At 38.2% G+C, this 65,767-nt stretch overlaps 2 protein-coding genes across 4 annotated transcripts; one reads left to right on the plus strand and one right to left on the minus strand.

Moving 5' to 3' along the window:
• Positions 1–3,063: 3,063 nt before the first annotated feature.
• On the minus strand, positions 3,064–42,625 carry p2rx1 (purinergic receptor P2X, ligand-gated ion channel, 1). 3 transcript variants are annotated; one of them, XM_028467528.1, is made up of 14 exons: positions 42,310–42,625; positions 27,852–27,996; positions 21,293–21,364; positions 21,008–21,065; positions 16,790–16,877; positions 16,571–16,651; positions 14,410–14,551; positions 14,179–14,324; positions 11,713–11,803; positions 11,572–11,637; positions 11,391–11,486; positions 6,193–6,279; positions 6,021–6,065; positions 3,064–3,414 (listed from the first exon to the last, which is right to left on the minus strand). In XM_028467528.1, exons 1-14 carry the CDS (start codon positions 42,468–42,470, stop codon positions 3,409–3,411), a joined length of 1,284 nt encoding a protein of 427 aa, XP_028323329.1. In that variant the 5' UTR covers positions 42,471–42,625; the 3' UTR covers positions 3,064–3,408. The 3 variants fall into 3 exon arrangements, with proteins under 3 accessions (XP_028323329.1, XP_028323328.1, XP_028323330.1); XM_028467527.1 differs by having other exon boundaries at positions 20,996–21,065; positions 42,310–42,624; XM_028467529.1 differs by lacking the exon at positions 6,193–6,279 and having other exon boundaries at positions 20,996–21,065; positions 42,310–42,623.
• A 6,597-nt stretch (positions 42,626–49,222) lies between these two features.
• dhx33 (DEAH (Asp-Glu-Ala-His) box polypeptide 33) lies at positions 49,223–62,214 on the plus strand. The gene is made up of 12 exons (XM_028467428.1): positions 49,223–49,589; positions 51,212–51,372; positions 51,455–51,682; positions 53,597–53,767; positions 53,862–54,047; positions 54,209–54,320; positions 56,675–56,834; positions 56,918–57,006; positions 57,785–57,912; positions 59,417–59,620; positions 59,713–59,799; positions 61,411–62,214. Exons 1-12 carry the CDS (start codon positions 49,379–49,381, stop codon positions 61,717–61,719), a joined length of 2,046 nt encoding a protein of 681 aa, XP_028323229.1. The 5' UTR covers positions 49,223–49,378; the 3' UTR covers positions 61,720–62,214.
• Positions 62,215–65,767: the final 3,553 nt, after the last annotated feature.

Consider the following 65,767-nt stretch of genomic DNA (forward strand, 5'->3'; position numbering starts at 1 on the left):
CTATGTGGTTATGCTTGATGTTGCGCTGCTTTAGAACTTGTGCAAACAAATGTGAGGAAAATTTTCATTCCTGGTCACCCTGAATGATGTCGGGTAAACAAAAGAGCCATAAACTGCATTAAGGCTTTAACCACAGATTTAGTTGTAATGGTTCGCAGAGGATAGGCGGCAGGATAACGTGTAACATGACCTATCACCATCAACAGATATTCAGAACCAGATTTTGATTGTGGTAAAGGTCCAACACAATCAATGATCAAATGCTGAAATTGTTGATCAACAACAGGAATAGGAAACAGAGGAGCAGGCTTAAAAGTCCTTCTAAAAAGTCACTTTCAGAGCGCCTTCATGCATATGCATGAGTGGGTGTAAACACACACTGAAGCAGTGTGTGTTTTTATCGCAGCAGCAGTAAATCGTTAACAGTCTTTCTCCTCCTCTGACTACAGAAATAGTCCATTTAAGACAATAGTCCATTGTTTTGTCTGATCGCTGCGTTGCATTGGGTCATAAACACGTCAGATCTTCCCATAAAGGCGATACAAGGTGATATAATGGCTACTAAAAGTGAAAATGATTGTGAGCGCTCTTCGGTTTATCTATATACTGGATTATCTATATACTGAACTTAAAGATATTAACTGTAATATCAACCTGCCTTCGCTATGTTTGTTTTACCTGTGAGGTAGTTTGAGAGGAAGCTCACATTCTTATAGGGTTGGAGGAGCCAGCATTGTCAGAAAGAGGAGTTTCCACCTTATGACGTCATAACGCGAGAAAACTCCAACTCGCCCATTTGGAGCTGACTTTTTACAAAATGTGGAATAGCAAGGAGGGAACAGAACTTTTTCAACTTTGGCCTCTCTGAATAAAGCCATAGGAATGTATGTCACTGTAGCTAAAACCATTATAAAGTTCATTAGTCGATACCACTATTTGTATAACTGGATCACCCACACAATCTACACCTTGGGGAACCCATTTACCTACCAACACATTGAAGCTCACTGCTAGGCCTCACCTGCTCAAACATGCCACTCAGAGATTCATCATCTCTCTGCTCAGAAATTAGTTCTTTCTGAGAAATAGGAACACGGAACTGATTTCTATCCTCAGGGTTTGTGTGTCAAGAGTATGTGATTACTCACTAACTTCAGCCACCAGCGTGCCAGTCGCGCACGGAAAGTAAAGGTCCTTTTAAAGCCCAGTTTGTGCCGTCGCCGGTTCTCCTGACCATCGCAAACCTGTGCGCTCTACGTCATCACCAATATATTCTGGGTTTGATCCGCTCTGAGAGCACTTGTGTTCACGGTGCTCCTAATCACTCTAGACTTTGATTGAAAACAATTGCTCTGGAATGTGTCCATTTGATCCGCTCTAGACTTAGTTTGTTCACACCGACAAAATGAGGTGGACTGACCGAGCAAACAAATCCTAGAGCATTTTAACTGCTCTATGATCCGTCGATGAGACCGCACCCTAAAGGTCTCTTGGGAGAGCTTTTCTTCTCCGCTTCATGGTCCACTACGAACACGCAGAGTTGGAACTTTCGCCCTCTGCGTTGACAACGGTTTTTATCTTATTTCGATAAACAAGAGGTCGACATCTTTAACTTTTACTGGTTTTTGTAGGGCAACAAAAAGTAGCACAAGTTGTCATTTTAAGTGAAAGTAATCCCATTTATAAAAGGCATTGACGAGAATATAGTGCATAATAATGTGTTTTGTTCGGCATAGATTTTCTAAAAAGTACTTTACAAATATTAGAGTAATCCGGATTTGTAAAAGAAATGGAGGATTTCTTTAAGTGTGAAGGATTTTATTATTCCCTCTGTTTTAAAGATACAAATGTAATCTCTTTGAAGGCCATTGCAGTATTACAACTGAAGATTCTGTTTCTCATTGTTTCTTAGTGTGTTATATTTTTTGGCATTTGTTTGGTTGGTTTTATAGCTCATATTTTTTCTGTGTACATCATTTTAACTATCACTTGTATGACTGAAACGCTGAACATTTTGTTCTGTGTTGCTTTGCTACAGTTTCAAAATCCCAAAAATTGTGCCACCCAGACTGAGTTTTCTTTAAAAACTTTCTGCTTCTTTTTTCAAAGGGCTGTGGGAGTGTATTTGTGTGTGTGTATGTGCTGATTGTAAAGTTGCGCATGTTTTAATAAACAGCAACTTTTTGCATCATTTAGCAACAAACCTTCATGTTACTTTTGACCAGGTTTACAGCAATAATTGTGAAATTTGTGATTTTTTTTCTCGTAAAATTGTCATTGTTAAATCTAAATGTTAAAATACCGCCAAGTTCTTCCAAGCTCCAACCAATTCCACCATCCATAAAGCCACTTTGCGAATAGTGCTAATTCACGTCAATGAGGTTTTATTTTTGTACTTTTGAATTTGCATATTAGCCAAATATTTAGTTTCACTTGTGACATTTAGATTTAATATTTAGATTTAGATTCAACATTTACACTTAGATTCAACATTTAGTATTTAGATTTAAATGTAACTTTTAGATTTAACATTTAGGTTTAGATTTAATATTTAACATTTAGATTTAGATTTAACATTTAGATTTAACATTTAGATTTAACATTTAGATTTGCTATTTAGATTTAAATCTAATATTTGGATTTAAATCTAACTTTTACATTTAACATTTAGATTTAAATTTAATATTTAAAATTTAGATTTAGATGTAGAGAAAAATATCACAAATTTCACAAATATTGCCGTAAATCTGGTCAAAAGTAACATCTAAAAATTCACATATTTTTTAAACGTGGTTTGTTTATTTTAGTATGTGTAACTTTACGATCGGCGTCCTCCTGCAGAGGTGTGTACATAGGGATCACTGCTGTTTCTGCCTGTGCACATCTCTGTGTTTCTGTCTCGTGTTTTCCTCAGAATGTATCCACTAAAACAGCAGCATGGCACTTTCTTATAAAAAAAATGTTGATGCTACAATGTAAATATGTACCGATACGTATAAATAAGCTATTTTTTGCATGTTTTTGTACATTGAAGGAAGCAAAAAACAATAAAGGGAAGTAGAGTGATTTTGCATCTTGTTTTTATTCACTGTTGATCACAAAGTGCACACACAGGATGAGTCGGTCTCCGTCAGTGATAGGTGTGTATACCGATCTGTCCCTGACAATGATGTCCTGTTTGTCTGTTCTTTCACCTGAATGCCCATGGTTATGGTGATGGAGGTTACAGCCCAAAGTATATAAAGAAAAGCAAACCCAAAGACGTACAGACTCTACAGACAACAGCAGGAGTCACAGTTACTGAGGACGTGGGAAAGTGTCTGTCCCGTTTCTGGACTTCATGTGTAGAAGTGACGTGTAGTGAAGGCTGGACTAACTTCTCCCAAAGCTGCAGGTTTTCCTCTGAGGTCACTTCTGTAAAACAACAATAGATGGATGTTAAAAACCTATGGAGGCGGTTTAGGGCCAATTTTGATGGAGAAACAAATTTTGGGCAAATCAAGAATGAAGTTGAACATTCAAGAATAAAGCTGAAACACAATGTAGAGATTAAAGTCAAAATAAACTCAAAATATAATAAAAGTCGAAGGTTTGCTATTAAAGTCAAATCTACGGAAGCGGACTAGGGCCAATTCACCATATACGACATTAAGGTTGTGCAGCATTGCCATGAATCTGACGATACGATACAATTCACAATTTGCATGTCACGATACGATATATCCCGAGCAAGAGTTAGTTTTGACCAATTGATGTGACTGGACAACAGACGTTCCAAGAGTGCTGACATAGGGAAACAACGCACTGGGACTTGTTACGGATCATATCACTCCACTGTACAGCTGATCTAAATACTGTTAATTACTGTTACATCTTGGACTACACACCGCAGTACACTGTCACTACGTTCACACTGCAGTGCTTAATGCACAAATTAGATTTTTTCAAAAAATCTGATTTTTATGTGTGTGATCATTCATATTACATCTTAAATGTGTCTTTAATCAGTTTGGGTGTGAACGGAATGCGACACTGAAGTGACACACATGTGCAGAAGAGGTCCTAAGGTGACCCCATGGTGTGTGTAAATATGAAGGCGTCCAGTGTAGGGCTGAGTAAGTGTCTTTCCAACAGAACTCAGCACTTAATAACATAAAGAATAGTGAAAAAGAAGAGAGCCAGGTTTATCACTCTAGCCGTTTGCTGTGATGCTGCTCCATCTTTACAACGGACTGTTTGGATGCAATGATGTAGGAGTTGTGCAGTCGTATTGAAAAAATCGGATACGTATCGAATTTTGGACCACATATGAAAGTGAACACAGTCGGATTTTAAAAAAATAGGAATTGTGTCGCTCAGACTGTCTTTAACACATCGGATACAGGTCGCATATGGGCAACAAGATTGGATTTGGGTCACATTTGCCTGCAGTGTGACTGTGAACGTAGCGTTTGTGTTCTCCACTTATGGAACTATTATTGTTGGTGCAACCAAATGAATAAATATACAAACCATAATCTCTTGTCACTTGTTAAAGGGGACATATCATGCTAAATCCACTTTTTTAGCCCTTAAATGCATTTTGTTGTATATTTAGAGTGCTTAGAAGTACAGAAAAGTTCAAATTAGTCTCTTCAGGTGCTCCGTAGATATCTTTATATTATGTTTTGGTCATATTTTTCAATATGTTTCAATTTTTCTATTCTCTATTACGTTTTTTGAACAATAACGTCACAGTATTTGCAGCGGAACTGCCAAATTAGGACATCGACTCCAGGCCCAACACTTCGAGCAATCTGCCATTTTTATTTCTCGCTTTTATTTTGTAGTCCAAGCTCAAGGATGCTGAAGTTACGAGAGGATAAGTCAAAATGTTCAGTTGTTGGATGTAGTAACCCACACGCTTCATTACAACGTCTCCCAGCATCAGAACCTTTTCAAAGTGCCTGGTTGAGTTTTATTTTTCACAGAAATGTACCCACATCTGTGGTTAAGGTCATTTTTGTGTGCGCGAAGCACTTCAAGGATGACTGCTTCATCAACCTCTGCCAGTATAAAGAAGGATTTGCCGAAAGACTTTGTCTGATTGAGGGTTCAATTCCTTCTATCTTTGGAGACGACGAACAGAGCACTTCAGTAAGCTGTAAATAACGCTAAAAAGTGTGATGATAAGACGTCCCTGTCATTGTTTTGTTAGCATCAGCAGTTGCACCGTCTTCATATGTTAGCGCTGTGTGCTCGTTTTAGATCCTTGATGATATGGCCTCGCTCCGCCGGGTCCGACTCTGGCTCGAACATGTAAGGCTGGATGGACAAGTCTTCCGTTGACATTTTGTAAATAACGTGTGAATAAAAAGTTTCTGCGCCGCTACATAATCGTATCTCATCTAACAAACTACAAAAATGGCCGAACAGGGTGGAGTTGAACCGAGCGTCACCTCTGCAACCTGGAGAGGGGGCGGGGTATGGAGTGTCTCATTTGCATTTAAAGAGACCTCACCAAAACGAGTTGCTCTTAGAAGCACATCAGAAAAAGGGGTAGAAAAGGGGTGGAGCTATAATAATGAGGAATTCAGACCCAAGCATTGCAGTTCCACTTTATTTAGACCACAACTGTATGATTTATATCTAAAAAAAGAAGGACTTAAAGGCATGATATGTCTCCTTTAACTGATAAAATGCGGTTGTAGAACTGTTGTATAAAAGCAATATCACACTCGAGGTTGTGCTGTTGTGTGAAATATCAGCACTGGTGTGATTATCTAATTTAACCTCGACATATTTCAACTTTATTGTCAAAATTTCATCTTTGATGTCTACAATATATTTCAACATTAATCTTGTTTTTCTACTTTATTCTCGAAATTTCACCTTTAATCTCAAAATTTCTACTTTATTCTAAATGTTTGGACTTTATTCTTGATTTGCCCAAAATCATTTTCTCCATCAAAACTGGCCCTAATCTCCTTCCCTAAGAACCAGTTTGTGTTGATGGACGGACAAACGTTGGATTTCCTTACCTTTGATATTTCTGTCTCTATGCTGACCGCCTCTGAATCAGGATCCTGGAGGACAGACACATTTCTTAAACCTTTGATGTGAAACCGTGTGAAACACAAACGTCCGCCTCATGCGACACAAACGAGTTGAGAAGAATTCAGCTGTGGTGCCCAGACTTCATTGTGCACTCACATGGGCCTGCTGTGGGCCTTGGACTTGTCCTGCATTTGCTTCAATGGAGTTATAGACGCTGGTGCCTAAACCGAGTAACTCTGTGTCCTGTGACCAACACAAAATGTTCTGCCTGATTCAGTCAAAGACGTCAAACTGTTTCTAGAACTTATCTGTCTCTGAACGCTTGGTGTCTTTTATCCTCTACAGGGGAATCTCCTGCTCATGGTAAAGTGTGATTCAATTCAAAAAAGGGAAACTCGATATATCATGGTGATTAGTTCCACACACAGGCATTTATTTAAATGGATTACAGCGAGAGAAAACCCAAAGGTCAAACAATTAAAAAACAAAAAAAAAACTTAATAGGAATTACAGCAAGTTTATTTTGTCATCTTTTTTAAATTAATATGTTAATTAAAGGTATACAGGAAGATTTTTCCAAAGTTTAGAAAAGAAACACCCTCTCCACTTTTTGAAAAAATTGACATGTGCAACACTCTACCTGCTCCCAAGAGGAAACACCTATTAAACGTGTACGAGAGAGCGTGCACAAGCCCAGTTTTTCTCGTGCACGACTCTGTTTACAAGTTGGTGTCGGAAACGCTACAAGCTTACTTTCCAAAAGAAGATTTGCACTTTTCCCACTGAAAAGTACGCATGCGCAGCAAGCGAAAACTAGCTAGGTACGAGCACGTATGACGGCCTTACGTAAACATATCACCAGAATGATTGACAATTCGGAGCACCAATAGTCTTGATGATCCACCTGGAATATGAAGCCAAAATAACATCCTCCACAATACCTATAAGGTTTCATTCATTCACACAAGGTTTTTCAGGAAGTTTACGCTAATCTCCTGTCATATTTTGACTGTCAACTCTCAGTCTTCTTCAGAGGCATTTGCTGATCGCTTGGATGTATCCTTATGAGTTATTTATGGGCCAACCTGACAGTTCTGTTAGGCTCGCCACGCCCCTTGTCGCCCAGTGGTCTTTGGAGAAAAGGGACCCAGATGTGGAAGAGTGAGAGAACATTTTCATTCTCTAATGATGGCCTAGTGGTTAAGGACGCTGGGCTTGTAATCAGAGGGTTGTGGTTCAAGCCTCACCTGGGCCATCACTGTGGGATGTTGAGCAAGCCCCTTAACTCCAAACTGCTCCCCAGGCGCCGTAAAATGGCTGCCGACTGCTCCCAGGGATGGGTTCAAATGCAGAGGACGAATTTCATATATGTGTAACAACATATATGACCAATAAAGGCAAAAGCCCAATTTAACAACGGCTACTAAAAATGGAACTGATTGTAACCATTGGCGCTGCACCGCAGGGAACTAAACGCTCAACTATCAGCTGAGTCAGCTTTTTCAAACACACATGAGCTGCTACGCCGCTTCATTCTCCTTTTCACCTTTTCTGGTCACAGACATAATCCATTTAAGACAATAGTACATTGTTTCGTCCATTGGGTCACAAACACGTCAGATCATCCCATAAAGTCGATACGCAGTGGTAGCATTGGCCCACTACGAGCCGTCCCACCCGCCCAACCAAGCTCCAGTATCCCTTATATTCAATCTGGTGATACATGATTTAAATCTAGATAATTTTATCAAATAAAGTCTGACCAGAAAGACAATTCTGGGTTAAATTTGCTGATGCAAAATGTCACACAGGGACATTTATTTACAAATAGCTGTTAAAGTGATAATATATACATATATAGGAAATATTCTAGTTTTCTATATCGCCAAAATAGAAAACTCGATACATCTTGAATATTGATATATCGCTCATCCCTAATTCCTAAATTATAAAACAGCCTAAATAAAAACATAAATGTGTATATGAAGCACATGTGTTTATTTAATATAATTACAGTTTATATACAAGTCAACACGTTGCATATTTACTGTTAATTTCACGTTGCTTGTCTTTAAGTTAGACATTTACATTTTATTTCATTACATATTTTATTTTACTTTCTCATGCTCACTCATGTGGTTCTCTGGTATTCACTAATGACTTATTATAGACACATTTATGACAGACTTTAATCCTTTAAAACAGTGTATATTTGTGGAGCTTGTGATTGGCTGATTTTTCATGGTGACTTACGTCGTTCCTTCCACTGTGGTAGACTTTAAAATCTCAGTTATTAATCTAACAGAACGTGTAACTGTGTCACATCCTGCTGCTCTTTCAGAAGATAAACTCTCTGTCACATTTCACAACGTATTTAAACGAGTTCTTTGTTTTTTTCACCAGAACGTCTTCATTCATCATCATCTCTTTTCTGAGTTGTTTCTGGGTTTGTTGCTGCTGTCAGCACTAATCTCGCGAGAACTGCCACTCAGGCCATTTCAGGTGGCAGTTCTCGCGAGGCTAGTGACGGCGTTCAGTTTAGTAAGGCATCTTTTAATTATTATTACATTAAAATACGGGATATTTACGGGAAAATACTAATACGGGAAGATAGCGGGAAAGAGGGGTAAACTACGGGAGTTTCCTGGCCAAAACGGGATACTTGACTGGTATGGGTGGTATAACAGCTACTAAAAATGAAACTGTTGTGAGCGTTCTTTGGTTTATCTATATACTGGATTATCTATATACTGAACGTAAAGATAACATTAACTGTAATATCAACCTGCCTTTGTTATGTTTGTTTTATCTGTGAGGTAGTTTGAGAGGGAGGAGCTTGCATTCTTATAGGGTAGGAGGAGCCAGGATTGTCAGGAGGAGGAGTTTCTGCATTGTGACATCACAACGCAAGAAAAATCCAACTCGCCTGTTTGGAGCTGAATTTTTACAAAATATGGAATAACAAGGGAGGGAGAAAAAATAACTTTTTCGACTTTGTCCCTCTGAATGAAGCTAAAGGAATGTTTATCACTAGCAAAACCATTCTAAAGTGATTTTTTTCATAATATTGCCCTTTAATGGATTTGGATGACATTTCAACCGAAAATAGACGTTACGCAATGGAAGGTTCCATTGAATCCTGATCAGTATAATGATTTTGGATCAGGACTCATTATCTACCTATAAAAGCAAGGATGGTCTGTGTGTGTGTGTGTGTGTGTGTGTGTGTGTGTGTGTGTGTGTGTGTGTGTGTGTGTGTGTGTGTGTGTGTGTGTGTGTGTGTGTGTGTGTGTGTGTGTGTGTGTGTGTGTGTGTGTGTGTGTGTGTGTGTGTGGGGCAAATATCTCCCCGACGCGGTGCGAGTTCGACCTGAAACTTGGTCAACGGGTTCCAAATACCCCAAGTTTGTGCATCTGTTATTTCACTTCTGGACGGCCCCGAAATGAAACCTATTCAACTTTTGACCTCAGGGTGTGAGGGGGCGCTAGCGCACCATCTATATCTATTTCACTACACAGCTCCTCACCCGAGCAAGAGTCACGTGTGCGGCCAGAGCCAATCGCTGCGCACACAGCCAAGCGGACACGGACTGTAAACACACGAGTGAGAGAGAAAAAGATAGTTTAGACTGAGACATGGGAGCTCTCTGAATAGATCATTTGTAACCGTCAGCCACTGGTGAGTCTTTTGTAGACACGTTTCCAACCCATTCATTACTCCATCTGGAAAACTGCAGATTCTCTGTGGTGGCGTACATTGAAGCTAAGCTCTGACCACTCGGTTCGAAGGTAAAAAGAATATTTTTGTTTTTTAAAAAAAGACAGCCGAATTGTACATAATACTTAAATTTAATTACTCACTCATGTAGTTTGGAGCTTTACGTTTTGTTTTGCGCAGTTTTGTTACCTTTCTGATTGGTGCTACAATGTCTATAGAGTTTGTTTATCAGCGTCTCAAACATTTCACGGGAACACACACACAAGGTATTTATTTATTCATAATAAAAATATACTAAATGAGTAAAATAAAACAAAAAACTAAACAATATTTATACAAAATGTACACAAATTCACCCCAGAATCACTCTATAATGGCAACCAAAAACAGAAAATGCACAAAGATAACTGAAAGATAAAAAAAAGCACACAAAATGACTCCAAAAAACATACATTACAGAAAAATACACCAAACAACAAAAATATAAAAATGACTCAAGATACACACTAAATATGTATACACAAAATGACAACAGAATCACACTCCAATGGCAACAAAAAACTATAATTATACAAAAACACAACAGAAAAATACAAAAATACACATAATGACTACAAAAAACATACATTACAGAAAAATTCACCAAACAAAAAAATTTAAAGTGAGTAAAAAAAACAAAAAAACAAGCACATTTATCATGTTCATGTCCCATAGAATTCACCTCTTTGTACATCCAACTTTCAAGCACATACTCATTTGGCCATAATTGACAACTTTACTTAAGCTCCTCCCACTATATGAATACATATTTTCGACGGGCACTTTACTAGCAACCAAAAACAATTAAACAAAAATGCACAAAAAGACAACTGAAAGATAAAAAAAATACACATGACTCCAAAAAACATACATTACAGAAAAATACAACGAAAATATGAAAATGACTCAAAATACACAAAACTAAATATTTATATAAAAAATGCACAAAATGACAACAGAAATGCACAAAAATACACAAAATGACTCCAGAATCACACTACAATGGCAACAAAAAACTATAATTATACAAAAACACAACAGAAAGATACAAAACTACACATAATGACTTCAAAAAAACATACATTACAAAAAACACACCAAACCAAAAAATATAAAAATGAGTAAAAAAAAAACAAAACAACAAACATATTTATCATGTTCATGTCTCGTAGAATTAAACCAGGGAAATTGCACACGCTGTAATTAATAAACCCCTTTATAACACTACAGAGTACAGAGCATGTACACCTCTTTGTACATCCAACCTTCAAACACATATTCATTTGGTCATAATTACTGTAACTCTACTTAAGCTCCCACATGAATGCATACTTTCGACGGGCACTGTACTAGTTGGTCAAAATTAAAAAAATTATATCCCAGTTTTAATTCAAATCTAAATTTAAGATTTCTAAGATTTTGGCTTTTCATTTGCTCTGAGCCATAATCACCCTGTGTGGAATCAATCTATGATATATTAAGTTTCTTTTGATTATTAAATTGATGTTCTTTATTCACTGATGTTCTGACCTACTGAGCAGCTCCTGTGCTCCTGTTTTTCCCTTTTTTTTAAAAGTCCACTTTACATTTGAGCTCACCGGTTTTTGGATGTCCGTGTATTTGAATTTCATGTTCTTGTAAAATTCTCTTTTTGGAAGCAAATAGAGCAGCACCAAGTCACACACTACAGTGGCCTGAAAAAGAAACATTTCACAATTTCATGTGTTTTCTCATTATAATAATGTGTAATAATAAATATATTTGTCTTTTGTGACTCACCACCCCAAAGATTCCCACTCCAGAGCCTATTGCTGTTAACGTTGGGATGATATCAAACTTTCGTGCCTGTAACGGTAACAACGACACATAAATACATTTATTTGTCAAGTGTAAACATAAGGTAAAGTGTGTAGGCCTTACCAGGGACTGCACTATGATATCAAGTCTGATTCCAAACACTTTGAACAGCGTTCGTTTCTGAGTTTTGTTCTCCATGTAATGCTCAGCATACCTACAATCAAAGATCATTTGTTACATAATATTTGTCACACTCATCACCACTAAAAGCTTTTAATTAGGTTACTCCTAAAAGGCAAAGGAAGTTTACCCTGGCTCTCTAATCGACACCCAAAAGCCTATTAGCATTATCTAAATATTAGCAGTGTCTGCATGTGAAACCAGGAAGTAGACTGCAGCGCATTTAGCAAAACACTTCCAAGTGGAGCGAGTCAACATCATAAAACTGGCCTGAGGAACTACAATCTGGAGCAAACAGAGCATGGGATATTCAGACTTTCATATATATATATATATGTATTTATATATATATAGTCAGACTTTCATATATATATATACAGTATATTCAAACTTTTCTCATATACTGTATATTCAAACTTCTATATATATATATATTCAGACTTTCATATATATATTTAAACTTCCATATATATATGTATATTCATATGTATATTCAGACTTTCATATATTAAAACTTCTTTTATTTATATTCAGACTTTTCATTCATAACATATATGACCAGAGTCAATAAATGTATATCTATATTCCTAAACAACTTGCCATATGTATGTGTGTTTTTTTGCAATTGTTTTGGGAACTGAACTTTAATCTTTCAATTTTTCCTTAAACTTTTTGTTTTTAAAGAAGAGGAAGACGTTAATAGTTGCTAGTAAGGGTGCAATATTTCACTGTGCGATTATCGTATTGATCCAAAAAAAAAAGCTAAAAGCTGTGATTGGTTGTTAGAGAAAGGGAAAAGTAATAAAAAGTGTTCTGTGCTCCTAGTAATGAATGGAGAATAAAATCAACTGATCATACCTCGTCTGCATTAAGAAATGTGTAATCATTAAATTAATTTAATTCAGCAAAATGTAATTAATGTACAACACGGTTTAACATGTTTGAACCTCGTTCACATGCCGAATATTATATTGATTTACTTATTGTTGTTAACTTTCCACGTTGGTAATTTTACTGCTTTAAGTAATTCATATTAATGGTGGAGCAGACACAGCTGTCAGTGATTACTGTGATTGCTGGAGCTGTTTTAAAAAGTATTAAGTGGGAAACTGGGTCCGAGGATTACAACACAAGGGAAGAGGCTGAGCTGGTCATTTATGCATCGATCCCTCTCCTGTGTGCGCACATGATACGTGTGTGAAACACTGTTACCTACTGCAATCAAAGCGAGGGCAGAGATTACAGCATAAACAAGGGAGCGAACAAATATTGCTGCAAAACAAGGTTATTACATCACGCTGTGTGAGAAAAGTCAGAATCAGAATAATTTCATTGCCAATTAGAGTTTTAAACAATACAATGAATGTGCGAAAAAACAAAAAACAACCAGAAACAGAATAATAATAATAATTATTATTATTATTATAAATATAAGCCGGTAGTGTCATATTAAATCTCTCTGTCCTCTCTGTTTTTGTCTGTTTGAAACACTTTTAGGCTTCTTAAAAGTCCTCCTCACTACTCCCAACAGTTTTTCACCTTAGGAGATCTCTTAGGGCCTGAGATGCTTTTATCCTAACAAGGAAAAATTGTAAGAAAACTCTAAAAATTCAAGGAATTCTAAGATTTTTCTAAGAGTGAAATCACTAGGAGCTACTTTTAGCCTTAGGATGCTTTGTGAATACAGGCACTGGTCACTAGGTTATTTTTTATAAAACATACTGGACACTTTGATGGATGTGTGTGGTTACTTTTTAATTCAACAACTCAACAGGATCAGCATCTGTTGTAGAAGCTAAAGTTAAACTTCTTTGAAAAATATAAGATTTGCCTGATATTGGAAAAATTTTGAGTTCTTTCAACAATTTGAGATTGAAAATGACTGAATAACTAGAAAACTAAGCTCTGCAAATATTGTGGATTTTAATTGGATTTTTGAATTTGGAGGTGCTGAGATATCTACAACTGAATTTGTGTAATTAGTTAATTCTATCATAATTTACTTTCTCAAGCGGGCCAAATTTGATGCTCTAAAGGGCTGGATTTGGCCCACGGACCTTGAGTTTAACACATGTAATTTAGAATGACAATTTGAGCATTAATACAGGAAACAACAAAAGATCTCATTTTATGTTATTTTTGTGGTCATTTTGCGTTTTTGATGTTTTTGTTTCATGAGACTTTCTTTTTTTCTGTGTGTCATTCTGTGTTTTTTGTTGTCATTTTCTTAATATTATTAATTTATTTTTGTAGACATTTTGTGGATTCATATTGTCATTTTGAGTATTTTTGGAGTCATTTTGTGCATTTACTTTGGGAGCTGGACAAAATGAGTCATATAGAGTGGTGTTTATTTGAGCACAATACCAGGGGGACATTGGAACATGGTCAGTGGGTCAGTGAACACACCTGAAGTTATAGCCCACCGAGGCTTTGGCCTTGTCCGGCTCTGCAGGGTTTCCGTACAAACCGTGAAAGTTGTATTGTGGTTTACAGTGTTTCACATTCGCATCTAAATTACATGTCCAGTCCACAACGATACCAATGGCCCCTCCCTGTCAGGACACAAAGGTTCTGTTAATGTAACATCTAATTCTAATCAGCTCTTTTACCCACATGTGATTAATGCAGCACACTTACCACTTTAGCTATTGTTTCAAAACTAAAGCCAGATAATCTAACAATGTCTCCCAGTTTGAATATAGGACATAGTGGAGCTGTCACTGGGTCATGGAGACATTTGCTGATGTACCCACCGTCTATTCCCTCCACCAGGTTACTCCTGAAAACACAACGAGACAGAATAAAGATATTTCTCATCAAAATTATTAGTATTTTAAGACACCCAGTTGTTTTGCACCAGTGTCGCTTTAATTAATACACCATGAGCAAAATAGAGGATTATCCCATTGTGAAACTATCTCAGTTCATATATATATGGTGATGAAAACAAATCTGCTTCTTTTAAAAAAAAAAAAAATCTGTTCCATGATTGGCTGATTTAAAACCTGAAGCAGTTATTCACATAATGTAGTAAATGAAAAATCAGGATTTATTTTTGTGACCATAATAAAAATCAAAACTTCTCCTCAGAATGTATTATTTATGTATTTATTTAATTAAGTATACCAAGACTTATACCAAGGTTAACACTAGTGGTGGGACAATACACTGAGTTCATGATACGATGCAATAGCCGATAATTGGCTTGTGATGCCGACATGATATCATATTAAAAAAGACAAAAAACTGCGGTTGGAGAAGTAACCAGAACTTTTCAACTGAATATAACAAATAAATAGAAACATAAAAATCTAGAATGTTGTAAATGACTTGAATTGTCTTGTTTGACTCTCCCCTCGTAATAACCATACACCTCATCTATGAACACGTTGGCTTGTTTGATTAAGAAAGCAGAAAATCTGGATAAAAACTAGCATCATCGAATAACAGGTTATCAAATGGGAATTTAATCTTTTTTTTCCTTTTTTTATTAAAGGCATAAACTCTAATGCAGCGTATTTTAGGCGACTATATCTGTTACAGTCAACTAAAATCTTAATGCTGTTTAGTTGCCTAAGACTAGTTTAGATGAAATCGTCCTGATGACCGAATTTTGACTGTTTTGCCTTTTAGTCAAAAGACTTTGACTAAAACTGTCAAAATGAACAATAAGGTTGTCTCACGTTCAACATTTTATCCTCAATCTGATGAACTCCCATGATGACAACCTCTTTAAAGAGATCCTCCACTGTTTTTACAAGTTTGGCCAAAAATCTTTGAAATGTATTTATTAGAAGTCCGATGCCTAACAAAACACATTATTATGCACCATATTCATTTAATTAACTTTTAAAAATGGGACTACTTTACAGTTTTACAGCCTGTGTTCCGTCATCTTGAAATCATGTGATTGATGACATCACATGGCCCTACTGCCTTTTTAGATCATTTAGCAGCTTTTTCAGTTAAAATTGGTAACTTGTGCAGCTTTTGTTTGCTCTAAAAAAAAATAGAAAAACTTAAGATGCTGATGTAAATATTTTTAAGAATAAAAACAGGAAAAAAAATCTGTGTGCAGGGGGCGACATTTCCAACATTGTGGTTTCCTTAGTGGACAATGACGCAGAGAAGAAGAGCTCTCCAAAGGGACCTTTACTCTCCTATAAACAGATGAACACTGAAGACACACGAACCCTGAGGATAGAATGACTCAACAGTCTGTGATTACTTGCTAACTTCAGCCACCAGAGCGTCAGCGGTGCACTGTTTAAGGGAGAGTAAAGTCCCCTTAGGAGAGCTTGTCTTCTCTGCTTCATTGTCTACTATAAAACCACAGAGTTGAAACTGTTGCCCCTTGCAGTCACATTGTTTTATCCTCTTTTGGTAAACAATAGAGAGTTACATCGACATCTTTAAACTTTTCTGATTTTTTTAGAGCAGCCAAAATCAAATCTAAAGGCAGGCTGAATGTTTCACTCCAATAGACAACAATAGGATGGCAGTGGGACCATGTGACATCATCAATCTCGTGATTTCAAGATGGCGGAACACAGGCTCTTAAACTGTAAGGGAGTCCCAATTTTAAATGGCATTTACGTGAATATGGTGCATAATAATGTGTTTTGTTAAGCATAGGACTTCTAATATGTACACTAAATATTTTAGGCCAGATTTGTAGAAACGGTGGAGGATCCCTTTAAACTTATCGGAGTAGGAAATACTGAAAAGGCTGAGGTAACGTACATTAATTACTCATTGTGTAACCTTTGTTTTTTTGAATGTGAACTAAAATCTTTACCTTGTGACTCCGAATAAAGGAAAGGTTATGGAGTTCTTGATGAACAGCGTGTAGTTCTCTGCAGACATGAGGAGGGGAGGACTGGAGGGGGAGAGAGAAGCAGGTCACATGTCTCTGTATGTTGTCTGAATCATTACATGAACTGTATGTGAAAATGTCAGAGATGAATGAAATGCCAGTATCAGTTTGCAGTTAGAGAACCATGAGGAGTGCACGTACTCTGGTATTGTGTGATCATCCTCCACGGGACACCAAGCCAGCACCTCACAGGTTTTAGTGGCGTTCACACACACTCCCGTCATTTGACCTTGAACAGAAACATTCAGTGTTTTTCTCTTTAGGGACAAAACTTCAAAAATGGAGTGAATAAATTTACAAGAGTGCATTTTTAACGCTAAACGCAAGACAAAAGCCTTAAAGCCAAATGTGTTCCGCCTCCACACCACTTCTTATCTGGAATTAGCATCAAATGGAACAGGAGAGATATGAAAGTGAAGCATAAGCTGCAGTGAGTTTTTTCCGTTTTCGCCTCGTCATCCTGAACGTAGCATTTTGCTGCATGTGATTAACTGTGTACGCTATCAGCCTGGTTCATCGTGTGCTGGAAGAGTTCACAGACAGTTCTCCAGCACCAGGTCCACGTGTCTGTTATAAAGGCATAAAGGCTGCCTCAAAGGGACTGGGCATCTGGTATACTGGGCATCGTCCTGGTGGGCATCGACCCAAAGTGGGCCGGTCCTGTCCAGTACGTTAAGTTTTTTTTTTTTTTTGACGAGCGAGTTTAGGCAGACATAGTAACAGGCAGAGGTGAAAGTAACAGATTACAAGTACTCAAGTTACTGTACTGCTGAGTTGCTTTGATGGGTACATGTACTTTTTTGAGTATATTTCTAAATCAGTAATTCAGGGTTCCTACAGCTTTAGTCAAATTAAATGAAAGACTTTTTAAGACTTTTTATTGCCATTTGAAATTACATTTATGACCAACTTCACAGTAAACATACAGTAATTGGGGGGAAAAAACACCACACCAATTACATATAGGGTTAATGTCATTTTTTCCTGTGTCGAGTGCAGACGTGCAACTTGTGGCCCCCAAAGTAAACACACAAAAATACACAAAATGACAGTAAAATACAAAAAAAAAGACTAAAATAATGAAAATCACTCCAAAAACACAAGATGACTACATACTGTAAATAGCCAGGAAACTTTAAAACAACAAAAATACAAAAAATAAAAACCATTAAGAAAACCTTTAGAAAAATCTGTGTTTGACTGGTAATTTTTGTTAAATGTACATTTTCCTATGTTGTTTATAATAATAACGAATGTTACCATTTATTTTAAATTGTGAGACTAATTACAATCATAAAATCATACTTACAGTACTATGTGTTAAAATTTACTACTTTTGAAATGTTGATTTAAGACATTTTAATGACAATTAAGGCCATATTTTTAGATTCATGAATTTAGAGCTTTTTAAAGGTTTTTTTGTTACATTTCTACACCCAATCGTTACTGAGTAAACTATTATTTTTTGTTTTAAAATGATCAACGGACATTGTGAATCTACAAAAAATGTAATGACAAGACAACAATCTAATGCATCACATCATAGCCAACCAAAAACAGCATTGAATGGAGGTTATTTTCTCAGTTTTAGAGTTCAGAAATTTAGTTATACTTAGAGCTTGATCATTTTTTTTAAATTTTACATTTAATTACTTGTTGTTTTATTTATAAAAAAATTGTACATTTTCACAAACCTTTTATTTTATACAAATTAATTTGTGGAACATAAATTAAGTTCCTATTTTGAAAGAATAATGTTTACTGTATGCAAGAGAACCGTGGCAAGATTTATTACCAAAAATAAACATTGAGGAGTGAAAGTAACGAGTAACTTTTACTTTGACTACTATTTAATTGAGCTACATTTTTACCTGTCCTTGAGTTGTTTTTATGTAAGACTTACTTGTACTTGAGTATAATTTCAATCAAGTAACATTACTTCTGCTAGAGTAAGAGATATTAGTACTCTTTACACCGTTGGTAACAGGTGGTCCAAAAATAGCAAAATGTGGCAGGTAAAGAGTGAAAAGTGACTAAAATGGGCCAAAAACGAGCAGTCGAGTGGGCAAATAAAGAGGAACCAGATGGTATGTAATGGCAAAAGGTTGCTTAAATGGGCAAAATGTGGCAAACAATAGTGAAAAAAGGCAAAAAATGTGAAACAAAAGAGGAAAAAATGTAGGGAAAAGTTAACAAGTGGTATTTATTGGGCAAAAGTTAGCTTATTTGGCTGAAAAGTGGCTCAAAAAATAAAAAAAAAAAAGGACAAAAAATTTGCTAAGTTTCAAAAAGAAAAAATATATATTTATTTGGGAAAAGTTAGCTTATCTGGATGAAAAGTGGCCAAAAACAATTAAAAGTTTCCAAAAGAACTCGCAAAAATGGACAAAAAAACAGTACAGTATACAAACAGTATATTTATAGGCAAAAGGTACATTAGCTAAAGTCTGAAAAGAAGTGTCAGAACTTTTTAGAAAAGGGGCAAAAAAAAAAAAAACCGGAAATAGGTAAAAAGTTTTCACCTTTTAAGGTTTTCTGGGGGAATAATATTAAAAATTAAGGTACAGAGAACCACATGTTGAGTATCACTGACTTAATAACAGCTTCTACATGGTGATAAATATAGTGAGCTGGTCTGCACGCTAAATACCAGGGTGTAATCTTGTTCCAGTCCACCCCTGCCTGGCGGTCAGAAGCGGACAGATCTGAAACGTTAGCTAACACTGGGTTTATTGGAGTTGATGTGGGTCAAACATCATGACTTAAAAGGCTCAGAGTTTAACCCTGGGCCAGATGGAAGACAATAAATCTATGCTACAGTTCTTTGAACCCACCAAATATAATATGTGTGTAGACATAAAAAAGCTGCTGTCTGGAGAGTTATTTGTTTTAATGTTCCTTTGTGGTTATAGCTTACTTTATATGTCAGCTCTATGTACACATGCGTGCATCTTCAGGCTTAAGGCGGGATTTTCCTTGCTTTGCTTACTGATCTCTGACCAAACTATGAACAAAACACAACGACCAAATGTTTGGCGGCTGAGACGGGGATGTTGATTTTGAAGAGCTTTTTACCCTCGCTGGTGGCCAAGGTTGATCTATGACTTACATCTAAATGTTTACCTTTGCAATGACGAGCCAAACCTGGTTTGATTCCAGCTGTAGAGCCACAGCCCAGTTTACAAACACACGGTTACTAAGCCTACAGTAGCTAAACTTTTATCACAGCAATATGTTAAGGTTTCATTCATTCAGACAACTGTTTTTCAAAGAATTTACGGTCCTTTGATCTCCTGACGTGTTTCGGCTGTCAACTGCCAGTCTTCTTCAGAGGTGTCTGCTGATTGCTTTGATGTTTCCTTGACTTCCGTGTAATAATTCTAGCAAGTTCTTTTTGTCTTCTTTTTGAATAATATGTTAAAGCAGTATTTTTCAACCTTGGGGTCGGGAGCCCATGTGGGGTCGCCTGAAATGTCTACCAATTGGTAAAAAAAAAAACTGAAGTAAAAACTGCTTCAAATTATATTTTTGAATTTTTTGAATTATTATTATTTAAATTAACACATCACACACATTCAATATCAGATAACCATATTCTATATTTAAACTTTCTCAAATATAAATAAAGTTAAAATAAAATGCTTGGTGCACTAATCCTGGCTACTCTGTATTTGTAACACACTTTAATAAGTATGATCAAAATCTAATTCTAGAAAAAAAAGTCTCTGGGGTCGCTCATTTATTCAGACAACTGTTTTTCATGAAATTTACATTGATCTCCTGTCATGTTTTAGAGGTGACTCCAGTTTCTTTGATGTTTCTTTGATTTCCGCGCAATAATTCCAGTAAGTTCTTTTTGAGTAATAGTACTTTTATCATAATACTTTTTTGAATAAAAATAATATTCAAAAAGAAGACAAAAAGAACCTGCTGGAATTATTTTGTGGAAGTCTAGAAAACGTCAAAGCGATCATCAGACGCCTCTGAAGAAGACTGGCAGTTGACAGTCGAAGCATGTCAGAAGATCAAAGTACATTTTCTGAAAAACAGTAGTCTGAATAAATGAAACCTTAACATGTTCAAAAAGAAGACAAAAAGAACCTGCTGGAATTATACGTGGAAGTCAAGGACACATCAACGTGATCTGCAGACTCCTCTGAAGAAGACTGGCAGTTGACAATCGAAATATGTCAGGAGATTAAATGAAACCTTAACATATTATTCAAAAAGAAGACAAAAAGAACTTGCTGGAAGTATATCAGAGCACCTTTGGGTGCAATCACTGACTTTCTGAGGCAGACGGTTTCTCAGTGAGGACAGCAGACGTCTCACACTGTCAGGATTTACCATGTCCCGTACGTTTGTGACTCCCTCCTTCACAGTCGCCATCCGACGTGCAGTTGTGCGTTCCTGGTAGCTGTTACAAAACAAGAAATCAAAGTCAGTCTGAAGGAACTGTTCATTGTAACGTTTTCATTTGACTACATTAACAGTATTCTATGCCATCATGAGGCCATTAGGGAAATTGCGTAATTGCTCAATTAGTGAAACAGCCGTGGAATGAGCGCCTGTTTCCGTTTTCTTTGACTATTTATGGAAGTCAGAAGCAGGGAGAGGAAAAGGAGAGAGAGCCTCTGCACATACCTCTGGACACTTTCCCATCTGCTGGCTTTCAGTTACGATGTAGTTCGTCATCACTACAAACGATGCATCTCCCTGAAGTTTTAGAGAAAAAAAGATTGTGACAATTTCTTTCTGGTTCTAATGAATCAAAAAAACAATTCAGTTAAAGTTAATTTTTTTCTAAAGTTGATCTGATTGCTCAAACATTGAGGAAAACCATTGTAAGATCCATAGCAACAAGTTCAAATGAGCTACGGCCGGACTCCGTGCCGAATAGCACGTACCACGTTCCCGAGATTTCAGTCAAATTCATGTTAAATTACAGCCCAATTCAACGAGCATTAATGAAGGAGTAGCCATTTGTAAAATGGGGCCGACACCATTTACATATTGGTATGTGCCAATTATTAGGTACCACCAACCTTCGTAATATTTGACTTGCAAATAAATATAAAATGTACTTTTGTTTTTTTTTCTTCTTTTGTGGCCTCAAATCAAAAATTGGGCTCCGAGTGTCGATGCATACACATCTATAGATTATATCTACCAAATTTCAGCCCAATCTGTTCACGAATAACAGAGAAGAAGCTATTTTTACTGGTGTACACAACAAGAAGAAGAAGAACAGCAACAGAGTGAGTGGCGTTTTGGGGCTGTACTACGAAGCAAGATTACCTCTTATCAAACTTCTGGGATTTAATCAGTGTGTGCTGTTCTATGAAGCTTGATAACATGTTCAGGAGCTAAATCACCATGGTAACTAGGCTGAATTACTAGCCTGGTCGGGAGCAGGTTTTGCTCTGGCTTGAATGTTAGCGAGTACTAAAGCCCAGCCTCCTGACCAATCAGAAAACGACCTGTAAATGCAATCCGTTCATTTACCGATGACATCCTTTAGGAAAGTTATAGAATTATATCTCATGTACTGATCTACAGTCAGCTGATGAAGCCTGTGTGACCGTATGCGCGGACAAGTGAAGTCATGCATTCATACGCTGAGGCTGACAGCATCAGCAGGAACAAACTACAGTTAAACAGTGTGTGTGTGATAAATAGGTCTACTTAAATAGAAAAACGTGTGTGCTGCAATAAAGTTTAACTGATCGACACTGTCTGTTTATCATCCAATGGATTAATATCATAATAATCTCACGCTTTTACACATTAACAGTGTCAGCATCTTCCTGTTTGTGTTCTTTCATTCCTGCCTTTTCTGTAACAACGGTGTTGTTTTTGGTCTGAATTATGGATTTTAATTATTCATCATTTTAAACATAAGCTGAACACCTAATATGGTCAGGAACAAGTTATGAAGTAGATCAGACCTGAGTGAGTATAAAAGCTCCGCCTCCTGGTGCACGCTGTACTAACACTGTCTTCACTGTCATCATGGATTTATATTCATGATATTTGTTTAAGATCATAAAGCTGTTCCTCCATTGTTAAAACAGTCGCTGTGCCAGGTTCTCCATTGATTGGTCAGACGCTGCAATCTCCACCCCTTTTATGTGAACACGCACGTACCAAGGCTTAAATTAGTGTGTCATAAAAAACAGCTTCTTTCTGACAGGGAATCTTTGGTTATTGAACCCAGCTAAAAGAGATGAATCCAGGATAAAATGAGGCAGAATCAGAATGTTCTGATCTCTGCAGCCTTAAGTGAACCAAAAATATGGTGTGTATTTATTTATAAATCCACCTCACCTCCAGCTTTCTCCAAAATCACTAACCATAGGTTTAAAATGCTCTAAACATTTAGCATAGTTCAGTGTTTAACATTTCATATGTATTGGACTAAAAATCTCAACGATGGCTCGTGTCCATAAACAGAGACTCTATTGTTATTTATTTACCTTTGATTTAGAATCTTTGACAATCTGACATATTTACATGTTAAAAACGTGAGTCAAACTAATTAATTTAATTACAAAGTAATAAAATACTAATATATATGTGAAGCTAACTTGTCTAATTGAAACATCTTTCCTCATGAAATCAATATAGACGAATCTATTGACTGACAAATATATTTGTTATAATAGATTTCATCCATATCTTGTTCTAGGCTTTTACTTAAATAAATAGATAAATAGTAGTGATAATGTGGAAAAGTAAAAAAAAAACAATACAAAAAGCTAAAGAAACTTTCTATTCTGCTTATTTTGATACAAAACTTTAAAAGGATCCTCCACTGTTTGTACGAATATCTAAGCCTAACAAAACATTGCTTTGCACCATATTTGCTTTATGCACTTTTAAAAATGGGACTACTTTACAGTTTTAGAGCCTCTGTTCCTCTATCTTGAAATCACATGATTGATGATGTCACACGGCCCCACTGCCTGTAAACATCCCATTGTTTCCTACTGGGTTGGATTGGTGAAATGTCGATGTAAAACTCTTTTTTTCACTGAAAGTGGATAAAAACAGTTGTGGCCCGAAAAAAATCTGTGACCGCAGAGAGCGACAGTTCCAACTCTGCCTTTTCATTGTCGACAACGAAGCAGGGAGGGGGAGAGAGGGATCTGAGAGTTGCAGACTGCACCTTTAATCAGTGCGCGGCTGATGCTCTGGTGGCTGGTGTTAGTGAGTAAACAAGGACTGTTGTAGACACAAATCATTGGGATAGAAGTCCTTTTGGGTGGGGGTCCTTCAGCTGTCCTTACTTACTCGCCTTATACACTTAATGCCTTTATTTTCTGACAGGAGTCAGATGTAGTTTTTTAATATGGCAATACCGTAAGTTTACAGTAATGTCAAGTTGCTCTGTTTGCACCCTTCAAAAATGCCTTTATTTTCTGATAGTACTGTACAATATTTGTTTTAGTTTTTTATATAGAAATACCTTAAGTTTAAAGTAATGCTGCATTACTATTGTCTTTGCATGTTTTTTTTTTTTCTTTTTCAGAGGAAAAAAAATTCAAAGTGTTACTTTAAAAGCTTTAATTTATATTTAATTATGCTTGTGTGTTTTAAGTTAAATGATCCTCTGCATGTTTGTTAACCAGGCAACAAGTGTCAGTTAGAGGCACTAGAACCACGCCCACGTGCGGGAAGAGCGCCGCCTCCTTACTGTGTCTATGGGAGAGAGCAGTGTGAAAATGGCTCCAGTGTCAATAGTGCTTCATTCAGTGCACATTACTCCAGTTTTAAAGTCTACACTGGCTTCCAGTCAGCCTCAGAATAGACTTTAAAGTTCTGCTGCTGGTGCATAAATGTGTGAATGGGTTTGGTCCAGAATACATCAGTGAGATGTTAGTCAGATCTATGGACACAGGTCAGATAGTGGAGCCCAGAGCTCACAGTAAACATGGTGATGCTGCTTTTAGTTGTTATGCTGCAAAGAAGTGGAACAAACTGCAGCAGAGCTGAAGTCAGCATCACATGTGAACATTTTTAAATCAAAGTTAAAGGCACTTTTTTTCTCTACTGCATGTGATTGAGAGAGAGATTTTTGGTCATGTTGTTGATGTAATGTGTTTGTTGATGATTTGAATTGATTTTAATGATGATTTTAAATGTTCTTATTGATTTTAAACAGTTGAATGTTTTATCATGTAAAGCACATTGAGTTGCCTTGTGTATGAAATGCGCTATACAAATAAATTTGCCTTGCCTTCCAAAAGTGCGGTGTATAAAAGTGCTCATTTCATAGAAAATGTGATACCAGCGGATGCATTTTATTCCCCCGAGTCTGAATATGTGGTTTGTTTTCAGCTAGATGCTGAATTGCACCCGCTGGAGGCCGCGGGAGTTTGATGTGCTTCAACAGCAGGGTCGGGTTTATGCTAATGATGCTCCGTTACGTAACGAGGCTATGATTCCTCACCCGCCCATTATATCCTGAACACAGAAACTGGAAACAGTTTTTGAAGCCTAGCTCCACAATTACATTATAAATGGTTGAATGGCTTTGTACATGTTTTAAGGAAATACATTTATGACCTATTTAATGTGTTTACAAGAAAATGTCAGAATTTGCTTTACACGGCCTTTAACGATAGACATGGTAAGCTAACATGTAGCCTTGTAGCTACATTTACTTTTCCCCGTTTATAACTAATTACGTTTCAATTCCTTTCACTTGTAAATTGTTTAAATCTTGTCTAACCTCAGTCACTGCTAGAAAGTACCTTTTGTTTTCTTTTTTAATTCGAGTCTTAGCTTAGCACTTAACACTTAGCTTAAAGTCTCAAACCTAAGCTAGGCTATCCAGCTCCTGGCTGTGGTTTGGTTTTTGGCACAATGGATGACAAAAAAGCCTTTGATATTTATCTACAGTGTTAAAGTATAGTTACATTTGTTTTCTTTCATGTTATAATTCAACACATTGTCCTGCTTCATTTGTGCTCACGTTAAATTTGTTGTCGGACGCCAAACAAAGGCTGATTTGAAGTCTGACAATAAGTGCATTATTTAGATGGCCTGAATGGAATAATCACACAAAGAGGTGGATTTGTGAGTAAATGATTTTCTCTCTGTGATCACATAAAACAGAAGAAAGTGGTGCTTTATTACAGTAGGTACAGGTTAGTCAGTGTTGAATGAAAAAGGCCGACGCCCACTCTCCAAACAAACATTACAGCCCTCATTGTTTCTTCTTTATGTCTTTTCCCACTGATAACAGGACTTGGATATAGTTTTGCTCAACTCCTGCACGCAATGCAAAGGCTTTGGGATCAGTTAACACACAAACCTCGTGGTAAAGTAAAACTCCACTAGATATATAAATATTTCAAGTGCCATAAAACATTGAACAAAATATAGACACTGCATATGAATTCATTTGTTGTTCTTTTAAAAATACATGTTATTTTTTGGAGCTTGAGTCATGGTTCTTCTTCTTCTTCTTCTTCTTCTTCTTCTTCTTCTTCTTCTTCTTCTTCTTCTTCTTCTTCTTCTTCTTCTTCTTCTTCTTCTTCTTCTTCTTCTTCTTCTTCTTCTTCTTCTTCTTCACAATGTCAAAGGTTCACTTATGGTACTGCAGCCAAAATGAAGTGGAAAGCAGCCGCCAGCCTGATTTTATCATGAAATTAGAACGTTAATCTAAAAATGAGGATTTTTTATGACACGGCCAGCCTCACAGAGCTAAAAAAAAAGGAAGAATAAATCAGGACGAAGCTACTTTCTTCTTGTAGATAGGATGTTACATTTAATTTTTTCAACAGCAGTTTTACTGTGTTTTGGACTAAATACTGGGATTCAATAAAACACGGCCTCGCTTTAAAGGTGAGGAGTGCTGGCTTGTTTATGTCGCCTTTTTTCTTCCAAGTTTGACAAGTGTGTTTGCTGTGATGGTTGTGTCTTAGAATGGTTATTATGGTTACAAACGTGAGATTCTACGCTTTTAAACGGTATATGATAGTTCTGATATGTTGCTGTATTTGAGTATTTAAGTATTTAATCCCTTAAAAGTCCCATGTCATTCTATTTTCCACCCATCTTCATTTGTTCTAAGAACCCAAAAACATAGTATTTGAGGTTTATTTTCCCAAAATCGCCTGTTTTCCAGAGTTTTAGCCTCTGAAAAGTCACTTTCTGAGCAACTCGACACAAACAGGCTGATTTGTGGCCTACTTATGCATATTCATGAGTGGGCGTGTCTATAGACGGGACACTGACTTCCTCCTCACGGCACGATGACGTAGGGACAGAGGACGGCCCGCCCTCCTCCCACCCACTCCGTAGCTGAGCTCATGCTGCTTTATAAACACGAGACAGGGCGTGGGGGCGGGGCGTCCACCGGTACATCCATACTGTAGACTGTAGAAAATGCATACATAGCACTGTGCGAAGGACGCTGAAATGGTCACCTTTGTGGGCGTGTCTGTTTACATGTCAATCACAGCACAGAGCTTCCTGGAGGCGCGGCTTCTAAAGCTCAGTGCTGCGTCAAATTCATCATCAAAGTGGGAACAGGTCACTAAATTGTAGCGAGGTGTTTGGGCTCGCTCTGCAGTAAGAAAGGAGCAAATCACCCTCTAATAACTAATGATTGAGGGAATCAATGAAAAAAAACACTTTAAGCATGTGTATGAAGCCCTAATAACACTTTATGATGTTTAAAGCACAGAAAAGTAGATTTAGCGTAACATGAACCCTTTAAGAGCTTCACTGAGTGAGAACATGCATTTCGACCTGTGGGGTTTTTTAACAATGCAATGTTTTGGAGTCAACATTATCAATTATGTTACTAATTATTTTTGCATTATTGTAAATGTTACACACATTGGGGTTGGCGTGAATCTCGAGACAGTCTATACATGTACAGTATATTTAATTCTATTTCTTCTTCTTTTTAATTCTATTTCTTCAAACTGCGCCTGTGGTTTGAGCTGCCATTTAACGAGGCCAACAAGGATGTAGGATTAATGTTTCCCTCCGGGAGCTGATCACCGATGGCTACTCCTCTGATTCATGCTAATGTTTATTCACTCTGACACTTTTAACCTCACACTGTGGTCGCTGACTTCATGACATGTGACTTAGACCCCAGACTCAGCATTAATCCTCACATCGGACTGGACCAATTAAAATAAGTCATGTGATAAGCACATGTTAAATGTTTGGAGGCACTGACCTGTGGAGGAAAGACGTAGTCAGCCACGTCCCACACTCGCTCTGTGCCGCTCACGTTGGTGTAGCCCACACCTTTCATTTTGGTGAACACGGAGCTGACAGCTGTGTCCGTGGACTGGTAACCTTTCTCGTAGATGAACACCCACCTGAGACACACACACCAAAAAGCATCCTGTCGTTATGTCAGCAACTCCTGCTACACACACTCCAAGCCCACAGGCACCTTGGAAAGTGACGGTGCTCATGCAATGTCAAAGTGGTGCATCTTGTCCTTTTAACACCACTTGGACACAAAATCACAGTTCTTTTCTAAACACAAAAGAGGTTTGATGTGATTCCAGCAAGTTATTTTTTAGATATAAAGTGTTATGGTTTAATTTATTCAGACAACTGTTTTTCATGAAATTTACTTTGAACTACCAGTCTTCTTCAGAGGCATCAGCTGATCGCTTTGATGTTTCCTTGACTTCTGCGTAATAATTCCAGCAAGTTCTTTTTTACTAATATGTTAAGGTTTCATTTATTCACACAACAGTTTTTCAGGAAATTTACTTTGGCAGTTGACAGTCAAAATATGTCAGGAGATCAGTCTTCTTCAGAGGAGTCTGCAGATCACTTTGATACTTCCACGTATAATTCCAGCAAGTTAATCTAGTCTTCTTTTTGAATATGTTAATGTTTCAGTTATTCAGACTACTGTTCTTCAGGGAATTGACTTTGATCGCCTGAGATGTTTTGACTGTCAACTGCCAGTCTTCTTCAGAGGCGTCTGCTGATCACTTTGATACTTCCACGTATAATTCCAGCAAGTTAATCTAGTCTTCTTTTTGAATATGTTAATGTTTCAGTTATTCAGACTACTGTTCTTCAGGGAATTGACTTTGATCGCCTGAGATGTTTTGACTGTCAACTGCCAGTCTTCTTCAGAGGCGTCTGCTGATCACTTTGATACTTCCACGTATAATTCCAGCAAGTTAATCTAGTCTTCTTTTTGAATATGTTAATGTTTCAGTTATTCAGACTACTGTTCTTCAGGGAATTGACTTTGATTGCCTGAGATGTTTTGACTGTCAACTGCCAGTCTTCTTCAGAGGCGTCTGCTGATCACTTTGAGGTATCCTTGTCTTCCGCGTAGTAATTCCAGCAGGTTAATGAAGTCTTCTCTTTGAATATGTTAAGGTTTCATTTATTCAGACTTTTTTTTTCAGGAAAATAACTGATCTCCTGAAATGTTTGAACGTTCAACTGCCAGTCTTCTTCAGAGGCATCTGCTGATCGCTTTGATATGTCCTTGACTTCCGCGTAGTAATTCCTGCAAGCTCATTTATATCTTCTTTCAAAAAGAAGACAAAATGAACTTGCTGGATTCAGATTTGATTGGATCAATGCATGTCACATGTTTATGTGAGTTCTAATTAGATTTCATGCATGGGACTAAGTTCTAATTACATTTTTAACAAAAAACACAAACATTTTGATATTGTTTTTATTAACAAGTGTTTTTTTAGAATTACTCATCTGTCTTTTCAAAAAACTGTAGTCGACAAACTATGACAACAAAATATTTTATTGGACAAAATGAACACTGCCTGCCACTGATCATAAAAGATTCTGTTCTAATCACACAGCTCACATTTATCATGCATTTATGTCATGTCGGCTTTCTTCTGCTTTCATTAACAGTAAGTTACAGTTGTTTTTGATGCTGCTCCATAAACAGAGACGAGCAACCGTTATCCCAGCGGGTGTATAATTTTTGTTGTCCTTATGTGTATTTTTGTTGTCCTTTTGTATGTTTTTTAGAAAAAAATCATTAAACTCGCACGCATAATTAGAAAGATGCACTTAATGTCTTATCAGTATTTAAAAATAGAATTAGTAACTATTACACCACATTGCACTCTCACCTTCAAACAGTCAACTCTTCCCCACCCCTTCCATTTTCCTACCCTGACTCCCTCTTCCCTGTTCCCTTCCCCCTCCCCTAGATGTAACACTACACTCTCTTTTTTTATATCCTCCCTTTAATAAAGTGTTTCTTACCCTTCCTGCGGGAGGGCTGTTGATGGTCACAATTATACAATAAAAAATATATTTTTTTTTAATTGCAATAATAAAACATGCGTAGCTGTTTTGAAAAGATTGGACTTCATCTAGTGTCGACCTACGACAGCATGTGCAGACAAGGTGAAAAAAGAATAAAGAATTCGTTTTATGTGCATTTCACGAGTCTGAACCGCCTCAACATGTGCTTTTGAACATCTATTGCTCAACAGTAGCAATGATGAATCAATAATTTATTACACACAAGACCAAAAATGTAATAAAATTAGCTGCCGTGTCTTGATGGTTTGTTAATTTACTAAGCAATAAATACGGTTAAAAGATGTTTATGTATGAACATTTAGAATTCTGAATGGAAAATTACTCAAAATACAAACTAACGTGACCACGGAGCAAAAACTGCAGCGACTGGGTATGTGAAACATGGATCATTCAGAGGCTGAGTTTTAATTAGCAGCAGTTTAGAGATAAAAGAAACAAATTAATATAATTATATAAATATCACCTCAATATTTTCATCAAGCCCAGCTCAGGGTTTATTCCAGTTTTAACCATAGAGTCCGGCTCAATTAAACTCAATTAAATATCACTGGAACGACTGTTTCATCAAAGAGGAAACAGCTTAGTTGCCATGGAAACACATTTTGTTAGGCTTGGTTTACCTGCTGCTTAAACCAGGTCGTCATTTTGAAATATGTAATTTCTTGGTGTTTTAAAACACTCAACAAAGATCCAAAAATGGAAAAGGAGTGAAAAAGACTTCTGTTCTACATGTTCTCATCGTCTACGACTTTAATTAGACAGAATATCATGGATCACCAGGTTGCGTTTGTGTGATTAAAACAATATTTATAGCACATTGTTTGCAATAAATTGCAAAAGGGTGTAAATATTTATTTAATTTAGTTTCAATGTTATTGTTATGACAAGGTTTGTGTGTGTGCACGAACGCGTGTTTATTATGAGAAGACTAGCACTGTGTCTAGTGTATTGGACCCTGCCATTAGAACTCTATCCAACCTGGAGCACAGCCTGTGTTCTAAGCAGAAATTAGTGCTCATCATCCAACTAGCACTGAACCACAATATCTCTACACCACACTGAATGTTCAGACACACACCTGCAACAGCGCAAAGACAAAAACACTGATTTAAACACGCGGGCGCTGAAGTAAAACAAACTTTTGCTCTGCCAAAAAATCATGGCCTGTTTAAACAGTCCTTTAAATAGTGGGGGATTGTAATTTGGAGACGATAAACACTTGAGTGAAAACACACACACACACACACACACACACACACTGAGAAGTCAGAAAGTAACACAGACTCAGACAAAACGAGAATCGTACAAAACTGTATCGCCACAAGAAAACTCATTTACTAATGAAAAGCTGCGTTGTTACATGCAAGTAAACAATGTACTGTTTCTACATTTGGTGACTCCTCCCCTTTTGTTTTAGCAGGCTCTAATTAGCTGCTGATGGCTCCCACCTGAGCTCGTCAGAGTGGCCTGCGTATGAAAGGGCACACCTGTGTTGTAAATGTCATACTAACATACTACTCATACTAAGTCGGACATCAGTATAAGTATGTATGTATGTTTTTTTGTTTTTTTTTAAACTCTTTTGTGAGTAGTGCTCTTGTTTTGAAGTTAACAGGAAGTTTGGTCAGTAGCACAGTGGCAGTTTCTCCGTAAATCTCTGAACGTTGACTTAAAATGTGTTTCCGTGAGTTTTATGGATCAAATGAGCACATGTTGATATTCTACTTGGTCACTTTCAGAGCTTTCAAAGATGGAGAGATATTTAGCCTCAGTGTGATTCAGGTTTTTGTTGTTGTAAGTTCCAAATGCATCTTGGCAAACTTGGAATTATACTTCAGTGGGAACGCTCATCTTACTTATAGTATATAGCAGACAGTATATACTCGTTGAGTTTGTAGTGCATAGTACAGAGTGTGACATTTCAAACACAGCCATTAAGAGAAGAGCTGTGGGAACCAGTGTTACTGCTAGAATGGAACTCTGAGCATACTTAGTGTGGTGGTGAGGTGGAGGTCCAGGTAACATGACGTACCTCGTATGTTTTGCACACCTAGGACATCTGTCTAGACACGCTAGTTCAGTCAAAGTTTTGGCCTAGTCTGCTTTTGTTGGACAGGATTTTTTATTGTTCCTTTTCAAACAACAGAAGTGTTCGATAAACCATGTTCTGTTTTGATTGTTTCATTTATTCGGCCCTGACCTTCACAGCACTGAGCTCACGTTTTCGTCTGTGACGAATAAACACTTGTTTTCTTTTATCTACTGCTCTATCTTGGCATTTTTTTCACTGTTTGTTGCTACCTTGGAGTATCTTCAGCTCTTAGGTTGAAACATAAACATTTATGTTTAAACATAACTGTTTAAAAATAAACAGAAAAAAATCAGAAAGCAAAGGACATCCCAGGCTGAACACAGAGAGCTTTAGAAAAGACCTCAACAAAGAATAAAGAACCCAGGAAGAATGTCTGCTTAAATGTTTTTTAATATCATACTGAGATTGTACTAGATCTACTGGAAAATTAATTTTTGTTTATTTTTGTTATCAAAGTGAACGGACACGTTTTATTTGTTTATTGATTTATGTTAGGATTAAAGTTATAATCTCAGTACAGAGGTAAACTCAGACCGTGACACCGGGTGTCATTTGGACCTACACTCTATGGTTAATAATAGGGATAACATTTTCTTTGTCTTTTGAAGTGTGAATGATCATTGATCTTTATTGCTGTTAAACAAGGTTAAATGATGACTGTAGCGTGATGGTTTTTCATTAGCTATATAATCAGATCTCCCTCTGTTCTCTCACAGGTAAAACCCATCTTCCTGATTACCCTCACTACTTAAGGAGTGCTTGGAATGTATTTTTCTTTTTCGTTATTGATGATGTAATCTTTTTATTGTTGATTTCACGTTGTTGACTGTAATGTTTTTATTGATTTTCAAACTGTGTTTAATGTGTTCTATTGCACTTTTTATTCAGGTAAAGCACATTGAATTGCCTTGTGTATGAAACGTGCTCTACAAGTACATCAGCTTTTCCTTGTCATTGGGTCAGTCCTACTACCTCCTTCTTTCTTTTACATTCCATACTTTCCCTACTGACAGATGTTACAAAAAAAAATCATAAATGTCAATCAACGTTTTAGGTTAGTGTTTCCCAAATGAACATTTGTCTTTTATAATATATTCAATAAAGCAACATAATTAGAGCCACAGAAAATGAATTGTCCAAATTCGCTAATTCCATGTTTCTTGCACAAAGCCGCTTCACTTTCTTTTGATTTCTCTGTGTGTGTGTGTGTGTGTGTGTGTGTGTGTTTTAACAAGATGTACAAGCAACAGCTGGTGTGCCCACAGCAGATACTGTACACATCAGTTTCATACTGGGTGTGAAAATCAATTACTCCCTGGCAGCGAGCCTAAGGCCTGCTGTGTATTGAGGTGTGTGTCTGTCAATTTGTCTGTGGATGATGAAGACGATTGAAGGGCACCTCAGAGCAACAGACAACTGAGACATCTTTCAAAGTGAACACCAAAACAAGGTACACACAAAGGCGGAAAGCTTAATCAGTGGAAAAAAATCACGTTATGCATGTCTGAGCTTCTGTTGGACGGCATGCGGAGTAAAAAATAGAGCACATTAATGGAATCAAGAAAGCGAAGAGCGTAGAAATAATGGGAGGGTCTTCCAAAACTGCAGTCTAAGTGAGATCTGTATCTGTTGCGACAGAAGGAGAACGTCCAGGCTGCTTTTTGTTCCCAGCACACTGTAGCTCTGAGATTACTCTTTGTTTTGAGACTAAAACAGATTAGGAAAAAAAAACTGAAGCTGTGAAATGCAAAATTTAGATTGGCATCATTTTGAAAGTGACAATAAGGAAGTTGATTAAAGGAAGAAACGCTACTCACTTCTGGATTCGCCTGTTAGTTTAAATGAAGATGTTTGCTCGCAATTTACTGATGGATGTTTACCCTCCCTAAAAAAAGCTCTTTTTGTGAGGGTAAACATCCATCAGTAAATTGCGAGCAAACATCTTCACAGAAATTTCTGTATTTTACCCCTCTTTTCTGCCATCCTCCCGTATTAGTATTCTCACATAAATAACCCATATTTTATTATTAATAATAATAATAATAATAATAATAATAATAATAATTAAATAAAAACATTCCTCTTCCTCTCTAAACTGAACGCTGTCACTAGCCTCGTGAGAACTGCTACCTGAAGTGGCCTGGATGGCAGTTCAGTCAGGACCGCTATAGTCAAAATATATGTGCATTAGGATTCATATATCGACTTTGAGCGCTTTACATGGAAATGCATGCAATCGTATATTTGGCGGTATGGGTCTGTTCTGGGACTTCCTAGCCCTTTCCACGAGCGTACGTGGAATGCCGGAGGTAGGGAGAGCACTCTTCCCTGACCTTCCCTAAGTCCTGGCTAAAGGCTTAAGCAAGGAAAGCGGTTAGCGGAAACCCCCTGGAACAGATCAGAGCATATATGTTTATGACAAAAAAATGACACCCAGTTTGTTGGATGCATAGTGACCTGGAAGAGTTGGAGAGGAGAGGGGTTGCGAGATGCTTGCTGAGGAGGTAAAAGGCAGCTGTCGCGGTTTAAGTAGTGCTTCCTGTATGCTTTGACCAATAGGGAGCCAATCTTGGCCGTTGGTTGATTGGAGGTGTGGCTGGGTTGACGTCTGCGGCCTGCCTAAACTAACGCTATGCTCCATTTCTCGTGAGATTAGACTAGATTAGACTAGATTAGATTAGTGCTGACAGCAGAAACTGCGGTGGCCGTAAAAGCTCATAACACAACACAAAAATACAAACTTCACAACACAACAGAAACGCTCACAACACAACATGGAAGCAGTCCGGTAAAAATCCACAAAGAAGAGTGACGGAAAGGATCAGGCCTGTGAAAGGATCGGGCACTGACACCAGCGTTAACGTCACTCTAATTCAGGGATGGTCATCAAAAACCAGTTCTTTCTGAGAACCGTTTCCCAGTAATCCAATTCCTAGGAATCGTTTGTTTGCTTGCCTGTCAATTCTGCTTATCGGTTCCTCTTACGTCGCAAATACGTAACGATAAACTCCTCCAGGTCCTGTATATTGTGTTCATGCTAGCAACAAGTGAAGCTCATTCCACCATATAGTTGTTTGCTGTCCACTGCGGAGAATCTACCTCCTCCACCCACAGCTGTGCTGTCCTCTGTGCTGTGTTTGTAGCTTCTCTTTTGCTATGCTACACACTTCCAGGTTCTGTACAAGCTGCAAAAGTTGCTTCTTGCACGGACTTTTCTTCTGAAAACAACAAACTTCAGCAAGAACACACACCTCGTCACCAGTTTATGTCCTCATATCTTGGGGTCCACATCAGAGACGACCTCACCTGGACCCTCAACACCACACAGCTGGTGAAGAAAGCTCAACAGCGGCTGTACTTCCTGAGGAGGCTGAGGAAATTTGGGATGTCCTCAAAGATCCTCAGCAACTTCTACAGCTGCATTGTTGAGCCCATCCTGACCAGCTGCATCACCGTGTGGTACGGCAACACCACTGTCATGGACCGCAAACGCTTGCAGAGAGTAGTGAAGACTGCTACGAAGATCACCAGGTCTCCGCTGCCCTCTCTGCAGAGCATCTACAAGCGCAGAGTCCACAGGAGAGCTGCCGCCATCATCAAGGACTCCACTCACCCCCAACACGGACTGTTCACACTTCTACCCTCAGGCCGGAGGTACAGAAGTGTGAAATGCAGGACCAGCAGACTCAAAAACTCCTTCTTCCCCTCGGCCATTAGACTCCTAAATGAGTGATCGGAGTCTAATGAACTATTCATTCACCCCCCCCCCCCCCCCCCCCCCCCCCCCCCCCTCTCCACTGTACTTTGCACACCACCTGCATTCGCACTTTAGATGCGCCCATGCACAGCTAACACCATGTCTCTCTATTATGAAACAGCTTTTATGCACATACCATTGTATATATCACCTCTCCTCTGTATAGCTAATATATTTGTATTTTTAATTGTACAGGTGTTTTGTATTTAATGTTCAGGTTTTGTTGAATAACAGTGTTGCATGCCACTGTATTTATTATAGTTCTTTTATCTCGATTTATTCCTTTATTATTTATTCCTTTATTACGTAGGCATTCACTGGCGGTCGGCAAAGCAAGAATTTCATTGTACAGGGAAACGTGTTTCTAACTGTACAGATGACAATAAACACTTTGACTTGATAACAAATAATCAGACACAGGAGACGGACTGGTACTGATTGTTGTCTTTAGTTTGCTCTTTCACACGTTCACACACACAGACGGCTGATGACATCACATGTAACAATGGGGACGGCGTCTCTGAAGGTTCATTTATAGAAATTTAAACAAGGGCTAAACTAAAGCTTTACCGTTTAAATACATAACAATAAGTGCAGCTGTACTTTTGGTTAATATGTTCTTTTTTACAGAAGAATTATTTGTTTTATGTCTGAATTAGTTTTAGATCAAGTTCAAAAGGAGCACTGTAAATATTTTCAAATGTTTGTAGCCAAAATGTGTCTTATGTTGTAATAATAATTAATCAATTTTGTATAGCGCTTTTGTATATATTATTATCCAGTGAAAACAATCTATACTTGGTGGATTAAAAAAAGAGCTGATATTCCTGCAAGACAAAGATAATATAATAAAGAGTTAAGCAAACAAATCCATTTGTATTATTTAATTCCCTCACCCAATGAGAATCGATAAGAGTGTGTTTACACCTACTCATGCATATGCATGAAGGCCCAAAAAACAGCCTGTTTTCAGGAGCGCTCTGAAAAGTCACTTTCAGAAAATTCCAGGAAACAGGTGAGTTTGTGAAAATAAACCTCAAATACTATGTTTTTGGGGTTCTTACAACAATTGGAGATGGGTGAAAAATAGCATAAGACTGAACCTGGATGTAAAGTCTGCAAAAAATCTGTAAAATATGTCATTAGTGAATACCAGAGAACCACATGAGTAGGGTTGGGCACCGAGAACTGGTTCCAAATAGGAACCGCTTCCTAACGTCCGGTTCCGGAACCGTTACGAAGATGTTTGAATTTCAATTCATTTTTTCGGTTCCTAGATGCCCGCACTTGTTTGTTTCCTCAGCTTGTATTACTCTGCCCTGCTTGCTCTGTTTGTTTGGGGGTTTGTATTACTCCACCCGGCTTGCTTTGTTTGTTTCCTCGGCTTGTATTACTCCGCCCTACATGCTCTGTTTGTTTCCGGGTTTGTATTACTCCACCCAGCTTGCTTCATTTGTTTCTGCAGTTTGTATTACTCCGCCTAGGGCTGGACGGTATGACCAAAAATGTACCAAAACAGTTTAACGGTATATGACAGTACTTCTTTTTATGCATAATCAGGTGTTCATAGCATTTTCTACTGGTTGAGAGAGGAATTACTGCAGTAGATTGACTAAGGATGCTCTATTTTACTGTCATGATGAGTGAATATTGTAGAATAATTCCACACTAGTAGTAATACAAGTTTGCAACAGCAGCCCGATGGGTCTTTGCCGCTCTAGCTTAGCTATAGCATTAGCTTGATTTCTCGCTTTAAATGTTGCATACTCAGTGGTGTGGTGGTTCCTTATGGTGAATAAGGTAGCGTTTGGTTTGCAGCTTCACCAGGACTTATTTCCACATTATAGGAATTACAAATTGCCATCCTTTGCTCTCTTTTTATGTGTGATACTAACACCACCAGATGCAACACCGCCAAACTGCCAAAATGCTAAGCTAACCATGCCTCCTTGTCCGTGAGTGTTGGTCTCCTGTAGCAGAGTGCAACGTTGAAAAGGGTCCGGTCTGAAATGCGGCGCAGCGTAACTTTCAGAAAGTTGTGTAATCAAATACACCGGTACGGCGGCGAATTAAAAAGTCCTATCATAACGAAAATATATACCGGTATATGGTATTAAATCGGTATATCAGCCCTAACTCCGCCCGGCTTGCTCCGTTTATTTCTGTGGTTTGTATTACTCCGCCCTGATTGTTCTGTTTGTGTGCGTTCACACCAAATGCAACTGTAGCGACTGCAGTCATTTCAATATAGTGGCGCTTTTTGGTCACTCCATCACTTCATCACTCCAGTGATGTGACGACCAGGGAACAGACTGTGTGTGTGTGTGTGTGTGTGTGTGTGTGTGTGTGTGTGTGTGTGTCACTGACAGGGGAGAGAGAGGGTTGATCACTTCTTCTCCGGCCGTATCGTAGACAGCGCCACTTTTACGGTTTAAATAATCAACTTACTGAGTTACTAAAGGATGAATTCACTCAGAATGTAGACTTATTCTTTTTCAATTCATATAATTTTGTCCTGGTAAATTGAGGAAGTGTAGTACAGCCCCCTGCAGCAGCCTTCTCACTGTAGCGGGAGGGAGGGGCTGCTGGCAACCTTGGCTTTACAGACAGTGACTACCGGGAGAATTGTTGAAGTTGCTTTAAAAAGTTCAATTTTTTCAACTTTGAGCGATTAGGTCGTGCATATAATCTTCCACAAAAAGAACTGTTGATTGATTTGTCACATGACCGCTCTAGGGTTTGAGTTTGTTTTATTTTGTTTCACATCTACCTGGGCTGTAGCTCTTTGTTTTTTAGACTGCTGCCAACTTGTTTGTAGTTTTATTTCAGCAAGTTTCACTTTTACAGTTACAGTTGGGGACCTTTGTAATTGAATACCCTAGTTACAGTACAGCAACCAAATTAAACTGTATCAATTAAGTGAATTAATAAAAATGGCCTGTATAAAGGCTTTTTCAAATGAAAACATTCTCCTGTGAAATCTGTGACCTGTTGACCTGCACAACTCAAAGAATCGGAATCAAGAATCGTTTGGAACAAGAATCAAAATTGAGAATCGGAATCACAAATGTTAAAATCCAAACGATGACCAACCCTACACATGAGTGAGCATGGTAAATGAAAATAAAATGTAAATGTCTAACTTAAAGACAAGCAATGGTGAAATTAGTAAATATACAATGTGTTGACTTGTATATCAACTAAGTATATTGAATTAACAAATGTGCTTCATATACCATTTAATGTTTTAATTTAGTCTCTATTATAACAAAGGAACATTCACAGCATTTCAATGTCAACAAAGGTAAGCCTACCACATTCTAATCACCTAATTGTATGTATTTCATAAGTGGTTGACAAATGGGTATTTTAGATTTATTGTACACCTGTCTTAAAATACAAGGGATACTGGAGCTTGGTTGGGGTGGTGGTACGGCTGGAAACGGGCTCCAGATAATTTCTCATATTCTTAAATTCAAAACTTGACAGGTATGAGTTGAACTGAGTAGCTACCACTGTCCCCAGTTCAATCTATGAACAGGACTGGAAGGAAGGGACATCACAAAGAGGAAGAAGAGCTGTCAGGATTTTTTTTAGCATTATTGTTAAAGGAAAAACTCAAAGCCTGAAGGGATAAAAAAAAAGTTCCTTTGGTTGCTGTTCCAAGAAAGGTTGCTCAAGCAGCACAGACTGAACTGAGATCAGATAAGTGTTAACATCCAAAACATGTTTCTGCTCTACCATCCACACCTCTCACTGATGTTTGGCAGAGAAATGGCCAGCTTTTTGACTGTTATCTGTGGCAGCAGATGCCTCAGCGTGTTCATCACACTCAGCTCCTCAGGTTCAGCCGCTCAGAGTCAGATACAAGGCCAGGGGAGGAAAAGAAACTCCTCACACACACACACACACACAGATAAAAAAGGAGCTCAGGAATGACCTCACACAATCACAAACATCATAATTCTCAAGCAGAGGTGGGAACAAGTCACTTCTTCTCAAGTCTCAAGTAAGACTCAAGTCTTGTCACTAACCACTAAACATCCGACGTCCACGGATCTCCAGATCACGTTCATAACGCGTCGGTCGGTCTGGACCATATCTACACGTCTAAATGACGTCCAAAATAGGTCGGCATCTGAACGTCTTAACCACGACCTCATCTGGACCTTGATATGACGTTCAACGTTTGAAGCAATTTCACATATGAAATTTAAACAGCCTTGCAATTCCACACAGACACATGCGTGTATGTGCTTTTGTTTATTAAAAATCATGATTCAGTATTGTCCACAGTCACAAAGTATATATCCAGGTGTACTTCATCAACATTTATGCTCTGCGATCTTTTTAAGAAATAATTAATGTCGAACTCCCATTGAGCAAGTCAACGTTGAAACAACGTTGAGAAGACGTCTTTTTCAGACGTTGTCGGGTCAACGAACGCACACACAACAAGAACGTCAAAATTGCATATAAACATTAGAATACCCCCAAAATTAATGGTATTGTATGCTCTTACAGTGCAAAACAGTTATTAATCGTAATCGTTTCAAATAACTGGCAATGTACCGTTGGCTCGAACCCACCATGGGCCATCTTTCTTATCCGTCTTTTTGGGATGTCTAGAGAAAGTTGTTTTCGGACGCCCAGACGACGCTGTAAAAACTTTTATTCAACGTTGTTTCAACGTCGGTCTGCTCAGTGGGAAAGTCCCGAGTCAAGGCAGTCAAGTCCAAGTCAAGTCAAAAGTCCTCACCTTTAATTTCCAAGTCTTAACAAGTCATGAGTACAGTTTAAATGATGAATTACTTGAACAGAGTTGAAGATATTTGTCAAATACGCAACATAATCTGACATAATGCTTTTATAAACAAATCAATCCAGCATCTTTTTTAAAAGAGGTTCCTTTCTTAACCAAACAAATAATAATGATACTGGGAAGTAGAACCAGGTATAATCTTTCCAAATCAATTATTAATCATGTCAATTATTAATCAGGTATAATCTATAAATCCAAAGAATATCACTCTTGGAATCTTTTTTTCTTCTGCTAATGCGTGCACGTCTCAGCCTAGCTTGTTATTTTCAGCTGCTTTCTGATTGGATGTCAGTTTGTTTAAAGGCAGACTCGAGTCCAAGTCGAGATAACCCTAACCCTACACCTCTCTTCTCAGGCCTGTGGAAACACATTTGTGGACTGGAGTGCATCAGTGATTAATTGTGGTACAACTCTTTGAAGACACGTCAAACTCCAAAATCAATGATTAAAAACATCAATAAATATGCAATACACAAGACTAAACGGTAGGGAAACTCTGGTCTTACTTGTCAAAGCAAGCATCCGTGCGCATGGTAACCAGCTCGACACACGTAAGTCCTGAGGCATGTTGCTTATTATGTCTCAACTTGAAACTTTTAGGGAATGTTTGCCGTTATCATGACTTTCCTTTCCTTTCTGTTGTCATCACATATTTAATCCTTTGCTCCTCTGACAAGTCCAAATACTTAGGTGTGACTCATGGCAAGGCAAGGCAAATTTATTTGTATAGCGCATTTCATACTCAAGGCAACTCAATGTGCTTTACATGATAAAACATTTAATTGTTTAAAATCAATAAGAACATTTAAAATCATCAGTAAAATCAATTAAAATCATCAGTAAAATCAATTAAAATCATCAGTAAAATCATCATGACATCAACAACATGACTAAAAATCTCTCTCTCAATCATATGCAGTAGAGAAAAAAAGTGCCTTTAACTTTGATTTAAAAATGTTCACATGTGATGCTGACTTCAGCTCTGCTGGCAGTTTGTTCCACTTCTTTGCAGCATAACAACTAAAAGCAGCATCACCATGTTTACTGTGAGCTCTGGGCTCCACTATCTGACCTGTGTCCATAGATCTGAGAGACCTGCTGGCTTCATACCTGACTAACATGTCACTTATGTATTCTGGACCAAACCCATTCACAGATTTATACACCAGCAGCAGAACTTTAAAGTCTATTCTGAGGCTGACTGGGAGCCAGTGGAAAGACTTTAAAACTGGAGTAATGTGTTCTGACCTCTTTGTTCTGGTTCAGACCCGAGCTGCAGCGTTCTGAACCACTGTTGCTGTTTGATGCTCTTTTGGGGGATTCCTGTCAGAAGACCATTACAATAGTCCAGTCTGCTGGAGATAAAAGCATGGACCAGTTTCTCCTGATCTTTCTGAGCCATTAAACCTTTCACTCTGGAGATGTTCTTTAGGTGGTAGAAGGCTGTTTTTGTGATAGATTTGATCTGACTGCTGAATGTAAGATCTGAGTCAATCAGAACACCAAGGTTTTTGACTTGGTCTTTAGCTTTTAAAGATCGAGACTCAAGATAATTGAGATAATCATGGCAACAGCTTTTAGTTCAACCACAAACTCTTTGAGGGTCACCATGAGAGGTCATTCCAAGCAAAATAAGGCATGCCAAACAACGTTAGCAATGTGATAAAACAGAGAGCTCTCACCCAATGATGTAACCCAGTACTCCCAGTTGGATGAGCCGACACACCACTCCCACCCTCCTGTTCCTCACCAGCACCTGGCGAGGGGTCTCGTACTCAAAGAAGAAATCAGCAAGCGCTGAAGTTATTTTGCTCTTCATCCTCTCACAGCGCCTGACCCACATGGAGGAGGAGGGGCTCCCTCTCACCCTACTGGCATAAGAATTCAACCCAGAGCCCACCACAAGGGTTCCTGTCCCTGTTCCTCACTGGGACTGAAGGTCTTCTGCTTCCCTCTGTGAACTAACGTTTAACGCTTCAGGAGAAGTGCTGAAGTGTAGGACTACCTCCTCCCTCACTCACTCCCTCCCTCTCTCTCTCTCTCTCTCTCTCTCTCTCTCTCTTTCTCTCTCTCTCTCTCCACTCACTCATGTTCCTCTTCTCACTGTCCTCAGCTCTGCATCATATTTATGATCATTGCATCCTGGATTAAAGTAGGATTTAATAAATGTTAAAAACTAATGCTGGGACTTTAACGCGTTAACTACGATTAATTAATTACAGAAAAATTTAAACTTCAAAAAATAGGGTCACGCTTTATTTGAAGTTGTGTACATAAGACTGACATTATGCTGTCATTATCAAAATTATGACACCTTTGCAGCTACAGGTATGTTGAAATTTTTGGGGTTAAATGGTGAGATCTAGTAGGGTTAGTTGCATTGGTTATTTTTTCTTGACAAAACCCCCTGAACGGTTCTGGACCGTTCAGTTTGGAATGGGGAGTCAAAGGCAGCATGTTACACGCCTTCATGACACCTTTTTCCTGCTAATGAAATGTTATGTCATTAGCAGGAATATTTAGGAATAACAGCCTAATGTATAAAACTGCAAGTAAAGTGTTACCAAAAATAATGCAGTTAATCACTTTTTTTTCACTCCAAAAGCGCGGAGCACAAGTTCCCGGTATACCCATAATACTGATGCACCAACTACAACAGAAGAGACCCTGAGGAGAAGTTGTTGCTGTGCTTTGTGGGCGTTCATTTTAGTTTTTAAAAAAGACACCAGTTGGAAAAGAAGAGCCCAGATGTTTGCAAAGTGCAGGAAAATGTTGGCTGATCATGGGAGCTCTTTTACCTCAATGCTAAACATGTAGCAGCTAGCACATCAATGCTAACATGTAGCAGCTAGCACCTCAATGCTAAACATGTAGCAGCTAGCAGGGACAACGGTCCTAGTCAGAGCAGGCAGCGTCTCTAATCCACACTGGACAAGATGACAGGGTTTAGAGCCAAAAGCCCATGAGTGACAAATGAAAAAAGTGTGTGGATAAATGATTGAAGTGGACAGTTGACCGCTCTCGGTGGTATAGGATGTCGGTGGGGCTAATTTGAATGATTACGATTCCTCGTTTTGATTCCTAACCATTTCAGACTCTTTTAAGAAGATGTTTTAAATGAGCTGCTAACCAGTGGTCTTTCTGGAGGAAATAGTCTGAAACTCTCCATGAATTTTAATCATATAACTTTTTATTGACTTTACTAGGAATTTTCCAGCCGGATCAAAGCCGTCTTTGGGGGAGAGAGGGTGAGACCCGAAGTGGCCCTTGACCCCTCGTTGAGGAGAGGGGGATCGCCGAGTTACGCGGTAACGCAAACACTTCCAGTGGATTTTTCTTTGTTGGTGTTCGGCGGCTTCTTCTTCTATTTGATGGACTAGGTATCGAAAGTAGAAATTTAAATTTAAAAATTTGAACAATTCCGGGAGAATCGTAAAGTTAGTCCTGGGACCAATTGATGCTTGATGTCAAAGCCTCGTGCTACAGATAGCATTGTCTGACCCAACTCATCAACTGCTATGTAGAAAGACTATTTCAAACTAAATTAATCAGTTGCTCTGTTTATTTCATGCCACAGATATTCTAAGTCTTTTTGTACTTTTCAGTTTCCACTTCTCTAGAATGTTCTGTACTAAGTGCTGTTTTTTATGTTAATACACAAAAAGACTTTTGTATGGGAAAGCATGAATATAGCTACTTTATAAGTTTGTGCTTTGTGAACAATGCAATCATAATATACTTCATTCATAATGCGCATTATGTTAGCACTCATTGATGGAATTAATAAACACTATTTAGTTGTTAATGCACATTTATTGTTTTCATTGATTCAGTCAGTTACCAAAATCCATTTAAATTGGAAAAATGTTGCTTCTCGTGTCAAATATTGAGATTAATTCATTACAAAGTTTAAAATTAATTAGATTTCTTTTTTTCAATGGAGTCCAACTTCTGGTTAAAACTTGGTTGCAAGTTGAAATAACTCAACAGTCACACACGAGCACCAACATTTCTCTTCCTCCTCCTTTTTCTCTCTCTGTGCAATCAAACCTTATCATCCACACTGACACTCTTCCTGCTTGGTGGGCTGGGATCAAGAGCTCCAAAGCTCAATACAAACACTCAGTGTGTGTACCGTACTACACAGTCCAGCCTTGTTTGCCTTCTCATGTCAACGTCTGTCAGACTTTAAGCCTTCTCACAGATTATCATCTCTTTCTATGTGTGAGCAGACATCCTGCTTCTTGTCATATTCCTGTTTCTAATCTTCACTGTTAGAGGAAGCCGAGTGGTAAACTCACTCATTTACATACAAAGATAATTACCCACATTTGTTATGCATAAGTTGGTAAATTAGAAAAATTATTGCGGTGTCTCTTTGTATCATGTCAATGTCATCAATTCATTTTTTTTTTCTTACCAATCCTCACATATTAGTAAATTACATATAGGAAGTCATTATTTTCTAAAGCTGGCTCAATAACATGTAAGGTCACAAGTTGGAAACTGTCACAGATGCCAATGTTAGAGGATTGGAATATGTTAATGAGGAAGGCTTAAAATATTAAACTGTTCGTGATTGCCCACCATTTAGTTTAAAAATATAGACAATTGGTATTTCATTACTGTACAAGTACTCAATTGTATGCTATTCTATTGTAGAGTTTATCAGTTGGCAACAGATATTTTCTTAATTGGATTTGTCTTCTGTTGAGTTTATTATTAGGCTAGGTTGCATTGAAGAACTACATTTCAGGCTTCTTGAACATCTTGAAGCTGTAAAGCCTGAAATGACAATAAACACAAGCATTCAGAGACACAAACCTCCACCAAGCTCCAAATTTCCTCTTTTCCAGAAACAAGTTATCTGGATAAATGATCCTGATCATGTTACCATGCCAGATAGCACGCATACGTCTCGCCGATGTCGGCCTCAGATCGTGCGTAGGCATTCTACTCCTAATGCATCATGTTGTGTGTTTTTTCTCCCCAAATCGGTGATACCACTTTAACTGTAAAATGTTACTTCCATGAAGCTGTTTTTGTGCTGGGACTCTTTTGTCTACAGTATGCTGCTGAAAATGCATTTATAATCATGAACTGTGTCTTTCTTTATTTTGTCCACACAAAATAAGCTATTTAGTGGTAGTTTATTGTTTTTTTTTTATGTGATATTGCCATATTCCTATCAGATTTAAGTAAATACACAGCTATAGATATGGAGATATGATCCAAACTAAATAAAGGTTAATATAAGCTGTAGAGAGGCCACACTGAGCATCTTTAATCCATCGTCCATCGTCGTTTTTAGATCATTTAGCAGCTTTTTCTGTCAAAATGACAACTTGGTTGCTCTAAAAAACAGGAAAAGTTTAGATGTCGATGTTAACCACTTCTGTTTACAGAAAGAGGATAAAAACAGCTGTGACCCGAAAAAAATGTGTGACCGCAGGGGGCGACAGTTCCAACTCTGTGTTTTGGTAGTAGACAATGAAGCAGAGAAGAAGAGCTCTCCTAAGGGACCTTTACTCTCCATTAAACAGTGTGTGGCTGATGCTCTGATGGCTCAAGTTAGAGAATTAATATGAACTGTTGAAGTCACACAAATCCTGCAGATAGAAGGATCCTTACAATTTGTAAAAACAGTGGAGGATCTCTTTAAAGGATTGGACAAAATGTATACCCTCATTAACTCACTCAGTGCCATTGACGAGATAACTCATCATTTCAAATCCAAACGCTCAGTGCCATTGACGAGATAACCCGTCATTTGTGTTTTTTCATGGGGAATACTAGAAATCACCCTGGCGGAGGTGCCCTGAAGATGGCAGCAGTACACATTTAGATGAGAGATTAGCCACTGATGTGACTCAGCAAAGGAGGAAGAAGTAGGAACGAGTGAGATTATGGCGCTACGGAGTGATATTGTATCAGCTCACAGCTCCACATACTAACACAGAACATGCATGGACATGAGTAGATTATTGATAATGTTGCGATGGTGACATAAAACCATCAACTATCCAGGCCAAACGGGTCATCGCTGCATGTCGGTAGGAGGGGGGAGGAGGGGGGGGGGTACAAAATACCCCCAGCCTGTGAGCCAGATAGCAAAATAATAGGTGACATGTAGGAGGTAGCAGCGCACCTCTTGATGAGAGATCATCCGTGCTCAGCAGAGCTAAGAGGGAGAGGAGGAAAGGCGTTTACGAGACAGAAAATGGCGCTACGTAGGAGAGTTGACGTTTCCAGCAGCGCACCCTCAACCAGAGCATGTGTGGAACTCATGGATAATGTGGCGATGGTGAGATAAAACGGGGATCGCAGTGACACTCTGCATGTCCGGGAGGAAGAGGAAGTTGCGTGTGTGCAGACTGACGGGAGAGAAAGTTGGAGGAACGCCAAAATACAGTAAGAAATCCATTCAACTCTGACCCAGATAACAAAATCAGCGTTTTTTTTAATTTATTTTTTTTTATATAAGTTAACAATGTTCAGATGTTAGAGTTGTCACTAAAGCAAAAAAAATAGCTTTAAAGTCACTGAGTTTTATAGTAAAAGGCTGTTTTCTCAGCTTTTTGCTCTGAAACTGAAGATTTGTGTAAAACTTGCTCTATTCAACGGCTGATTGCAAAAGAACAAAACGAGCCAGAAACAAATTTTTTATGATAAAAGTAGAGGTTTCAATCTTTCAGAATCTGGTGTCAGATTTCAGATAGTCATAGTAGAAAATATTCTGTGGGTCTTTAAAATCAGTCAAAATGCTCAAAAACAGCTAGCACTGAAGGGGGTAGAAAATCTGAAAATGGCTGGCACTGAATGAGTTAATTACTATACAGTAGGTCCAAATGCATGGAAACTTCCATTTTTTCTAAAAATCGCGATGAAATGGACAATCCAGATCAGATCCGCATAAAACTCATTGGGGTAATTGTGGAACTGAGTCGTATTTTATAAATATTGGTCAATTACGAACTGAGATAAGAATTTTGGAAATTTCAACAATGATAAGAGATCTGGATTTATTTCTATTTATTATTTTTTAAACAAAACAAACAACAAAAAATAAAAAATCAGTAAATTGATCCAGATCCCACAATCTATCTTGGTGAAAATATTAGTTAAAACCTGTTTTGTACTTTTGACGTAATCCTGCCACAGACAAACAAACAAATGCCAGCGACAATATGACCTCCTTGGTGGAGGTAATGGTCTTTTCTGTTTTTAAGAAAAAGGTAAACTTAGGTAAATAAGAACCTGATCACCACTAGGTCTGTAGTATCTTATTCCCAGTGGTGGATGGTATTACTTAAGTACTATCTGGACTTTACTTGAATATTATTTTTCTCGGATAAATATTACTTTCACTCCACTACATTTAAAAGACAAATATTGTACTTTTTAGGAAGGGGTTATTCTTACGGTTGATTTATCAATACACCGACATTCTTTTCGTACGCATCGCATATTTGGCCAGTTTAGGTCACGTGACTAAGACTAAACCTCACCCTAAACCGAATCCTAACCCTAATCCTAAAACGCTAACGTACATGTTCTTTGGTAACCGTGCCAATAGCACCAGGGGTTGTCCGTATGGCAACCGTATAAATAGACACTTCCTACTTTTCATTCCACTAATTTTATATTTTTACCTCCTGCCAGTTTTAATAGAAAATTAAGTTTGTGTTGATGCTTATATGGATTGAATAAATCCTTGGTCCTTGCATTATTTTGTATTTTTATTTTATTGTTAAATATTGCTTGTGATGCTCAAAGAAGTAGTTAGTTATTAACACAGGGTAAAGACTGCAGGACTCTGTCTGGAAGCAGAAATTGGTTAAATAATCTTGTCTGCGTCTCTTTCAATCAAAAATTGCACGCTTTACTATGTAATTTGGACGAGTAAATTTAATTGGAATAGCTTTTTAAGATGATTGAATGATGCACCATGCGCTGGAATGTATGAACTATTTGGGGGAAGAGGATCTTAAATTTATTTTTTCTCCCTCTGGGTTTATAGACCTTAAAATCAGAAGTGTTGACAGCAGAGGGTATAATACCATGTCTAATCGTTATTAATTAAAGACCAACATGAGAACCAGATTTATAGCCTGAAAATGAGGTACAAGGTCAATTATTTAGTCATTTCCTGAGGATGTAGTTGTTTTTCTGTCATGGCCCTGCAATGCCTAAAAGTCATTTTAATCCAACATCAGAAAGCTTTTGGACAGTAACATTTTATTGGTAGCGAAAGTACACAAAACTACAACTTGAATGCACAAACTGAGAACTAAAACCCACAAAATGCACAACTACAAAAACAGAAAAATATACAAAAAATATTAAAACAACACAAAATACATTAAAGGAACTGTATGAGCCTTTTTCGGTTTTTTCTGTATTTAGCTTATTTATTTTCTTTTTTTCTCTTTTTCAGAAATTTATTAAAAATGTTTCACTTCTCCGGCAAGTACAAGACAATATACCGAGATTTTAAATGTGTATGTACTATCGCTACAGCATATTAATATAATCATGAAAAATAAAAATAAAAATAAAAATAGGGCGAGACCTCTTTAAGATGACGTCAAACATATGCGCCGAGCTTGACCACGTGGTTTTGTAGCAAAACATCCGCAGTGTCGCTCACTGTGAACATGGTGGGAAGCTGTCTTTCCTCTGCGTCCTGGTGTTAGTGTTCGTCTGCGGTGCTTCTACCACCACCATCACCACCGTGACCGTGTGGAGACCATGCCCCACGACCCCGACCCTCCCCCGGCTAAAAGGTTTAAGCCGGGCTCCGTGTTTTTCCGCCACGATAAGAACAAAGGTGTAATGTTGCTGCCCAGAAAGGGACATGTGGGCACCCCCATAGAAGTCCAGAGGAGACAGCTCCCTATCCACCAGGCTAAAGGCCAGCTGATGAGCCAGCTCAGACAGCTGCACACAGCCATCCTCATCGGTAAGGTTTACACTCAACTTAGGGAAAAGTTTCAATATATTTGGGTCAATGACGTGACCACTAATAATGATGTCCAATTTAAGTTATTTTAGTTAAAAACTGTTTAAATGCACAAAAGGATACCACATATGTAGAAACTTAGAATATATGCGCTTACTTAAATTATTATAATTTAAATAGTACTTACTAATAGAGATGTAACGATTAACTCAACTCCCGATACGATACTGGGTTCACGATATGATTCTCTCACGATTTATTTTACAAAATGGGACTGTAGACAAATGACTGAAAAATATTCCTTTTGTTTTTTTTTGGGAAAATACTGTACTATTTTCCTTTTATTTTTCATTGTCAAAAGAATCCCTTGATAAACTATTCAAAACAATGCAATTTAACTAAAAATAAATCTTGATTGAAATAAATAAAGGAATAATACAAATGAAGAAGAAGCATTTTAATTTAAATCCTGGTTCTATAGTAAACAATGCAAAACTGCATAATAGTTCTTTTTCTTTTTAAAAGTGCAACTGAAAATGTATTTTGTGCCTTAACAATTGGACTTTAAAAAAAAAGTAATTGGATTTTATTTACGTCAGATGTTTGTTTGGATCAGCAGAGGGCGCTGGTAACCCAGTGGTCAGTTGGCATGCATAAATTCTTGCAGTGAAGAAGAGATGCTATGCTAGCAGACAGAGCTAATAGAAAAATGCGACTCTTACAGATATTCACGTAATATTACAGATATTCTTTCGGTGCTAAAGGGGTAAGAAATCATTTATGAACATGTTTAAGAGTAGAAGGTGGCCACAAAGAAAGTAGTAGCAGATTCCGCCCGCCGCCAACACTTCTGGACAAGAGAAAGATATGTATATGTATATATATAGCGCCCTCTGCCGTTTAAAAAAAGGTACTGCAATTCAATTTTCACGGTATCGATGTGCACCGTGATACCTATGAATCGATTTTTAACTGACCTATGATTAATCGTTACATCCCTACTTACTAAATAACTTCTGTAATGTATTCTGGTATTTAAAGTGTCAAAATATAACGTGGTGTGACTGTCTGTCCATGACTGCTGTTTTGAAAAAATATTTGAAATGACTCCAAATTTATTCACATTTATTTTTCATTTCCCCATAATTGCATGTGGGAATGTAAGTTTTAATTTATAGTATAAAGGCTACTCTTTCTTGGGGTATAAAACAATTTTTCTTCATGTGACTTCTTCATTTCTTATTTTGGACCAGGGCTTTTGGGGCTAATTAACCACTCGCAAATATTGAAAATCCTTTATATGAGGCCATTGTACTGTATCTGGCTCTGTGTAATCATTTAATGTTTATAAGTTTTCCACTGGGCTGATTGGGTGGAGATGAATAGATAGAGAATGCATCCTTTGTTTGTTTCATCTATGACTGTTATCCTTCTGAAACCTGCTGTGTGTTCACAGCCCAGTTAGTTATTTCTATAAACCTGACAGACTTTGTGAAAGAGGTTTTTAACTACAGCCTGGTATCGAAGCGTTTCTAATTTTCCTTACATGTGATGTTGGCACCAGCACTGGTGACTAACTGTCGCTCCAGTTTCTGGTTAAAGCATTTATTGTGACCCACCAGGAGAGACAGGCTCTGGGAAGACCACTCAGATTCCTCAGTACCTGTATGAGGCTGGGATTGGACGCCTTGGCCTGATCGCCGTCACTCAGCCACGACGAGTAGCTGCGATCTCATTGGCTGGAAGGGTGGCAGAGGAGAGGAGGACTCAACTGGGAAAGCTGGTAATTCTACAACAGATTTCCAGTTGGTTTGAGGTTTGTTTGGTCTGATGTATGTGACTCGTTTCCATAACGTTTCTCGTAGGTCGGGTACACGGTTCGATTTGAAGACGTCACGTCCTCGGAGACAAAACTGAAGTTCATGACAGACGGAATGTTGCTGCGAGAAGCCATCGGAGACCCCATGCTGCTGCGCTACACTGTGGTGGTGCTGGACGAAGCGCACGAGCGCACCGTGCACACAGACGTGCTATTCGGTGTGGTGAAGTCTGCTCAGCGCAAACGCCGTGAGATGAACAAGATTCCACTGAAGGTGAGAGAGGGACTGACCTGAGATCAGTAGCGATGTACCAGGTAGGTCTGGGCGATTAAAAAAACGATGGCAGAGGCATAACTGTTGTGTTGATGACAACAATGTTTTCTTAAAGAGTTATTAATGCTGGAAGTCCGAATCTGAATATCTGCCAACTTTACCGAACAGTGTTATGGTTCAAATACCGGTAGTATCCAGATGAACTAGTGACTGGGCGGACTTTTGCTCCTGGACAAAAAAGGAGCAATGCATGAGTCACATTACTGGTGATTTGAAACGTTATTAATACAAAAATAAATCAAAATTAAAAAAAAGATGTTATGTGAAACATGCACGATATATGATTAAAGGAACCAGAGGTGGTGTAATGAATCTACTGGTGCTCCTCGTTTCTTGTGATCAACTCCCATGTGTGTTGGCGGCTGCAGTTAGGGGATAGCTGTATTATAACTTGCAAAATAAACATTTTTACTGCCCTCAAAAAAGCTGTAATTGTTTTTGCAAAAGTGTCAAATAGTTGAAGTTCTAACATCTATTGTTCCTCACTCCAGCCTCAAAGTCGATAGTCAGTCACCAGTTTATTTGGATACTATTTAGATCATAACACTGTTAAGATTGCATACATCATAAAAAAAATTAACTTCAAACGTGAGCAGCTTTTTACGAGCTAAAACATCCACAGACTGAATGAAAACTGGAGCTGGACCAGAAAACTGCTGAAATAAATCTTAAACAGTCCTATTGTGTGTGTAGACCTGGTCCAGGACCTGGAGAGGGAAACCTGGTGCAGCGGACTTTAATTCTCGCGCTAATTTCCCCGTAAACATCCAAATATCACACAAAAGGGAATAAGATTTTTTTTCCTGTATTTCTGTTTTGGTTTTAAGTCAGTAAAACAAAATAACCACACCATTTGTTATTTTGGTTTGGTTTTAAAACGGAATAACCAAAGAACGAAGACAACACAGAATATTCTGGGGGATGTAGGCAGAGGAACGGCTTGTAGTTTCATGTTTCACCACCTGAAATCTGCCGAGCAAACGCAACAGTCAGTGCTGGCTACTGTTTGTCCGTGTCGTAAGTTAGCGAGTGTCGCGGGCTACACTATCAGAAATACTTTAGCTTTTCATGCGCTTTTGTTTCAGAAAAGAAATTGAATTATAAATGAGGAAATAAATGTCAAAATTGCCCCCGAAATATTGCTCAGATTCAGTAAACCATTGATTCTTGTGGGGAAATTGGGTGATATTAATACTGCAGTCAGACAGTTAGTTTAACTTATATCTACCTTTTAATTGTAGCTTACACATGGTTTTAAATTCATTTTTATTTATGACATACAGTTTTAATGATAGTTTTATTTATTTTGTATTTATTTTGTTTCCTCACAGGAGTTAAAAACTAATATTTTCTGACAAAATTATAAAATATTTCTTAAAAACGTAATTCAAAGAGTAACTAAACCCCAAAAACACAATAGAATAGAAAGAATACAAATGTATTTGGGTATTAAGTAGTGCTTTTGATTGATCGTGGTGTCAATATATCGCTGTATCAAGATATCATCACACTCCTACGAGTTAACATAGCATAGATTGTTCACTGGAGATTTTATAGTATAGAATGGGCGTGTCTTAACTGCTCCAGGAGCCCCGTCCATAATTGAGGCATTTTTTGAATTTCCCTCCTCGTGACAGGTCAGGAGAAAGCAGGGGTTTAGTTCTACTTTTAAAAAAATAATGTGGAAAATATGAAATTTGGCGAGAGAAAAAACTTTACGGAATATGGAAAAAAATAAAATGGATTTTATCGGGCCCTACACACATCCCTGATTTTCTGTTCCATTAATAACACCTGTGTTCCTCTTCATGCTTCTTCCTCTCTGTTCTTCCTTCCTTGGTTCTACCTGTGCAGGTCATCGTGATGTCAGCTACGATGGATGTGGATTTGTTCTCTGAATATTTTAACAAGTCCCCAGTGTTGTACCTGGAGGGCAGACAGCACCCCATTCACATCTACTACACCAAGCATCCTCAGTCTGACTATCTGCAGGCTGCACTCGTCTCCATCTTCCAGATTCACCAGGTAGAAGAACTTTAAAGTCTCAGAGCTATGAGCACACAGCCTGGCTTTGTGTCCCTGATTCTTTTTGACACGTTCTCTCGCTGCTCGCATGCAGGAAGCTCCTCCGTCGCACGATATCCTAGTGTTCATGACGGGCCAGGAGGAGATCGAGGCTCTGGCCAGGACGTGTCGGGACATCGCCAAACATCTGCCTGACGGCTGTAGCCCGATGGTCGTCATCCCTCTGTACGCCTCACTGCCTCCAGCTCAGCAGCTCAGGGTCTTCCAGCCAGCGCCCAAGGTAAGAGCCCAACAGCACGCAGGGCATCAGCAGAACAGTGTCAACAATGAGACAACGTCTCCAAAGAGTGTGCACGGCTCCTCTGCTGAGTGTTCCCTCAATGTGAAACCTGATTATTATTTCATAGTGAGGGAAGTGTTTGTCCTTTTGGCTGCTTTCAGGGCAGCAGGAAGGTCATCCTTTCCACTAACATCGCTGAGACATCTGTCACCATCTCTGGGATCAAATTCGTCATCGACACGGGGATGGTGAAGGCCAAGCGCTTCAATCCTGGTGAGGTGACGCATCCACTGTGAACACAGTCATTTATTTCCACTCAGTGCTCCTGTGCTACATTCCTATACTCGTCTTATTAATACAACAGGAAGATGAAAGTAGAGGAAACACTTCATAACTCACATCATTGATATATTTTCAAATAGAATAACTGAATACTTCAACACGCTGCATTTGAATTTAAAGCAAAATGACTGATCACTTCATTTTTACAGTGAATATATCAGAATCAGAATTCCTTTATTAATCCCACGGGAAAATTGCTTAAGTTTGACAATAGATTTGTCCCAAATAATTATTTTTTTAAACGATTCATCTAAAGATGAATTTTTCAGGTAACTCAGGTAATTATTTAGCATCACTTGATCATTGCTAATATTCATACAATAAGGATCTCAAACCATCTATTGGCAACATTTCAACATTTATTTAAACACTTAAACACTGCTTTGCAGCTCATTGCACAAGAAAAGTATATTCAAAACAGTCTTTGGTTTTTCTTCAACGCTGTCTAATACTGTAAAGAGGAAAAATAAAAAGCACATGATTATTCACAGTAGCAATATTTCTGTTAATATAATACAGCCATCTCAGAGGCTCAACTTAAAAAATAATGGAATAACGTTAATATTATTTCATTTAATTATTTTGGAAGTTGAGCCTCTGAGATGGCTGTAGTATATTAAAATAAAACATTAACTTGAGGATGATTAATGGGAACGCTGCTCGAGATCATGGAAGTTATATAGAAAACATCTACATCATGACATTATGTTTTATTATACTAGTACAGTGCCCGTCAGAAGTATGTATTCATATAGTGGGAGGAGCTTAAGTAGAGTTAATTATGGCCAAATGAGTATGTGTTTGAAGGTTGGATGTACAAAGAGGTGTATATACTCTGTAGTGTTATAAAAGGTTTATTTGTGGGAGCACAATAAAATGGGTGCGTGTGATTTCCCTGGTTTAATTTTATGATAAACTATTAAAGTTTGCACCAATGCTGCAGTTCAGTTAGAATCTGATAAAAGACATAAATTCGTACAAATAAAACTTAATTCCATTTATCGATACAAGCAACAACAATATCTAATAAAGTCACTGGTATTTATAATCATACTAATAATGGCTTGGATTTTATGGTGCTTTTTTTTTGAGGAGACTCCAAGCTCATTACAGAAACCATTATTCATTCACACCAGTCACTCACACAGTCATGCCGGTGGTAAGCTACAATGTAGCCACAGCTGCCTACCATTCATATGAGGCAATGTGGGTAAAGTGCCTTTCCCAAGGACACAATGACTTGGATAGAGCGGGATTCCAACCCCCAACCCTTCGGTAACTAGACGACCCACTCTACCACTGAGCAGAAATTAAAAGAGCATTACAGCTGGACTGCTTGAATCTTGAACCATGACAGAGGGGCATGGCGAATTTGAACCATATATCCCACCCCCCACTTTGATAATCCCTCCCAGTCTCCTCCTCTCACAGAAGTGCATGATATCGCGCACGAGAACTGAACGTGCACTACCAGTAAAACCCGTTGCCACGCTAAAGGATGCACACAAAATATGGTAAAATGGAACATTAGATGACCTGTCTAGAAGGAAAACAGCCACTTAAGTGTCCATAGTTAGTCTAAGACTGAAAACAAGTTTGCACCGTGCACACGCTTCACTATATATCGCGGCAACCAATGAGGAGGCTCTATCGTGGGCTCTGCTCACCCCTCCTTTCACTAAATCCTGTGATTGGAGCTGGAGGGGGTGACCGCCAAGACTTTGTCTTCCAGGGTTTTATTAAGTAAAATAATTAATTATAAGGCACAGACAGCACGGAGATGTACAATTTTTTTAAATAATTATATTTACAATATACTATATGATGCTAATAAGGATTTTTTTTAATTAAAGAAAAAAAATCGAATTGAATGATTACTGCATTAGATATGGACCGGTAACAAAATGTAACGTGGAACTAAAGTGTAAAAACAATGATTTAAGTCAACGTGTGAAGTGGAGCAGAACAATAAACTACATTTCAATAGCTGACTTAAATAGTGTGTGTATATATATATATATATATATATATATATATATATATATTAAGCTTTTTGTCACAGATTGTAAATAATGTTTGCTTTAGTTTTTGATTCATTATGAAATATGATGTTCCTTGTTCTCTGTTAGTTATTAAATTTGAATTTGTATTGTTTGGGGGGCATGGTGGGGCTTGAAAGTTCACCTTCATTCTAAGTGGGAATTACACAAAACAAGTTTGAGAACCACTGAGCTAAACATTCTGTTGTGTGTGTGTGTGTTTGTGTCTCTGTGTGTGACGCTCAGACAGCGGTCTGGAGGTTCTGGCCGTGCAGCGTGTCTCCAAAGCTCAGGCGTGGCAGCGATCGGGTCGAGCTGGCAGAGAGGACTCAGGCTCCTGTTACAGACTTTACACTGAGCACGAATTCGACAACTTCCTCCCCATGACTGTGCCTGAGATCCAGAGGTAGGAAATAGTCAGCACTGACTGTCATCATATGCTCAGCACTTAGTGTGTGTGTGTTTACGTACGTACGTGTGTGTGTGCAGGTGTAACCTGGCTGCTGTGATGCTGCAGCTCATGGCTCTGGGGATTCCAGATGTGATGAATTTTGATTTCATGTCCAAGCCGTCTCCAGGTATTCTGTCATTCATCCATTGCTGTGTTGTCACGTTTAGGGATGGGCACCACTGACATTTGAACCGATACTTACTGCCTGTGAATAGGTATCAATACCAGTTTTTATTACCTTTGTGTTGTAATAAATGATAAATAATAAAATTTCAATGTTCCATTTTACCATGTTTGTTTCTCATAATAATAATAATAAATATAATAACAACAAACAACTTTAACACATATTAAACCGACATCCAACAGTTTGTATTGTAGTAACATATGTTTCACAAATTTTGTCATCATGAAACCCTGACCTACAGCTGCTTATCTATAATGCACAAATTAAAAAGCACCGCTATGTGACAGGGCTCTATATTGCGAGTATTTCACTTACATTTGTGGACATTGGTGAAAACCTTTGTACGAACGTAAAAAATAAACGTATTTATAGCTCGGCCGAAGCAGAGCGGCTGTGCCCGGTCTGATACCTGAGGCATCGGCTCTGAAAGCAGAGTCAGCATTTCGTGGTTACCCCTTTTCTGCCAGTAGAGCCAAGTTTTTGCTTGCTTTTGTACGTGCATCGTTGTGTTCAGGTCCTGCGTGGAAAATCGCCTTCTCTTCCACTCCCTCATAGTCACACGGATGCGTTTAGGTTCAGAAATACGGTATTGTTTGATTTTACGTGAATCGGTACCAAGTAGTATCGAAGGAATTTGGTTGGTACCGGATTCTATACCCATCCCTCGTCACATTGTTGTTGTCCGGTGTCATCATGACAACCTGTTTGACCTTCCCAGAGGCGGTCCGTTCTGCTGTGGAGCATCTGGAGCTGCTGGGAGCCGTGGAGAGGAAAGACGGCCACGTGTGTCTCACTGCTCTGGGAAAGAAGATGTCCAGCTTCCCTCTGGAGCCCAGATACGCTAAGGTTAGCTAAACGCTAACAGAGCCGTGACCACACGTGTAAAAAGTACTGATACATCCTACTCAAGTAGAAGTAATGTTACTTGATTGAAATTGTTCTCAAATACAAGCTAAGTAAGTCATACATAAAATACTCAAGTACAAGTAAAAAGTAGCTCAGTTAAATGGTACTCAAAGTAAAAGCTAATAATTACTTTCACCCCCCACGTTTATTTTTATCCCCCACCACAAAGTGTGAAGGAGGATATACTGTAGGTTTGAGCTCCATGTGTCCGTCTGTCTGTCTGAGTTAAAGAGGACAGCTTTTCTCAGAAACTGTTTAAGATACAATAATCAAACTTGCTGTGTGGCTTCATGGTATCAATACTTTGATGGAGTTCGAAAATGACAAGTGCCCAATTATTTTTCTGGAGTTATTACCCTTGTTCTGTTTTTCTTTAGCCTGTTCAAGGTTTTTCAAAGGAGACAGCTTTTCTTACAAACCACTGAAGATAGGATAACCAAATTTGGTGTATTTTGGTTGTGAGTTATGACAACCAATCTGGCGGGGGATGTTGATGATTATGTCTTCTTTTTGCCATGGTTCCCTTGCATACAGTAAACATCTCAATCCGTGTATCATTTGTTTTTCAAACAAAAATGAAAAAACGGAAAACGAACACCTTTATTCATTTCCTCCATTACCGATTTGCCAAAGTACGCGACCCGTAAGTGAAGCGTTACACATTCCGTGATATCTTTAGCTCTGCAACACTTAGGAGTCTCTAAATCCTCCAAAATGTCCGTGAGCGTTGGATGAGAGTACACTTCCGGGTCATGTACTTTGGCCAATCGGTAATGGAGGAAAATGGATAAAGGTGTTGGTTTTCCGTTTTCTGTACCGAAGCAAAACAGCTTGAATTTGAAAAACAAGGCGTTTTCTGTTTTTTCATTTTGGTTTTGGAAACAAATAAATAATGAGTTTTTTTTTTCTTTTTGTAACATAATGTAAAACAAATGAACGAATGATACAAGGATTGATGTCATCTATAAACTTATAAAGAGACCAAATCATGCACAATTGGAACATAATTTATTTTTCACAAAGGCATCTGTATAAAAAAATAAAAATAAAGAATAACACCAATTAATTCAATTCAAAATAAAATAAATTATCAGGCTCTATTATAAGTATAATTACATTTATAAACTCTAAAACTGAGGAAATAACCTCCATTCAATGCTGTTTTGGTGCCGTGCATTACGTTTAATCTGATTGGTCGGCTATGATGTGATGTATTTGATTCTTTGTAGTTTCACAATGTCCGTTAATCATTTTAAAACAAAAAATAAACATTTACTCAGTATCGGTTGGATGTAGAAATGTAATAAATGACTTATTTTGAAGCGTACTTAAGTATAAGAAAAATGACGCATTTTAAAATATACTCAAAAAAGTACAAGTACCCATAAAAGCAACTCAATGACAGTAACGTGAGTAATTGTAATCCATGACTTCTCTCTCTCAGACGATCCTGTTGTCTCCAGACTACTCGTGTTCTGAGGAGATCGTGAGCATCGTGTCTCTTCTGTCCGTGGACTCGGTTCTGTTCAACCCTCCGGCCCGACGGGACGAGGTGTTGGCAGCGCGCAGGAAGTTCACCTCCAGCGAAGGAGACCACGTGACGCTGCTCAACATTTACAGGGCCTTCAAGAAAGTGGGCGGGAACAAGGTGAGTGTGCTGACGGAAATGTACGCATCACAACTTCCTGCTGCTGTTTCATCACCTCCACACCCACTGAACGTCATGTCTGATGTTTGAAGGAATGGTGTCGAGAGAACTTTGTCAACAGCAGGAATATGAGCCTGGTGAAGGAGGTCCAGGGACAGCTCCGAGAAATCTGCCTCAAGGTACACACATCGTTCTAATGATCATACTAGATCTACATTGTGCTCCACCTTTGATCTGATCAGATCAGTCAGTAGATTATGAGGGAAAAATGGGGGCATAAATGTCACGTACCTCAGTCTTCAAACTCCACCTGGAGTATAAAGTCATTTTTAGTTACTTTAAAATTAAAAAACTAAAATAATTTATCCTCTGCATTTAACCCATCCCTGAGGGGCAGTGAGCAGTCATTTTGCGGGGGAGCAGTTCAGGGTTAAGGGACTTGCTCAACAACAGTGATGGCCCAGGTGAGGCTTGAACCGGCAACCCTCCAATTACAAGCCCAGCATCCTTAACTACTAGGCCACCACTCCCCCATACTTTACTTCTTCCAATTGTTTCAGTTTCACTTCATTATTTGCATTATGAAAACAACATTAGAAGAATAAGTGCAAAGAGCTCAGAGTGCATTATCAGCATTAGTACATGACATAAAAACAAACAAACAAATGCCACATAAAATACAAAGTACAAAAATACTGTACGATTCAATATTTACGGTGTTTTCCGGCATATAGGACGCTATTATTTTCCTTTAAAGTTGAGGGTGGGGCCAATATGGCGGGGCACTCTGTGTGAATTTTTCAGACTGTCGTACACGTGTCCAGTGACAGGAAGCAGAATATTGCTGACTCTCATCCCTACAGCAGAATGAATGAACTGTAACAGCCTCAAAAACCAGCTTCAGATAATGTAGGGAAAGGTAAAGCTCTCACAGCACAGGACGGATGTGGGAAATTAGGTGGGAGCAAGTCATACATCTATATTTGTTTTCATTTTCTATATCTAAAATAAGACGTTTGCTTAAATAAAAAGCAAATACTGGTAATAAATGGAGGATTTTGGACCAGGGAGCATATGCATTTATGGTGGGAAGAGTGTATAAAAAGTACAATGAGCTTAATATTGTAAGATAGGAACTAATAAATGGCATAAGATTGTAAAAATCACCGCGTTAGGTTTGTTCAGGAGTGATCGTGTACTGGACTATGAGGAGATGACATAAGGAGAACTGACAGACAGGAAACAATAAACAGCATAAAGATGCCAAATCACCACATTGGGTTTGTTCAGAAGCGATCACGTTCGTATTCTGGACTCCATGTGACTCGATGTGTAAGAAGTTCTGACGGAGGGAGCGGTGCATCAGTCTGGTTCCAGTAAAAAGGGACCATAGAAAGCTGTAAATGGACTGATACGCAGACGTGGAGCAGTGACGAGGAGACTTTATGTGGATATGGAAACTCATCAGTTATAACTGATCAAAATACACAGAAACCTTTGTTAAACCGTACATGAATACAGCAGCCCGCCCACACGCCCGTTCTGATTGGCCAAGTCATTTGAACAGCACCCTCATCAGCCAATTGGGTGCAGCCTGTGTGACTATGGAGACAATACAGCAGTGCGTTCAATAGCCCGGAAATTATGGTATTTTACTTCTTATTTTTTAAACATATCATTCAGTCATTTTGGTTTGAAAGAAACATTTTAATCAGCTTTTATTGTGTTCATACTCTCCCTGTCTAATACACCCCTCAGCATTAAGTCATGAGTTATTGTTGCTGTTGCAGCTTAATCTAAAGATGGAATCATGTGGAGCAGAAACCGGGAACGTTCGCCGCTGCATCGCCCACGGGATGTTCGTTAACGCGGCCGAGCTGCAGCTGGACGGCAGCTACGTGGCCCTGGACACCCACCAGGCTGTGGCGGTCCACCCGTCCTCCGTCCTGTTCCAGGCCAAACCGGCCTACGTGGTGTTCAACGAGCTGCTGCACACCTCTCGCTGCTACATGAGGGACCTGTGCCTGGTGGACGCTGACTGGCTAATGGAGGCGGCGCCAGAATACTTTGGTCGCAAGCTCCACCCCTCCAAGAGCTAGCCAATAGACACACAGAACACTTAGCTGCTGCTTGCACACTGCATTTTAAATTTTATAAGATCCACTTCCTCTGCCTGTTAAAGCACCAGGAGATTAGATTCTTTTTGAAATCTCATGCTTGACTTTTTTCAGCGTTAGCATGTTAGCTTCACCCAACAGTTGAGATTATGATTATATTAGAGGTAAGGATTGAGAAAGAAGAAACACCCAGCAGCAGTTCCTCCTGCTTTGGTCACATAGATTATCAGAACTTCCATTGGATTTTTAAAATATAGCAGAATTGCTCCTGAGACGTCTTCCATTATCACTTTTCCAATGTTCCTGAACCTGGTTCATAGGAGTTGTGTTGCTTCATGTTAAGGAAAGTCTAACTTCAAATTTAAAGCACAAAAATCAGATTTACCAAAAAAAAAAAAGGTTATTTAGAATCCTGCATAATCAATATATGCAACAATTCAGTGATTCGATGCATCAAGGACAGAAAAATTGTAAATACCAATCTCCCCACTAGAGGACACCTCTAAATCACTTGATTCAGTTATAAAGTAAGTGAGACACAACATGCCAGAGTGTGTGTTTAATTTGCAACATGCAGCACGCCTCACTCACTCTCACATTTCTCTGTCATGTGCAACACATGTGGATCATATTCACCAACGGAATCACTCAGGTCCTTTATACGATGTACAAAGTAAATTTGGAGGAAAACGAGATGTTTTTGTTTTTTACAATATGCTCAGGATTGTATGTGTGAATAAATCACACAGATTTGTGGAAACGCTGCCATTAAGAGCAGATGATGTTAATGGACACAGACCTGCATGGCCTTTGTTTGTATGCAGAAAATTAGATTAATTAGATGAATAATAAAAATGATAATTAATATATCATGATTGCTTTATTTCTTAATATACAATTAAGTACAGGCAGAAGTCATAATGTTCATTAACAATTCACAAGTTGATAGATATGTTTTTTTCTTTTTCTTTTATGATTGTGGTTTATTTAAAGGTGCAGTCCGCAACTCTCAGATCCCTCTCTCCCCCTCCCTAACGGCTGCTCTCTTGCCCTGCCTCCAAACATTCCAAAGTCCCTCCCTCAGAGGAGCTAACAAGCTAACATTAGTTTGACAGCAACATCACAGTAATATAATATTACTGCAGCGCTTCTCTCTCTCAATGTGTACACACCAATCTATCAGCAGCAGCAGCAACTCAGTGTCACTTAGAGCAGCCCAAACGGAGGCTGCTGCGTGTACACAAACACATGCACTACAGAGTTTTATTGTAACAATTACAAATCCCTACTAGTATCATGTAAGGCTGCCCTTACATAATGACAGATTTAGCAAATATGACAAAAAAAATCACTTTTATAAGAGTTGCAGACTGCACTTTTAAAGGCACACTGTAACTTTTTCCCACTAGGGACACTAGACTTGTTACTTTCACGTCAAGCGCCCCTAGTGGCCACAAGCGCCGCAGCACTGTCGCAAAAATTAGCAGTCAGTCAGTCGGGCCAGCCTCCCTTGTCTTTTGATTGTGTATGCAGACAGTAGTTGACCTGTAACTTAGGGATAAGGATTAGCTCTAAGGGCTGGGTCGGTCGGGTTGGGGTGCGAAGAGGGGTTGGAGGAGCAACCGAGCGCCGGTGGCCCAGAGCTCGGCTTGCCTTGCTGCCGTCGTCGGCCTGGTGACCGGGGTCCGGGCAGATGGGGGACAGGTGACCCAGCATGCGCGTGGCGGTGTCCGGCGGAGGGAGCTTGGTCTTGGCAGCGTCTTTTTCACCTCCTCAGATGCAGTTTTAAACTTTTTGCTTGCCTCGGCCATGACCAGTAGTCGAACAGGTGGAAAAATACTAGCAAAAGCCCAACGAGTATATCAGAGTCTGTGGTCACGTGACTGCCGTAAAGTGAAACATTCTCCAGGTCACATGACCTGGTCAAAGACGGTCCGTCACCTCCAAACTTACATAGTCGGTATTTCTAGAGGAAAGCCCTGCTCGGAGCATTGATACTGTCAAGTGCTGTTTATTAGCCTGAAGAATCATTTAAAATAACTCATATGGGTCAACTCTTTAGGTCAAAAAGTCCACGGCGTGCCTTTAATGCAAAAAAATATATATATAAATATTTAAATCAAAATAAACTTCACTTCAATTAAAAAAAAGTTTTCAAAGTAAAATATTGTTCCAAATGCTAAGGAATATGACACTCACCCACCCTCCCAAAACACTTTCTTTGAAAATGTTTTGTTTTTATTGAAGTGAATTTTCATTTTAATTGAGTTATTTTTTTTGTTATTGATTGAAATGATATTATTTAGGATTGAATAATAGACACAAATGTCCACCTATAACGAGGCCTGAACACACAAAATATGACTTCAATCAAAAAAAATATATACATATTTACCATCAAATAACTTATTTTTCTTTGATTGAAAATGTTTTTTTTTTCTTCATTAAAGCAACTTTTTTCATAATAATAATAATAGAGATAAGACACAGATCTACCTCCTTATGTACCAGTGTTCTCCCACTATCCAAACGCCTGTGATTGATAGATTACCAGTTTACCACCTTATCTTACCTGAGCAACTGGAACAGGCTTCGTTTATCAATGAAGCAGCAGTTTTTATATAATAATTCAATTGCATGATTTAGTAACATTTCTTTCTATAGGTATAAGTTATAAGCCCTGAAATCAACAATGAAATTGATAATGAAATATTATGTTTGAAAAGCTAAGGAGGTGATTTTTAGCAGACATGTAGTAATTATAATTATATAATTACTTTATTCAAGCTGATTACAGTTTGTGACCAAGAGTTTCCATCATCTAAAGCTTTGTGTGTATTAAAAAGCTTTTATACATTACATCAAGCTGGATAAAGTTAGACAGTATCACCTTTGTAAGAATTGGAACTATTATTAAAACACACACACACACACGCATACAAAAAGTGTGTAAAGAATGCAGTTTGTGCTCCTTTGATCCAACGTTTCAACCTTGTCTCCTTTGATTTCTGGGTTATGTGATCAACTGTGATAATGTGAATAATTATTCACAGTTTATTTTTGACAAGCTAAAATGATATATCCTTATACTAAATAATATTATACCCAAGAGCCCTTATTTACCCATATTAAAATGACAGACAGGTTCACTTTTGGAACAAATAGTTTCAAAATAACACAAGCTGTATATATTACATATTACATGACAGTCACATTTAAATAACCGGGACAGTCAGATTATCACAAAAGACAGTTTGACACCAAAATGCAAAAAACTAAACAAATAAAGTCTGAATTCTCGTTTTCATACTAAACCTAATACACATTAAACAACTCATATACATATACCAAATAAATATACACCTTAGATCCCTAAATGATAAATAATAACTGATCAATCAATAATCATGTATGCAATTTGTATTGCTTTAAATCAACAGTAAATGTCATATTCAATGAACTGTTTATTAGAAGATGTAAAACATCTTCTAATAAGATTATTGAATAAAAAAAACTTTAGAATTTCTTCCTGATCCAAATATTGTTTTTCACCTTCATTAGTTTACAAACGGCTATAGATTTATTATATCTCCTACAGACAACCTTTGGGAACTATAATCTCCTATATTAAAAAAAAAAACTTTTTAAAAATGTTTTCATTAATATTATTTTCTTTTTCTTTCTTTTTTTTTTTTTTTTAAAGAGCGCGCGGTAATTAGTGCAGGGAGACACACGTGCGGGTGTTCCGGGTACAGACGTCATCGGTGAGTCACGTGGTTGTTTTAAACTTTAACCCTTATTTTACAAAATGTGTCTTTAAGCACGCGCTCATAAAGTGACCTTACGTTCATTTGAAACTGAATCGCTTTGATAAAGAAGCAATAGTGGAATCATTATTAGTGGAAGTTTGTTTTCATATGAATATGTTTAACTTGGTGTATTAAGGCACTTTATTTCTGAGTAGTTTATCTTTCTAGTGAGCTCTGGTTTTTGAAATGTTTCTGCAAAAGCTGAATTTTGTGTTTATGTT

This window comes from Gouania willdenowi, chromosome 14 (assembly GCF_900634775.1).
Source record: "Gouania willdenowi chromosome 14, fGouWil2.1, whole genome shotgun sequence".
Lineage (NCBI taxonomy): Eukaryota > Metazoa > Chordata > Actinopteri > Blenniiformes > Gobiesocidae > Gouania > Gouania willdenowi.

Bases quoted from the DNA above. Each gene is read 5' to 3' on its own strand.
- p2rx1 (XM_028467527.1), bottom strand. From the start codon at position 42,470: ATGTGGGTCAGGCGCTGTGAGAGGATGAAGAGCAAAATAACTTCAGCG. The intron at 16,878-20,995 runs GTAAATCCTGAC...TTTCTGTTCAAG, and splicing joins TCACAAACGTACGGGACATG to GTCAAATGACGGGAGTGTGT. The intron at 14,325-14,409 runs GTAAGTGTGCTG...GTGTCCTGACAG, and splicing joins TTGAAACAATAGCTAAAGTG to GGAGGGGCCATTGGTATCGT.
- dhx33 (XM_028467428.1), top strand. From the start codon at position 49,379: ATGCCCCACGACCCCGACCCTCCCCCGGCTAAAAGGTTTAAGCCGGGC. The intron at 54,321-56,674 runs GTGAGGTGACGC...TGTGACGCTCAG, and splicing joins GGCCAAGCGCTTCAATCCTG to ACAGCGGTCTGGAGGTTCTG. The intron at 59,800-61,410 runs GTACACACATCG...TTGCTGTTGCAG, and splicing joins TCCGAGAAATCTGCCTCAAG to CTTAATCTAAAGATGGAATC.